We start from the raw sequence: 72089 nt of genomic DNA on the forward strand, positions 1-72089 counted from the left end.
ACAGCGCATAGAACATGGCTAATGCGACAACTACAACTACACATGCTAGTTCCTTCTTATCTCTTGCTTTCATCTATTGCCTATGATTGATTCTTTCTTGCTTCATCATACTGATTGTACATTCTAGATCAGCCAGTTTCTTCTTCAGCTTTACGTTATCTTCTGCGAGCTTGGTGATAACACTCCGAGCCCTGCCATGCAATCCTTCATCCAGCCAGTTAACAAAGGCACAAGCTTCATATCCCTGCCAATGTTAAATAGTATTCTGGATGAGTGGTGGCATTAACTGAAGTAAAATGATGAACTTAATTAGCACTAACCTCTAAGGGGAAACTAAGAAACCACCTGCCAATGTCGAATCCCTCCGTGCATACACGTCGAGCGGGAGTGTGCCCATGCACACAACTCAGCTTTTGGTACTTCTCGATGGCGCAGAACTCGGAGTCAAACTCGTGTTGTGGGAGTCTGGAGTCAATCTCTGGATCCGGCGACATATCACTTTCCTGGGGGGGTCATTCAGGATGGATTCAGCAAGGAGCCATACTTTGGACATTATAAAAAAGATCGGGATAGATTTGAACATGACAGGACGATTCGGATCCGTAGTACACCTGCCTTCTAATGACCTTAGGCAAGTGCTCGGCGGCGACCGCCGTCGTGGAGGCGATACGAGCAGGAGCATCCGCACTGAAACCATCAGCACCACTCGTCCGCATTCCCCCAATGTCAGCGCCACGCGAGGGAATTTGGAGGCTATGTAGGGATTTGGGGGAAATGGGGAAACTGTGGAGATAAGCTAACGGTCGGGAACTACTAATGGCACTATATATATGTTGTATATATACAACACATTTTTTGTACATGTTGTTTGTGTTAGTTATTACAACGTCACACATGATTTCTGCACCAAACCGTGTGAGAAGACAATGTAGGTTAGACACGGTTGCCGTTGCATAACCGTACGTGATGTACTACCCTGTCCATATAATTGAGTTACAGTGAGATACCGTGTAAACAGCTACTCCGTGGATATCCGTAAAAAAAGGCCGCTCTGCATATAGAGATGGCGGCGGCGGCCTAGGCAGCGGCTACCGGAGAAGGGGTCAATCCTCGACCGGTGGGCGGTGGCGGTGTCATAGGAGATCAATCCTCATTCTACGGCGGGAGATAGGAGGAGCTCAACCATCGAGGTCGGCGGCAGCGTGATTCGAGCACATCCATCGCGGTCGATGGCGGGATAGTGGAGGTCGAACTTCAGGCGGCAGCCGCATTAAGCTTTGCTCCTCAACCCTGCTGTCTCGGTGTGCCGCCGCATCACACTTGTCTGTTTGCTGGGTGGAGGTCACCGCGCGACTAATTAATTAAGGTATTCTTTTCGTGAGTGGCTAAATTTAGGTATTCAATTCCTAAGTGTCATGTCGTACTAGTACTCTGCGTGTAAATTGACTGGCCATTAATTTTTGTCATAGCACGTCTGGATAACAACATGGTGCGCCCTAAGTAATTATTAAAATAAAACCTTGCGATTTATGCATGCATCTTTGGACAATAGTTAATCCATGTATAAATGTTGTTGTTTTATTTTTAATTACCATTCGTGTGCTGCAGATGGAACGATCTCGATGGATGAAGAATCGGAAAACCATAGATTTTATCAGTGGCGTGATAGAGTTCATGAATTTGGATGAAAGTACAAAGAGGAGAATTGGTGATGCGGATTACATCCTGTGTCCATGTACTGATTGCAATGTTGGGGATATCGCTTATCAGGAACTTATCGATCGACCCATGATAAGGGGTAAATCGGCCAGTTTATCGGCATATCGGCCGATTTATCACCATATCGGCAGATTTGTCAGCCGATTTATCTTATCAGTCTGACAGCGGTAAGAGATAAATCGGCCGATTTATCGGCATATCGGAAGATATCTTGAACAGTGACTGATTGTGCCAATACATAGTCACATGAAGTTGCAGATGTCCATATGCACTTAGTCTCTAGGGGATTCATGGATGGATATACACGTTGGACCAGACATGGTGAATAGGAGGTCATGGATGAAGATACCCAGGGCAGCGAGATGCCAAACCCCGATCAGTGTCACATGGATGTTTAATCTAACATCGGGGCAGAGGCGTCAAGCTACCAATGGAACACCGGAAAGCCGAAACGCCCACTGGAAAACCAAGACGTCAACGCAGATGACGACGATCTTGATATGACAGATTTTGCTGCTATGGTTGCAGATTTCGAGGGCCCAGATAAGCATATGATTGGGTACAAGGATCTGCCAACCATTGATGCAGACTCCAAGAAAGAATTGTATCTAGGTTGCAAAAAGAAATATTCCAGGTTGAGTGCCACCCTGGCGCTTCTCAGATTTATAGCAGCAAACGGTCTATCAAATAAGGGCTTCACAGAGATGTTAGGTCTTCTGAAAGAAATTCTTCTAGAAGATAATGTGCTCCCCAGAAGCATGAATGAAGCGAAGACATTTTTTTGCCCATTGGAACTTGAAGTATAGAAGATACACACTTGTGTGAATGATTATATATTGTACCGTGGTGAGTACAAAGATTTTCATGCATGTCCCACATGCAAGCATGCATGATACAAGCGCATGAGAGCAAAGGACAAGTACAAATTGGATGACGAGATCAAGACAGGAGTCTGGTTCAAGGTTGTTGGGTATTTGCCTTTAATTCCATGGTTGAGGCGTTTGTTTGCAAACCCTAGAGAGGCAAAGAGCTTGCGGTGGCATCATGATGAGCGAATTGCGAATAGGTATATGAGGCACCCGAAAGATGGGGCTCAATGGGAATTAATCTACAAAAAGTTTGAAATTTTTGCCAAGGATCCTAGAAGTATAAGGCTCGGGGAGTGTACTGATGGGATGAATCCTTTTGGCGATATGAGAACCAATTACAGCACATGGCCGGTGCTTCTGTGCATATATAACCTAGCTCCTTGGTTGTGTATGAAGAAAAAATACATTGTGATGTAAATGATTATCCAAGGCCCGAAGCAACCTGGAAATGACATCGACATTTACTTTCAGCTACTGGTATAAGAACTGCTGACAGTGTGGATAGATGCGCCTGTTGTAAAATGTTATGATGCTTATAGAAAGGAGATTTTCGATCTACATGCCATGCTAGTGCACACCATTCAAGATATGCCGGCATTAGGCAACACATCGGGGCAGAAAACAAGGGGAGAAGTAGGGTGTGTCACATGCATGGATAGGGCAGCTAGCAGAAGACTTCCCAACTCGCACAAAACAGTGCATTTGCGTCATTGTAGGTTCTTACAAAAAAATCACCCATACCGAAAGATGAAAGCTGAATTTGATGGTACGACAAAGGCAGCTGTAGCCCCAAGACCCTATGAAGGGGTGGTGGTCCACAACATGGCTAAAAAATTAATGTTGTGCTTGGCAAGAACCACCCTTTGACGGTGAAACTAACACCCAAGGATCAAGTGTTTAAGAAGAAATCGGTGTTCTGGAAATTACCTTACTGGGAGATTCTACATGTACGTCACTACATCGATGTCATGCACGTAGAGAAGAACGTATGTGAAAGTATCCTTGGTACTCTGCTCAAGATTAAAGGTAAAGAAAGGATGGTGACGATTCACGGCTCGATATGCTTGCTGATCAATCACAACGCAAGAGTGAAGCAGAAGATGATGAAAAATTCATCAAAGCTCGCCAAAGTTACAATTTCATTACAAAAGAAGCAACACGGTTCTTCACATATTTGTTGTCAGTTAAGACACCCTCTTCCTACTCCGCAAACATCAAAAGTCTCATGGATGTGATCTCAGGTAAAATGAAGTTGGGACACATGAAGTCACATGATTGCCACGTAATGTTGACACAAATCCTCCTGGTGGCCATCAGGAATCTAATGGACAAAGATATAAGAAACACACTCATTGACCTTTGTGATTTCTTCAACCAACTATGGGAGAAAAGTTGTAGATCCTGAAGAGTTGGATCATATGCAAGATGATATTGCAAGAATATTGTCCAACCTAGAGATGTTTTTCCCACCGTCATTCTTTGATATCATGGTCCATCTCACTGTGCACCTTCTCGACGAGATAAAGTATTGTGGTCCTGTGTTTCTTCGCAACATGTATCCCTTTGAGCGGTTCATGGGAATTCTGAAGCGCTTTTGTTGGAACTGAAACCATCCAGAGGCAAGCATCCTACAAGGTTATACCGTAGAGGAGGTGGTTGAGTTTTGCACCGAATTAATGAAACAAAGACCTATTGGTTTGCCCCTCTCTCGCCACGAGGGAAGGCTGAAAGGTAAGCCAGTCCTTGCTGGCATGCAAATGGCTGCACCCAGAGAATTGGCATGGAAAGCCCATTTGATGATACTGCTTAACAACCCAGTTCTCATCGCTTATGCCAAAGAGCACTTGGCAGAGATACGCCAAAGATTCTTACCAATGGTGCCTTCATCACAGGTGGAGATGAAGGAGCACACTAAGAACTACGCCGAATGGCTGAAGAATGGTTTGGCACAAGGATCCATCGATGACATTGCTACGTGGTTGGCACAAAAGCTGTCACCTACGATGCTGACGTACCAATGCAAGCATATGATATAAATGGATTGACGTTCTACACTGAGGAACGTGATAAGAAGACCTCGTATCAGAACAACTCTGTTCGAATAGAATGCATGACTGTAAATGAAGGTGATAAAAGGTATACTATGGATCCATCAAACAGATTTGGGAGCTTGACTTGTGAAAGTTAAGGTGGCATTATTCAGGTGCGCATGGATCCCTCTTGGTCAGGTAAGGATTGATGAGTACAGGAAGACCTGTGTTAACAGGACAACGATGGCATATCATGCGGACCCATTCATTCTTGCCCGCGATGCTACCCAGATTTTCTTTATGGAAGACCCCTTGCATACGAACGGCCATTTAGCGATGCATGGGAAGAGAAGGGTACTGGGTGTCTACGATGTTGCCGATCAGGACGAGTACGATGAATTTGATGAGTTGCCAGCCAAGGGATCACGCACCAGTGCAACGGAGAAGAAGTTTAAAATCATCAAAAAAAACCCAAGTTCATTCGGGGTCAACTTAATCCTCCGTGTACATGGGAATTAAGCTGTAAGACTAGTCTTTATGCCTACCCTGCAACTTAATTCGTTCAATTTAGAACTGTCGTGTGTACTAAATTTGTGAGTTATGCCCGGTTTTCTGTTGATGTAAGAACCATTAATATGTTGACCTTGATATGTTGTCAGCTCAAGCAATGACTATGAACTGTTTTTTGTTATTATTATTATTGTTATTATTATATCATAGAGGTAGAACACTCAATCGATCTCACTGCAGTATGTGTGAACAAAAATATGCAATCTGGTTTGCAAATAGCACACGGTTCATTGATGAAAGCCGTGTGCCGACCAAACCCCGCCACCACCCCACCCACGATCTGAGTCATGCTTTCTGATTGGCTAGAACCCAAACCCCACGGATCATACGTCTGCATCGTTCGATGCTCCCAGATCGAACGCCTATCCTCATCCCTTTCGATAACACATGCAGTTCCGGTTGTAATTTTATTTTTATGCACAAAATGCACCTTAATATCAAAAAATGTCTTAAATATAGCTAATGATAACTAAAATGTGCCAGAAAATCAAACCTGTGGTATAATGGTGATTGCGTACCGTGGAAATTTTTATGAGGCCAAACGATGAAGTCGCCGGCCACAGGAGTTTGAATTGACACGTCTCCTTTTGGAAAACCATGATCCTTCATGTGAGATGCCCCGGTTTGGAAGCAGTGATCATCAAAACTTGTGCCAAACTTGACCAGCTTTTTTCCACGGGGTCGTGAGAGCACGCCACAGGCACACAGCGATTTTGATGATGTCCGAACTCCATCTGAATTTTCTGTAATTGAAATACCAGCTAGGCCTACTCCAGTGGCCGCACCTCGCGACCGAAATGTTTCAAACTTCTCCCCGCTTCTCGAACAAGCGGATGAAAACTCACAGAGTGATGCACAAATGATCTGTACACCTTTGCTAGGATGATAGTAAGGGGGTATCATAGCTAGTATCATGCATGCCAACTAGGCAATTTTGATGAGCTGTCATAGAATTAATTAAATGAAGAAAGAGAGGGTTAAGTATCATATCATGAAACCGTATCATAATAAATGTTATGTTACTATGTGTCATGCATGACAATATAAATAAAGTACTACATATGATACTAGCTACTCTATGATACTATGCATTATTAGAGCAAGTAAGTACACAATAGAGTGACATAAGACTAGCCACAATGGGTAGTAACATAGAATGTTACTAGTCTATGTTACTACCTCTATTGTGGGGAGTAACATATGTGTAGTAACATGCAACACTTCATTTATTAGGCTATAGACTCATCTTGCCTTGAGATGTGTGATGTTACTCAGACTAGCCACAATGGGTAGTAACATAGACTAGTAACATGCCCATGTGTTACACTGGTCTATGTTACTACCTCTATAGTGGGGAGTAACATATATGTGTGGTAACATGCAACACTTCATTTATTAGGATATAGACACATCTTTCCTTGATATGTACATGTGATGTTACTCATACTACTAGTAACTAGCTATGTTACTACTTTCCTCTCTTTCTTCAATTATTGCTTGTCACATCATCTACTTTATCTAGATATGTGTGATTTTACTACCTTGTTACTCCCATTGTGGGTAGTCTCATACTAAAGTAAGACTATACCCAAAGTGGGAGTAACATAGGTAGTAACATCACACATATCCACTTTCCTTCATTTCTTCGTTTATTGCTTACCACATCATCTATTTTATCTAGATATGTGTGATGTCACTACCTATGTTACTCCCATTGTGGGTAGTCTGGCTATAAGGAATAGAATAATATATATGTGCTTATTAGTTTGAGGAAAGAGAGGAGAAGCGGGCTCTTGGTTAGTAGAGCCAGCTGCAAAAGGAGGCCCGCCAAGACACTTTGTGAGGATGTAAGGTGGGCCAACTATTCATAAACTAGTACGTATATAAAAGTTATTATTGTATATACCCGCTAAGAGGTTGGCTGTATACGACAAGTCAACTTCTTATAGCCGACCCTTGGTTGTATTATTAACCATGCTCTTAGTGAGGTAGCTAGTATATCAACAGCAGTTAATCCATGTATTAATGTTGTTGTTTTATTTTTAATTACCATTTGTGTGCTGTAGATGGAATGATCTCGATGGATGAAGAATCGGAAAACCATAGATTTTATCAGTGGCGTGACAGAGTTCATGAATTTGGATGAAAGTACAAAGAGGAGAATTGGTGATGCGGATTACATCCTGTGTCCATGTACTGATTGCAATGTTGGGGATATCGCTTATCAGGAACTTATCGGTCGACCCATGATAAGGGGTAAATCGACCAGTTTATCGGCATATCGGCCGATTTATCGCCATATCGGCAGATTTATCGGCCGATTTATCTTATCAGTCTGAGAGCGGTAAGCGATAAATCGGCCGATTTATCGGCATATCGGAAGATATCTTGAACAGTGACTGATTGTGCCAATACATAGTCACATGAAGTTGCAGATGTCCATATGCACTTAGTCTCTAGGGGATTCATGGATGGATATACACGTTGGACCAGACATGGTGAATAGGAGGTCATGGATGAAGATACCCAGGGCAGCGAGATGCCAAACCCCGATCAGTGTCACATGGATGTTTAATCTAACATCGGGGCAGAGGCGTCAAGCTACCAATGGAACACCGGAAAGCCGAAACGCCCACTGGAAAACCAAGACGTCAACGCAGATGACGACGATCTTGATATGCCAGATTTTGCTGCTATGGTTGCAGATTTCGAGGGCCCAGATAAGCATATGATTGGGTACAAGGATCTGCCAACCATTGATGCAGACTCCAAGAAAGAATTGTATCTAGGTTGCAAAAAGAAATATTCCAGGTTGAGTGCCACCCTGGCGCTTCTTAGATTTAAAGCAGCAAACGGTCTATCAAACAAGGGCTTCACAGAGATGTTAGGTCTTTTGAAAGAAATTCTTCTAGAAGATAATGTGCTCCCCAGAAGCATGAATGAAGCGAAGACATTTTTTTGCCCATTGGAACTTGAAGTATAGAAGATACACACTTGTGTGAATGATTATATATTGTACCGTGGTGAGTACAAAGATTTTCATGCATGTCCCACATGCAAGCATGCATGATACAAGCGCATGAGAGCAAAGGACAAGTACAAATTGGATGACGAGATCAAGACAGGAGTCCGGTTCAAGGTTGTTTGGTATTTGCCTTTAATTCCATGGTTGAGGCGTTTGTTTGCAAACCCTAGAGAGGCAAAGAGGTTGCGGTGGCATCATGATGAGCGAATTGTGAATAGGTATATGAGGCACCCGAAAGATGGGGCTCAATGGGAATTAATCTACAAAAAGTTTGAAAATTTTGCCAAGGATACTAGAAGTATAAGGCTCGGGGAGTGTACTGCTGGGATGAATTCTTTTGGCGATATGAGCACCAATCACAGCACATGGCCGGTGCTTCTGTGCATATATAACCTAGCTCCTTGGTTGTGTATGAAGAAAAAATAAATTATGATGTAAATGATTATCCAAGGCCCGAAGCAACCTGGAAATGACATCGACATTTACTTTCAGCTACTGGTATAAGAACTGCTGACAGTGTGGATAGATGCGCCTGTTGTAAAATGTTATGATGCTTATAGAAAGGAGATTTTCGATCTACATGCCATGCTGGTGCACACCATTCAAGATATGCCGGCATTAGGCAACACATCGGGTCAGAAAACAAGGGGAGAAGTAGGGTGTGTCACATGCATGGATAGGACAGCTAGCAGAAGACTTCCCAACTCGCACAAAACAGTGTATTTGCGCCATCGTAGGTTCTTACAAAAAAATCACCCATACCGAAAGATGAAAGCTGAATTTGATGGTACGACAAAGGCAGCTGTAGCCCCAAGACCCTATGAAGGGGTGGTGGTCCACAACATGGCTAAAAAATTAATGTTGTGCTTGGCAAGAACCACCCTTTGACGGTGAAACTAACACCCAAGGATCAAGTGTTTAAGAAGAAATCGGTGTTCTGGAAATTACCTTAAGTGGGAGATTCTACGTGTACGTCACTACATCGATGTCATGCACGTAGAGAAGAACGTATGTGAAAGTATCCTTGGTACTCTGCCCAAGATTAAAGGTAAAGAAAGAATGGCGACGATTCACGGCTCGATATGCTTGCTGATCAATCACAACGCAAGAGTGAAGCAGAAGATGATGAAAAATTCATCAATGCTCGCCAAAGTTAAAATTTCAGTACAAAAGAAGCAACACGGTTCTTCACCTATTTGTTGTCAGTTAAGACACCCTCTTCCTACTCCGCAAACATCAGAATTCTCATGGATGTGAGCTCAGGTAAAATGAAGTTGGGACACATGAAGTCACATGATTGCCACGTAATGTTGACACAAATCCTCCTGGTGGCCATCAGGAATCTAATGGACAAAGATATAAGAAACACACTCATTGACCTCTATGATTTCTTCAACCAACTATGGGAGAAAAGTTGTAGATCCTGAAGAGTTGGATCATATGCAAGATGATATTGCAAGAATATTGTTCAACCTAGAGATGTTTTTCCGACCGTCATTCTTTGATATCATGGTCCATGTCACTGTGCACCTTCTCGACGAGATAAAGTATTATGGTCCTGTGTTTCTTCGCAACATGTATCCCTTCGAGCGGTTCATGGGAATCCTGAAGCGCTTTTGTTGGAACCGAAACCATCCAGAGGCAAGCATCCTACAAGGTTATACCACAGAGGAGGTGGTTGAGTTTTGCACCGAATACATGAAACAAAGACCTATTGGTTTGCCCCTCTCTCGCCACGAGGGAAGGCTGAAAGGTAAGCCAGTCCTTGCTGGCATGCAAATGGCTGCACCCAGAGAATTGGCATGGAAAGCCCATTTGATGGTACTGCTTAACAACCCAGTTCTCATCGCTTATGCCAAAGAGCACTTGGCGGAGATACGCCAAAGATTCTTACCAATGGTGCCTTCATCACAGGTGGAGATGAAGGAGCACACTAAGAACTACGCCGAATGGCTGAAGAATGGTTTGGCACAAGGATCCATCGATGACATTGCTACGTGGTTGGCACAAAAGCTGTCACCTATGGTGCTGACGTACCAATGCAAGCATATGACATAAATGGATACACGTACTACACTGAGGAACATGATAAGAAGACCTCGTATCAGAATAACTCTGTTCGAATAGAATGCATGACTGTAAATGAAGCTGATAAAAGGTATACTATGGATCCATCAAACGGATTTGGGAGCTTGACTATGTGAAAGCTAAGGTGGCATTATTCAGGTGCGCATGGATCCCTCTTGGTCAGGTAAGGATTGATGAGTACAGGAAGACATGTGTTAACAGGACAACGATGGCATATCACGCGGACCCATTCATTCTTGCCTGCGATGGTACCCAGATTTTCTTTGTGGAAGACCCCTTGCATAAGAACGGCCATTTAGCGATGCATGGGAAGAGAAGGGTAGTGGGTGTCTACGATGTTGCCGATCAGGACAAGTACAATGAATTTGATGAGTTGCCAGCCAAGGGATCACGCACCAGTGCAACAGAGAAGAAGTTTAAAATCATCAAAAAAACCCAAGTTCATTCGGGGTCAACTTAATCCCCCGTGTACATGGGAATTAAGCTGTAAGACTAGTCTTTATGCCTACCCTGCAACTTAATTCGTTCAATTTAGAACTGTCGTGTGTACTAAATTTGTGAGTTATGCCCGGTTTTCTATTGATGTAAGAACCATTAATATGTTGACCTTGATACGCTGTCAGCTCAGGCAATGACTATGAATTGTTTTTTGTTATTATTATTATTATTATTATTATTATATCATAGAGGTAGAACACTCAATCGATCTCACTGCAGTATGTGTGAACAAAAATGTGCAATCTGGTTTGCGAGTAGCACACGGTTCATTGATGAAAGCCGTGTGCGGACCAAACCCCGCCACCACCCCACCCACGATCTGAGTCGTGCTTTCTGATTGGCCAGAACCCAAACCCCACGGATCATACATCTGCACCGTTGGATGCTCCCAGATCGAACGCCTATCCTCATCCCTTTCGATAACACATGCAGTTCTGGTTGTAATTTTATTTTTATGCACAAAATGCACCTTAATATCAAAAAATGTCTTAAATATAGCTAATGATAACTAAAATGTGCCAGAAAATCAAACCCGTGGTATAATGGTGATTGCGTACCGTGGAAATTTTTATGAGGCCAAACGATGAAGTCACCGGCCACAGGAGTTTGAATTGACACGTCTCCTTTTGGAAAACCATGATCCTTCATGTGAGATGCTGCTGTTTGGAAGGAGCGGTCATCAAAACTTGTGCCAAACTTTACCAATTTTTTTCCACGGGGTCGTGAGAGCACGCCACAGGCACACAGCGATTTTGATGATGTCCGAACTCCATCTGAATTTTCTGTAATTGAAATACCAGCTAGGCCTACTCTAGTGGCCGCACCTCGCAGCCGAAATGTTTCAAACTTCTCCCCGCTTCTCGAACAAGCGGATGAAAACTCACAGAGTGACGCACAAATGATCTGTACACCTTTGCTAGGCTGATAGTAAGGGGCTATCATAGCTAGTATCATGCATGCCAACTAGGCAATTTTGATGAGCTGTCATAGAATTAATTAAATGAACAAAGAGAGGGTTAAGTATCATATCATGAAACCATATCATAATAAATGTTATGCTACTACGTGTCATGCATGACAATATAAATAAAGTACTACATATGATACTAGCTACTCTATGATACTATGCATTATTAGAGCAAGTAAGTACACAATAGAGTGACATAAGACTAGCCACAATGGGTAGTAACATAGAATGTTACTAGTCTATGTTACTACCTCTATTGTGGGGAGTAACATATGTGTAGTAACATGCAACACTTCATTTATTAGGCTATAGACTCATCTTGCCTTGAGATGTGTGATGTTACTCAGACTAGCCACAATGGGTAGTAACATAGACTAGTAACATGCCCATGTGTTACACTGGTCTATGTTACTACCTCTATAGTGGGGAGTAACGTATATGTGTGGTAACATGCAACACTTCATTTATTAGGATATAGACACATCTTGCCTTGATATGTACATGTGATGTTACTCATACTACTAGTAACTAGCTATGTTACTACTTTCCTCTCTTTCTTCAATTATTGCTTGCCGCATCATCTACTTTATCTAGATATGTGTGATGTTACTACCTTGTTACTCCCATTGTGGGTAGTCTCATACTAAAGTAAGACTATACCCAAAGTGGGAGTAACATAGGTAGTAACATCACACATATCCACTTTCCTTCATTTCTTCATTTATTGCTTACCACATCATCTATATTATCTAGATATGTGTGATGTCACTACCTATGTTACTCCCATTATGGGTAGTCTGGCTATAAGGAATAGAATAATATATATATGTGCTTATTAGTTTGAGGAAAGAGAAGAGAAGCGGGCTCTTGGTTAGTAGAGCCAGCTGCAAAAGGAGACCCGCCAAGACACTTTGTGAGGATGTAAGGTGGGCCAACTATTGATAAACTAGTACGTATATAAAAGTTATTATTGTACATACCCGCTAAGAGGTTGGTTGTATATGACAAGTCAACTTCTTATAGCCGACCCTTGGTTGTATTATTAACCATGCTCTTAGTGAGGTAGCTAGTATATCATAGGCGACTAGCTAGTATCAGACTAGCCATAGTGGGAGTAACTTCAGCAGTAACACCGACTCCAACTTAGCAAACTTGCTTATGTGGAAATAAGTTAACGAGGAGAGAGATAGTTTCAGTAACTTCGATAGTTATTGTAGCATCACATGTCCCAATGCAATATGAGTCTGTAACCTAAGAAATGAAGCTTTGCATCACACTACACTTATGTTACTACCTACTATTAAGGTAGTAACATATATAGTCTAGGGACATGTGTATGTTACTAGTGTACTACTCTCCATTGTGGCTAGCTAGTCTCATACTCCCTCCTTTCTGGTTTAGCTAGGTTGGTTGTAATGGTATTATCATAAGCGGTATGATGCATGCCAACTAGACTTTTTGAATGATGTGGCACACATGAGAGGATGTGGTATCATATCATGATATCGTGTCATATTAAATTTTGTACTACTACTTTGTGTGATTAGTAAGGCAAGCTAAGATGGTAACTTATGATACTATGCATTATGGAAGTAGCTAGTATCCTAGCTACACTACCATATATATGCATGATACTACTAGTATATATATGATACTCTCCCCATTACAACCGGCCTTATAGGGCTCAATTCAAAAATCTCACCAACCAAGGTAGATGGTGAGTGGTGGAATACCTTTGTAGTTTGCAAGAACACCCAATTAATGCTTTTGTTTTCCTCAAAAATTTATGTTTTCCAAGGTATTAATTGCAATACATGCATGCATATATAAAGTACATGCATTGGTCAACTTTCTCTTAATACTTACATGCAATGATTTAATGCACCTTGGAATCTCGACATGTGATGAGGAACAACCAAATTGAGCCTTATAAAATGGACAAACTAAAATTTTGAGATAAGCCTATAAACCGGAAAGGAGGGAGTATATATGCATGATACTAGTATATGATCGGCAATACCTCCGTAATGCGCGCATGTATAGTATCATGAGTTAGTATCTTAGATTCCTTACTAATTACCATGCATGACACAAAGTAGTACACCATTTAATATGATACGATATCATGATATGATACCACACACCCTCTCTTTCATCATTTAACTATGTGCCACATCATCCAAAAAGTCTAGTTGGCATGCATCATACCGCTTGATACTCCCATATTACGACCAACCTTATTAGGGTGGCCATAGTGGGGGTATCATAGCCGTATCATGCACCCGAGAATAGAAAATATGATGATATGGCAAAGAAGAAGTAACATAGGTAGATACCGTAACATATATATATATAATAAATGCTATACTACTTTGTGTCATGCGTGGCCATAAATATGGTCATCTATGATATATACTCCCTCAGCAAACTAATATAATAGCGTTTATGTCACTATTTAGTAATCTAAACGCTCTTATATTAGTTTACAGAGGGAGCTAGTACTACTCTATGATACTATATATGCACTATGAAGGTACGTACTCCCTCAGTAAACTAATATAAGAGCCTTATTAGGGTGGCCATAGTGGTGGTATCATAGCCGACGATGTCATGCACTCGGAAATAGCAAGTATATATGCTGATGTGGCAAAGAATTAAATATATATAAAGAGGGTTAAAGTAACATATAGTAGGTAGATACCGTATCATGTTAAATGCGATGCCAATTTGTGTCATGCATGGCAATAAATATGATGCATGCCAACTAGAATATTCTAATCCCAGAATTAAAATAACTATTTGGATCACAGCCAACCCTTATACAGGCCCGATGGGATGTTTTCAAACTCCCAAAAACAAAAAAAACTGATCGGCCCATGCCCAACCCCCACCCCACCTCCCGCACTGTCGGATCCCTCGACCACCTCCCGCCGCCACCCCCGACCCCGACGCACCTCCTGCCGCCGGCCACCCGACCCCAACGCCCACCCGCTGCTGGCCACCGGAGCTGCCGCCCCCACTCGCGAGCTCCGCCACCTCCTCCTTCCTGCGCGCGGCCTCCTCCTCCCGGCTCACCGTCGCCCTCGCATCGTCCCGGGTCGCCGCCAAGGTTCCCAGTCCCCTCCACCCGCCGTAGCTTCCGACGACGCCCACACCGCTGCTCCTCGACCACCGACGGCAGACGCATCCATCCTCCTCGGCCGCCGCGACCTTCTTCCTCTGCCGCTGCGACCTTCCTCCTCTCCCATCGCGGCCTTCTTCCCTCCAGTGCCTCCCCAGATCGGCGACTCGATGCATGTTCCCCCACCTGTGGCCCTCCCCTGTGCTCACTTTCTTCCCTCGGCCGCCGGCGTGAGAGCCGCCCACGCCACCCTGCACTGCCACCTTCCTCCTCCTGGCCGGCCTCCCGGCTCCGCTGTGGGGAACAGAGTCGCTGCGCACCACCTAGTCATCACTACCACCCCTCTTCCTCCATACTACTGCTGCCCCTCTTCCTCCATGCTACTGCCACCTTCGAATCTGCCCCCACACCCCAGGGTGTCTGCGCCAAGCTGCCCTCTCTTCTACTAGCAGTGCACACAAGTTGTTTGTGTATATGCCTTGAACAAAAAATCATCTCTGAAAATTAGCAATCAACCAATCTCTAGCCAATATTAGTGCCAAAATTTGGCATGCCAACTTTTGGCATCAAACCAGTTATGCTATTGGTTGTGTTCTGTAAAACACAAAAAATACAGCCTGGTTGTGAGTAGTTCTTCAAATGCAGTTGGACGAACTTTTAGTCATTGTACCACATTTGGTTTTAAGTTACTTTGTCATTCACTAAAAGAAATGCTTAGCTGTGTCTCTAATACTCCAATATTTGACATTGTTGTGTTCTGCCCACTATCCAGCATAAATGATGGAATTGGGGGCAAGGCAATTATTGCTAAGAAAGATTTCCTCGGTCTGCTTCTGATATCATATTTGGATCTCTAGTTAACCACATGCTTGATATTTATCCTGATTTCCATAGCAAGTTCAGAATTTTGGAGAACCTTTCTTTATGGTTATTCGTGAGGATGAGACCTTATCTTCTATTAAAGAACGTTTACAGAAAAAGCTTAAGGTCTCAGATGAGGATTTCTCCAAGGTAATGAGGATTTTCCCATGGTTTCTGCAGCATATATTGCGATGTATATAAATATGTGGTTTTATTTTTTGCTATAGCGGCATAGTGCATCCGTGTCCGCCGCCCAATCTTCGTTAGATGTGATGTTATTGAGATATGTGTATGCTTACTAGTTAGAATATTTAACGCCAGTCAAACATCAAATATCTGAGTTGGCATTTATAGCCTAAGGTCTCACTCGGGGCTTAAGAAACACAGTTAGCTATCAAATTTTGGTTGGCGCTCATAAAATGATTATGAAAAGCGTAAGCTTTTTCTTTTCTCTGGTAGGCTTTTCGTTAGCGGCTTATCGCCTATATATTTCGATGTGGAACTTTAAATATTCCGACACATACTGTCACAAACCTTGGTTCATGAATGCTTAGGTGATGGGGGATATAGTGGAGGTTCTTAATTTCATCAAAGCGGTCCTCTATGTTTCGAAGTCTAACAATCTAAAATAAATAACTAAATTATGCTTCTCTAAATTGGTGTTAACCTAATTGGAAAGGTACTCCTTCCGTCCCAAAATAAGTGTCTTAACCTTAGTACAACTTTGTACTAAAGTTAGTACAAAATTGAGACACTTATTTTGGGATGGAGGAAGTATTAATACTTATTGGAAGATAGCGGGGGTCCATCCCAATTGGCGACAACTCCCTGTGGGATAGGACATGAGTTGCTTATCTGCATGACACATCATCCACAATGCATATAATTAATCGACTACATTGGTCTAAGCTTGGCAGTAATCTCTAGAAAATTAGGCTTTGTCCATTTGAAGTTGTTGGGCTGCTTTAAACATGATACATACTATCTTTTTATTTCTCCGAGGTGTGTTTATCTTGCATTTTGTATGTGGAGCTAACACCTAGTACAAACATTGGTTAAAATGTACTTGTCCGGTGCTAACAAATGTTCTATTTGAACAGTGGAAATTTGTGTACATATCCCTTGGTTGCCCAGACTATTTTGAAGATTCTGACACTGTAGCCACGAGATTTCAGGTACTACGATGCTAGTTATCTACTTGATGAAGCAGCTTTTGTAGCGCTTAATTTGATTTCAATTGTATAAACTTGTTTAGAGATACATGTATCGAGCTTGGGCGCAGTATCTTGGACTGGAGCACCCAGACACAGCGCCAAGAAAGGCACATAGTGCTAACCAGGTACTTGTTGCACATTGTTGCAACTTGTGCCAATAATGTTAGGCATGTTGTCTGGAATTTTGCTAATTTCATATTTTGTGCGCAGAACCGCCATTCATTTGAGAGGCATGTAAAGATCTACAACTAAACAGTTGTGAGAAGCGGGAGCGACGTCCTGCCATGCAATACCACCAAGCAAGTGGCTGAAAGTGAAATTGCTGGCTTGAATAAATTGTGTACCATATGATGGCAGGACTGGTTGCTCAAGTTATTGACGGAGCCTGTAAGCTAGCGTTTCCGCGCACTTTGCCCTGGATATATAAAGTTTGTGCAGATATGACCCAACGAACCATCACCTTTTAGTAGATAAGGAGGTTGTTTTTCTTTTCTTGCACTAGGTGCTCTATACAGTCAAATAGTTGGTTACAGGAGAAGTTCATGTACAGCGACAACAACAAAGTTCATGTTGTCAGAAAACTAAAGTCCATGTATATGGAAGTTGATGATTGTTGTGTGTATGCACGGGGGCACAAAAAAACCTGTGGCTAACAAGTTTTCCTGTTATTTAGCCGCAACAATCTTTCTTGACCTCTTTGACAATCTTTTACCTTGTTATATCTTGCAGATAGTCGATTGAAGGGTGTTTTCCTTGAGAATGGAACCTCAGAGGTAATAAAATACGGACAACACCTTCAACATGGCAATATCTTCTTGCAACTTCTACTGAACTTAATACCAAGATAGTAGCCATTCTTTCAACTTCTGGACTTCATTTGTAAGAACCATTCTGGATTCCTAACAACATCTCTGCAATATTTTAGGAATTCTCGCTTCTTCTTCCACAGCTCGCGAGATCAAAGGGCATTGTCGACAAAGCTAAGCTCAAGAGTGCAACTTCAGTCGAAGATATGCATTAGAGATTGCGATAAGCTCTCACTAGTCTGGCTCTTCTGTTTAACTTGTGTCAACACATATGACCTCTTCAGTTTGGGACTATAGTTTCTTTTGAAAAGTCACGACTACGATGACAAATAATGCGGCCATAGTATCTGTTCTATGCGTGGTTTGTAATTTTCTTAGATGCCCCTTGGCCTTTAACATAACTTTGGTACTTGTGGCATATTGTTTGTTATAACTATGTCTGCGCTGCTTGTTTCTTCCCAACATCTCCTTGGTTGCTGTAATGTTGCTTCGTTTTGGTTGTAAAATATACGTGGTCTAATGTTTGTTATATGTTTGAAAGATAGTGCAAATCTGGGTGGGGGTGTTCCTCACATATGTATGTTCTCGACATAGTTGAAGCTTCATAGGAATTTTTCCTTTTCAAATGTCAGACGTTCACTTGTGCAAAAAAGGTTCCTTAACCTCATTTACAGGAGAAAGTACACATAAATCCTGAGGTTCAAATTTTTAAACAGAGAACAAGTGCACGCAAGTTCATAATTGGTAAAATTAGAACAAACATCAACACTAAGGAAACCTTCAAAAAAAGTTTGTTGAAAAAACTCCCCCCCCCCCCTTATTTTGAAAGTTAGCTCTAAAAAATCCATGAAGTTCAAATAAGTTTAAATGAAAATAATAGACAACAACTCATATTTACAAAAAGAAGGATGTTCCATTTTTTAAAAATAAAAAGGAGCCTCAAATTTAAAAAGGCGAGTAGTTCAGTGTTAATATAACAATAAGATTTTTCTCGTGTCTAAAAACTGAAACCAAGAATATTTTTTATGGATTTAAAGCCTAGAGCTTCAAATTTTAAAATACGAAGAAGTTCAATGTTTTTAGAAACTGTAAGAAGATCAAATTAAAAAAACATCTCAAACAATTTCATATAAAAGGGATTATCTTTGTTAAAAAACTTAGAAGTTTATTTTTAAAATACGGAATAGGTCGATGTTTATTAAGAAACTAGGATTTTTTTTCCGTTACTATAAGAAATAACACCAAGTCCAAATTGAAAAACCAAGAAGTTCAATTTTTAAAATAGAATACCTTAATGCATATGAAAAACCCAGATTTTCCTCGTTAGTAAATAATAAACCAAGAAGTTCAATTTCAAAAAGTGGAGTGGTTTGATATTTATTACAAAAACTCGAATTTTTCCCGTTACTAACAAAAAGATTCTTCTCCCCGTAGTTGTTATGCATCTACTATAGAAAAAATACGTCGACCGTAGAAGTTCACATATAGCTGGGAAGGAACAACTATAGCTCTCTCTATGGCACATGTTGTGTTTGGAGAGGCACGATTTTGATTTTGATTTTGGGCTTGGATGTACAAGGTGTATGATGAAGGTGAGACAACTACGTGAAGTCCATTTGGACATGTGAAATTCAGTGAGCCATATGAAAGGGAATAAGATCGTTTGTTTATTTGGCCCCCATTTGTACATCGGGTTATCTAATTTCTTGTTTTGTATTGTTTCATGAAGTTCAATAGTATGCATTGATGCAAAAATGTGCTTTTAGTATGTTGGTTTAATGTAAAAAAACAAAAAAATGTGAAGCCCCAAACAAGTTCAAAAACTACGACATAGAGACGTCCAAAACAACGAGAAGTTCAACTACTACACGAAATGCGTTTCAAATGAGAATAAAAAAGTTAGATCGGTTCGATGTCTATAAAAACTCAGATTTTTTACGTTACTAAAGAGAAGCAGAGAGAAGTTCAAATTGATAAGAGCCAGAAGTTCACGTACTACACTGTGTGCATTTTATATTAAAAAGAATGAAAAAGAAAATGCTAAAAAATTTGTTGCTAGAAGTTCAAGTGCTCTACCTGAGAAAGTTCAATAATTCTTGTGAGAGAGGTTGAACAAAAATACGTGACAAAAGTTCAGGTGAAAATAGCGGGAAGTTCAACTACTTCGTTTCAGAAGAGAATAAAAAAATACAAAACGAAAAGCCTAAAAGGTTTGTTGCAAGAAGTTCACGTGCTCCACCCTGCACGGTTCAAAAATTATATTTACGAGACGTCCGTCGTTCATTTACATGTTGTTTTAAAAAGCAAAAAACAACACTTTTTTGACATTTTAAAAACTGCTCTCAAACGGCAACGAATTTGTAACACATGTCTACATGAAAAACTTGTTGCGACTCATAAGCTTTCCACTGGGTATATTATGTGCCACATTCTGATGAACGGTTTAAATTTTTCATGTATTATAACGCCCTCGATGCGGCTATGTCTCCCACATGTCGAAGCACGATGTAGAGGCATAACCGCATTGAAAGCAATGTCGCAAGTGAGGTAATCTTCACACAACCCAAGTAATACAATATGGGAAAAAGATACATAGTTGGCTTACAATCGCCACTTCACACAAATACATAAATAAAGCATTACATCAACCAGTTACAAACAAGGCCCGACTACGGAGCCAAAATAAAAGAAGAACCCCAAATGCGACAAGGTCCCCGATCGACCCCAACTGGGCTCCACTACTGATCGACTAGAACGGAACAACACAAAGGACAAGATCTTCATCGAGCTCCTCCTTGAGCTTGGTTGCGTCACCTGCACGGACTCATCGGCACCTGCAAGCTGGTTTTGGAAGTATCTGTGAGCCACGGGGACTCAGCAATCTCACACCCTCGCGATCAAGACTATTTAAGCTTATGGGTAAGGTAAAGGTATGAGGTGGAGCTGCAGCAAGCGACTAGCATATATGGTGGCTAACATATTCGCAAAAGAGAGCGAGAAGAGAAGGCAAAGCACGATCGAGAAACTATGATCAAGACGTGATCCTAGAACAACCTACGTCAAACATTACTCCAACACCGTGTTCACTTCCCGGACTCCGCCGGAAAGAGACCATCACGGTAACACACGTTGTTGATTCATTTTAATTAAGGTCAACTTCAGGTTTTCTACAACCGGACGTTAACAAATTCCCATCTGTCGATAACCGCGGGCACGACTTTCGAAAGTTCAAATCCCTGCAGGGGTGTCCCAACTTAGCCCATCACAAGCTCTCACGGTCAACGAAGGAATAGACCTCCTCCCGAGACATTCCGATCAGACTCGGTATCTCGGTACAACAAGACATCCTCGACAATGGTAAAACAAGTCCAGCAAGACCACCCGATGCGCCGACATCCCGATAGGAGCTGCACATATCTCGTTCTCAGGGCAACACCGGATAAGCAATCCGTACAACTAAAACCAGACCTCGAGTTTCCCCGAGGTGGCGCCGCAAGGGGCTCTAGTTTGGACCAACGCTTAGACAAGCACTGGCCCGGGGGGGTTAAAATAAGATGACCCTCGGGATGCGTGACTCCCAAGGGAAAAAGGCTAGGTGGCAAATGGTAAAACCAAGGTTGGGCCTTGCTGGAGGAGTTTTATTCAAAGCAAACTGTCAAGGGGTTCCCATTATAACCCAACCACGTAAGGAACGCAAAATCTGGGAACAAAACACCGATATGACGGAAACTAGGGCGGCAAGAGTGGAACAAAACACCAGGCATAAGGCCGAGCCTTCCACCCTTTACCAAGTATATAGATGCATTAAATTAAATAAGATATATTGTGATATCCCAACAAGTAACCATGTTCCAACAAGGAACAACATCTCCATGTTCCAACAAGGAACAAACTTCAATCTTCACCTGCAACTAACAACGCTATAAGAGGGGCTGAGCAAAGCGGTAACATAGCCAAACAACGGTTTGCTAGGACAAGGTGGGTTAGAGGCTTGGTTCAACAATATGGGAGGCATGAAAAGCAAGTGGTAGGCATCGCAGCATAGGCATAGCAAAAGAGCGAGCAACTAAGCAAGCAAAGATAGAAGTGATTTCGAGGGTATGGTCATCTTGCCTGAGATCCCGCAAGGAAGAAGAACGAGTCCATGAAGAAGACAAACGGATGTAGACGAACGAGTCCTCACAAACGCGACGTTACCGGAACCAACCCGACGAAGCAAAAACCAGAAAGAAGCACACAACATAGTAAACAACTACAACACAATCATGGCATGATGAACAATCAAGTATGAGGCTTGTCCGGTTTAATGAAGCATGGCATGGCAAAGTGCACAAGCAACCCTACAAATTAAGTGGAGCTCAATATGCAACGGTGCATATTGACGAAACACCACGATAAGTTATTCAGTTCGATCTCGTTTATGTACCCAACAATATTAAATGTTGATTAACATGGCAAGGGGTGAAGCACAACAAAACTACCTATCTAGGCATGTTTAAATGAGGCCGGAAGGAACGAACAACAATTCCGGAAAATCCTCATATGCATAATTTAAGGTTTGGTACTGTTCTACCCTAAACATTATTTTAGAGTTGTTAAACATGCAAGACAATTAGACCATGTTAAACTAGGAAAAATTCCACCCCATTTACATATAAAGTTTATTAAATTCAGAGTTACGGTTATTTAGTTATGAAATAAATCATTTTAGCATGGCGTAGGGGCAAATTTAAACAAACATCATTTTAAACATTTTGAACATGGATGAAAGTGACATATTATGAAACTAGACACAATTTTAAGCATTTTTCATATATAAAATTTTTACATGTGATGCACCGGATGAGAGGAATGAAATGCATGAAGTTTAAGGGTTGATCTGCAAAAGTGCAAATCCCTGGAAATGGATAAAATCACAGCTAAGGAAAAAAAATACTACAGGCCGGATTAGCTGGATCTGGGCTGCTCACGTTGGGCCTTTGAGGCTGGCTGGGGGTTGTAGAGGCGTTGGGCCTTGGCGAAGAAGCAGGCTGAGCCTGGCGCTGGCTTGGTCAACGCGAGCGGGCACAAGACGAGCGACCTGCTCGTTGTAGCAGAGGCCGCAGCAGGGGATGGCGAGGCCGGGGACTCGGGCGCAACACTGGAGATGGCGGGGCTCCCGGTGACGAGGACAAGGCGAGGAGGCAGCGGCTGGGCGGAGCTGGAGGCCAAGGCGGCGGCGTCCTGATAGAAGCAGAGGTCGCAGGCAGCAGCGGGAGTAGGTGCACGAAGCAGTGGATGGCGCCAAGCTCGTACGTGGCGATGGAGCACGGGGGCGCCGAGCTACAAGGAACCGGAGATGGATCCGGCATGGCTCGCCGGATCTGGCGCGCGAGGGGCTCGGGAGGGCACCACGACGCCGGTGTGCTCTTTTAGAAAAGAAAGACCAAGATGTTGAGAGGAGGGAGAGAAAAATTGGGAAGGAAGAAGAAGCAGGGGAGGAAGGAGAGGGTTCCTATGGGAGTCACCAGCGGCAGGGCTCGTCGGAGCTGCGGGAGCTACTGCTGCTCATCGCCGGCGGGGAGGGTTGGCTCGCTCCGCTCTGGTTCGAGCTCCTGCGGGGCTCGCGCATGGATGCTGCTCAAGGCCGCTACGTCGTTGGATCAAAATCCAATGGAGCAGAGAGAGGTGGCTGATTGTGGTTGGTGGGTGGATCGGGCAGGGGAAGATCCCGAGGGGGATTTGGAAAGCGGCGGTGGGCGACGGGACACCTCTCCTAGATTTTAGGGTTTGATCTAATTTGGGTAGGGGTTGGTCTATATATAGGGACAAAAGGATTAGGTTTGGACCCTCCGATCAAAATCGGACGGTTTCGAATAAATAGGTTAGTGAGCCCAATTAAGAAAACGGAGACGTTTTGTAGACGTTTGGAGATGATCCGGACACAACGGTAGCGACTGTCCGGGTCGGGTCCGGGACAACTTTCGGACGCGCGCGAGGAGGGCCGCGGGCTGACGAGAGAGGTTAGGTTGGGTCTGGCGGATTGTGAAGAGCGGGTTGGTCTGAGAGAAGAGGGGAGAGATGCAGCCCGGCATGGTTTCCGGAGACCGAAAACGTCCGACGTTAGACCGGCTATATTGCCGCTATAGTTAACGGTTGGGCTATCAAACGAACTCCGAATGCGATGAAACTTGATAGGCGGTCTATCTACACTATAATAAGACCACACGCCAACTTTCATCCCATTCCGAGAACATTTTCTGGCCACTTATAAAATAATATTTCGGACATGCCGCGGGCGCGTGCAAGTGTGTCTGGGCTCAGAACGGACAACGGACGGAACGAGGAGACCGGGACGGATGCAAGTTTCGAAAACATGATGATGCAATGCACATGATGACATGATAAGATGCAACACGCAAGCAAATGACAAGGCAACAACAGCGAATAACTGGAGGACACCTGGCACATCGGTCTCGGGGCGTTACAACACTCCACCACTACGAGAGGATCTCGTCCCGAGATCTAGAATGGCACTGGAGGGAAAACGGAAGAGAAAGAGAAGAGGTAAAACTAAGTTGCTTCTTTGACAAACGAGTAAGACCAAAGAACCTTGAAAAAGGTTAAGCCATTTTGAGAAAAGAAAACAATGGAGATGATCAAAGCTGAAAACACTCCATTAGAAAAGAGGAAACAAGGGAGAACAACCTCGGGCGGCACTCTGATTGACAATAAAAGGAATTAAATAAGAACTTGATAAGGTGATAGATCTTGAAAAGAGGGCACGGCACTCCGGTTAAATGGACAATCATGAAAAGAACATAATCTTTGATGAAACGAGATGATGGTTGAAGAAAGCAACATCACAATGCCTCCGGAACAAAAGTAAGAATGAAATGGAATGAACGAAGGGAAACACGATCTTGAGGGAGCACACTTACAACAAATGCTAGAACGGAGTTGTTGGAAAACCAACAACGAAAAGAATAAGGTTGATAAGGTCTTATGGAGTACATCTCAAATTATGAGGTGACAACCTGCCACTCACGGGAAAAGAATTGGATTGATAAGAACAAGGAGACGAGAAACTATTTCATCGGGAGGATAAATGAAAATCTTGGATCATATAATATCACCATTAATAGCATTACTCCTTAGGGAAAGCTTTAGGTGAAATATAACCCAAGATAATTCCAATGACGAGATTGATGGATTTAAAATATCTCATTCATGACAACATGTGAATCATGAAGCATGAATTCCAAATTATCAAGAATGACATAATACCACCTCCAATGATACGGAAGAAAGATTGAACTCCGGATTGCAAGATGAGAATGCTTGAGCTCCTTAGAAATGAATGTTGATGAACACTTCGAGAAGGAATTTAAAGCCTTGATGAACCACCATGTAGAATCTCCATGAAGAACTCCGATACAAAAGAATAACGAAAAGAAAGAGAAGTTGAAAACACAAGGTGAAACCTTGTAATGATTAGATGGAGCTTTGCGATGAGATAGAGTGGAAACTTGGAACTTCGGAAAAGAAAGATGGACAACTTGAATCGAGAATTTGATGAACCTCCGGAATAAGAAATTAAATCAATTGGATGAAACAAGAATAAGAATTACATTATGCTTATCCTTCACCAATTTAATTGATGACAAGCAACGGATTTGGCACACTACTTATTCTCGTAGAGAGGATTAAGCGAGATATAGCGCAAACTTGAGACGGTCTTCAACAAGCCATCGGTAGGATTTGGAAAACAACGAATGAGTTGATATGATAACCATGGAATAGAATCTTGAGCAAACCACCGTAAGAATAGAAAATGAACGAAGAAGAAAAATAAAGAAGCACCGGGAAGAATTAGAGAGCAAATGAAGATACTTTAGGGGAATTTACATAAAAGAGAACAAAGAGATCACGAGCCGATTAAAGATCACTTGAGCGAAACACCGGTAAAATTGGAGAATGATAGCTGAAAGCTGAGAATGAATAATCCCGAAATTATGGCCTCCGGATAATCAAATTTAGCAGAATCTTGAATTGCTCCGGATAGGTGAAAAGAATTCTCACGATCAAGACAATTACGAGAGGATGGCAACAAGCTAGAATCATGAATCTTGAAGAGAAAAGAGCAAGATTAAAGAGAAACTCTTCTTCGGTCTTCAAATGTTGAGAATACCGATGAGAAACACCACCATGAATTGTTGAGATACTCCGGGATGGAAAATTATAAAGGTTGAACCAATTATGAAAAGAATTTGAGAGATTTTGGAGGAAAACACATTTGACTGATGATAAATCATACTTACATCAAACTTTGACAAGAATTTAGGATAGCTCGGGAAAAATTAGAAGAGTCAGGTAAGATCCTGGGAAAAGACCTGTGGGTTAGGGCCCACTAAAAAGAAACACCGTTGAACGATTTAAGAGAGAAATCACCGGTTGAATTAAATGGTTTGAATAAGATAACATTCTCGAAAGATCTTGAAAGAATGAGAATAAACACTAACATCCTCTGAGATATCTTGAGCACTCCGGAACAATTGAATAGTGAGAAGTGGAAGATTAAGAGGTGCACCGGCATGAGAAAGCATTGAAACGAGGAAAGGATGTGATCAACACCAAAGCTAGATTTGAATCCACCGGAGAAGAAAACGAGTGAAGAGTGCCAGACTTGAGGCTCCGTTAGAATCTTCATGAGAATCACCGGGTAAGAACATGAAGGAAAAGAATGGAGAGACTTCACAAGAATAAAATGGATACCTGATGAAGAAATCTGAGTCCTTGAAGAAACAAAGGGACGGAGGGTGGGAAAACAAAGGCAACTTGGAGACGGATGAAACAAACACCGTTGAGAAGAACTGATAATTGATCTTGCGGAAGTTGAAATGATCGAATCCACTTGAAGAGAAGCACACTAGTTGAAAACGATTGACATGACAGTCTCGATTATCATGAAGGTTTAGTATTCACATAGGAGTATGAGAACACCATTTGGGGAAGGTATGGAATCAACACTTGACATTGAAGCAACTCGAATACCACAACTCAAAACAAAACAAAGGATTGGCTTCCAGAGTAAGCCGGAACAAACATATGATAGAGATTTCGTCCGAAGTTTTCGTGGTGGGGCCTACACGGGCTCGATCGTACAGCACCATCATGTACAAGGCAGTGCACATGACATACGAAGCGTCCCCGAGTCGGCATAGCCAAGGACTCTTTAAGACACAACGAGACCACTGTAAAATCGACCGTGAATAGGCGGACCACTAGACGTCGAACCCCAATTTCATATCATACATTTGTTGGAAAGATATCCTAAGAGCTACTAGAATTCCCACTTATAAAACTCCCGAAACTTTCTGGTTATGCAATCAGGTGTTGGGGATACAGGGGAAGCATAATATCTCACCCAAACTAGCAAATCCTACATCCAGCTGTATCCATCCTTCAACACATAACCAAGAAACCTTCGGAAATCATCTACCTCAACCTTCGAAAAGCATCCGTTATACGAGTTATGGCAATACTCCCGAACTCCCGCCCCAGTACTGGGTGGCGTCGAGGTTATCTCACCAACGAACTGCATACAAGAGATTTTCGATGTCGGCGTACTAAACTCAGGTATTCTAGAACTACAATGATAAAATTATGATGACAAGACCTCAAAACTCAACTCCCCGGGACACTTCCACAAAACCCCTGACAGGAGGCACCAAGACAATGTTCTTGTCACAAAACCATCGGAACGATTCCAAGATACACGCGTGATCCTAAATTTTTTTTAGTGAAATTTGAGAAGAGAAGAGTCAAAACTCTGTTGGGGAACGTAGTAATTTTAAAAAAATTCCTACGCACATGCAAGATCATGTGACGCATAGCAACGAGAGGGGGAGTGTGATCTACATACCTAGTAGATCGACAACGGAAGCGTTTGGTTGATGTAGTCGTACGTCTTGACGATCCGACCGATCAAGCACCGAAACTACGGCACCTCCGAGTTCTAGCACACGTTCAGCTCGATGACGATCCCCGGACTCCGATCCAGCAAAGTGTCGAGGACCACTTCACCTACTTTATTGCCCCCAACCGTTTCCCGTACCTCTATAGAAACAGAAGGGTTTCATGTTCTTTCATCAATTGGGTATTCCTCTCCTTTTGTATCTCTTTATCCTTCTGTCAGCACGACGGCGTGGAGACGATCTTGATGTACTACAGCAGCAGGGCTTCGCCTAAACTCTGCTACAATATTATCGAGGACTATGGTGGCTGGGGGCGCCGCACACGGCTAAGGAAAAGATCACGTGGATCAACTTGTCTGTCTCTGGGGTGCCCCTGCCTCCGTATATAAAGGACTAAAGGGGGGAGGCTGGCCGGCCAAGGAGGGCGCGCCAGGAGAGTCCTACTCCCTCTGGGAGTACGATTCCCCCCCCCCCCAATCCTAGTTGGAATAGGATTCGCGGAGGGGGGAAAGAGAGAGAGGGGCCGGCCCCCTCTCCTTGTCCTATTCGGGCCAAGGGAGGGGAGGGGCGCACGGCCCATGTAGGGCTGCCTCTTCTCATTTCCACTAAGGCCCATCATGGCCCATTTATCTCCCGGGGGGTTCCGGTAACCTCCCGGTACTCCAGTAAAATCCCGATTTCACCCGGAACACTTCCGGTATCCAAACATAGGCTTCCAATATATAAATCTTTATGTCTCGACCATTTCGAGACTCCTCGTCATGTCCGTGATCACATCCGGGACTCCGAACAAACTTCGGTACATCAAAATGCATAAACTCATAATATAACTGTCATCGTAACCTTAAGCGTGCGGACCCTACGGGTTCGAGAACAATGTAGACATGACCGAGACACGTCTCCGGTCAATAACCAATAGCGGGACCTGGATGCCCATATTGGCTCCTACATATTCTACGAAGATCTTTATCGGTCAGACCGCATAACAACATACGTCGTTCCCTTTGTCATCGGTATGTTACTTGCCTGAGATTCGATCGTCGGTATTCCAATACCTAGTTCAATCTCGTTGCCAGCAAGTCTCTTTACTTGTTTTGTAATACATCATCCCGCAACTAACTCATTTAGTTGCAATGCTTGCAAGGCTTAAGTGATGTGCATTACCGAGAGGGCCCAGAGATACCTCTCCGACAATCGGAGTGACAAAACCTAATCTCGAAATACGCCAACCCAACATGTACCTTTGGAGACACCTGTAGTACTCCTTTATAATCACCCAGTTACGTTGTGACGTTTGGTAGTACCCAAAGTGTTCCTCCGGTAAACGGGAGTTGCATAATCTCATAGTTATAGGAACATGTATAAGTCATGAAGAAAGCAATAGCAACATACTAAACGATCGGGTGCTAAGCTAATGGAATGGGTCATGTCAATCAGATCATTCTCTTAATGATGTGATCCCGTTAATCAAATAACAACTCATTGTTCATGGTTAGGAAACATAACCATCTTTGATTAACGAGCTAGTCAAGTAGAGGCATACTAGTGACACTTTGTTTGTCTATGTATTCACACATGTATTATGTTTCCGGTTAATACAATTCTAGCATGAACAATAAACATTTATCATGATTATAAAGAAATAAATAATAACTTTATTATTGCCTCTAGGGCATATTTCCTTTAGTCTCCCACTTGCACTAGAGTCAATAATCTAGATTACACAACAATAGTTCACATCACCATGTGATTAACACCCATAGTTCACATCGATATGTGATAAACACCAAAAGAGTTTACTAGAGTCAATAATCTAGTTCACATCGCTATGTGATTAACACCCAAAGAGTACTAAGGTGTGATCATGTTTTGCTTGTGAGATAATTTTAGTCAACGGGTCTGTCACATTCAGATTCATAAGTATTTTGCGAATTTCTATGTCAACAATGCTCTGCACGGAGCTACTCTAGCTTATTGCTCCCACTTTCAATATGTATCTAGATCGAGACTTAGAGTCATCCAGATCTGTGTCAAAACTTGCATCATCGTAACTTTTTACGACGAACCTTTTTGTCACCTCCATAATTGAGAAATATTTCCTTATTCCACTAAGGATAATTTTGACCGCTGTCCAGTGATCTACTCTTAGATCACTATTGTACTCCCTTGCTTAACACAATGTAGGGTATACAATAGATCTGGTACACAGCATGGCATACTTTATAGAACCTATGGCTGAGGCATAGGGAATGAATTTCATTCTCTTTCTATCTTCTGCCGTGGTCGGGCTTTGAGTCTTACTCAACTTCACACCTTGTAACACAGGCAAGAAACTTTTCTTTGACTGTTCCATTTTGAACTACTTCAAAATCTTGTCAAGGTATGTACTCATTGAAAAACTTATCAAGCGTCTTGATCTATGTCTATAGATCTTGATACTCAATATGTAAGCAGCTTTACCGAGGTCTTTCTTTGAAAAACTCCTTTCAAAACACTCCTTTATGCTTTGCAGAATAATTCTACATTATTTCCGATCAACAATATGTCATACACATATACTTATCAGAAATGATGTAGTGCTCCCACTCACTTTCTTGTAAATACAGGCTTCACCGCAAGTCTGTATAAAACTTATATGCTTTGATCAACTTATCAAAGCGTATATTCCAACTCCGAGATGCTTGCACCAGTCCATAGATGGATCGCTGGAGCTTGCATATTTTGTTAGCACCTTTAGTATTGACAAAACCTTCTGGTTGTATCATATACAACTCTTCTTTAATAAATCTATTAAGGAATGCAGTTTTGTTTATCCATTTGCCAGATTTCATAAAATGCGGCAATTGCTAACATGATTCGGACAGACTTAAGCATAGATACGAGTGAGAAACTCTCATCGTAGTCAACACCTTGAACTTTGTCGAAAACCTTTTGCGACAATTCTAGCTTTGTAGATAGTAACACTACTATCAGCGTCCGTCTTCCTCTTGAAGATCCATTTATTTTCTATGGCTTGCCGATCATCGGGCAAATCCATCAAAGTCCATACTTTGTTCTCATACATGGATCATATCTCAGATTTCATGGCCTCAAACCATTTCGCGGAATCTGGGCTCATCATCGCTTCCTCATAGTTCGCAAGTTCGTCATGGTCTAGTAACATGACTTCCAGAACAGGATTACCGTACCACTCTGGTGCGGATCTCACTCTGGTTTACCTACGAGATTTGGTAGTAACTTGATCTGAAGTTACATGATCATCATCATTAGCTTCCTCACTAATTGGTGTAGTAGTCACAGGAACAGATTTCTATGATGAACTACTTTCCAATAAGGGAGCAGGTACAGTTACCTCATCAAGTTCTACTTTCCTCCCACTCACTTCTTTCGAGAGAAACTCCTTCTCTAGAAAAACTCCGAATTTAGCAACAAAAGTCTTGCCTTCGGATTTGTGATAGAAGGTGTACCCAACAGTCTCCTTTGGGTATCCTATGAAGACATATTTCTCCGATTTGGGTTTGAGATTATTAGGATGAAACTTTTTCATATAAGCATCATAACCCCAAACTTTAAGAAACGACAACTTTGGTTTCTTGCCAAACCACAGTTCAGATTGTGTCGTCTCAACAGACTTAGATGGTGCCCTATTTAACGTGAATGCAGCTGTCTCTAATGCATAACCCCAAAACGATAGTGGTAGATCGGTAAGAAATATCATAGATCGCACCATATCTAATAAAGTACGGTTATGACATTCGGATACACCATTTTGCTGTGGTGTTCCAGGTGGCATGAGTTTGTGAAACTATTCCACATTGTTTTAATTGAAGACCATACTCGTAACTCAAATATTTTACTTCTGCGATCATATCGTAGAAACTTTCATTTTTGTTACGATGATTCTCCACTTCACTCTGAAATTCTTTGAACTTTTCAAATGTTTCATACCTTTGTTTCATCAAGTAGATATACTCATATCTGCTCAAATCATCTGTGAAGATCAGAAAATAATGATACCTATCGCGAGCCTCAATATTCATCGGACCACATACATCAGTATGTATGATTTCCAACAAATCTGTTGCTCGCTCCATTGTTCCGAAGAACAGAGTCTTAGTCATCTTGCCCATGAGGCATGGTTCGCAAGCATCAATTGATTCATAATCAAGTGATTCCAAAAGCCCATCAGCATGGAGTTTCTTCATGCGCTTTACACCAATATGACCTAAACGGCAGTGCTACAAATAAGTTGCACTATCATTATTAACTTTGCATCTTTTGGTTTCAATATTATGATTATGTGTACCACTACGATCGAGATCCAACAAACTATTTTCATTGGGTGTGTAATCATGTAAGGTTTTATTCATGTAAACAGAACAACAATTTATTCTCTTACTTAAATGAATAACCGTATTACAATAAACATGATCAAATCATATTCATGCTCAACGTAAACACCAAATAACACTTATTTAGGTTCAACACTAATCCCGAATTTATAGGGAGTGTGCGATGATGATCATATCAATCTTGGATCCACTTCCAACACACATCGTCACTTCTCCCTTAACTAGTCTCTGTTTATTCTGCAACTCCCGTTTCGAGTTACTAATCTTAGCAACTGAACTAGTATCAAATACTGAGGGGTTGCTATAAACACTAGTAAAGTACACATCAATAACATGTATATCAAATATACTTATGTTCACTTTGCCATCCTTCTTATCCGCCAATCACTTGGGGTAGTTCCGCTTCCAGTGACCAGTCCCTTTGCAGTAGAAGCACTTAGTCTCAGGCTTAGGACCAGACTTGGGCTTCTTCACTTGAGCAGCAACTTGCTTGCTGTTCTTCTTGAAGTTCCCCTTCTTCCCTCTGCCCTTTTCTTGAAACTAGTGGTCTTGTCTACCATCAACACTTGATGTTTTTCTCGATTTCTACCTTCGTCAATTTCCGCATTACGAAGAGCTTGGGAATCGTTTCCGTTATCCCTTGCATATCATAGTTCATCACGAAGTTCTACTAACTTGGTGATGGTGACTAGAGAATTCTGTCAATCACTATCTTATCTGGAAGATTAACTCCCACTTGATTCAAGCGATTGTAGTACTCAGACAATCTGGGCACATGCTCACTAGTTGAGCGATTCTCCTCCATCTTTTAGCTATAGAACTTGTTGGAGACTTCATATCTCTCAACTCGGGTATTTGCTTGAAATATTAACTTCAACTCCTGGAACATCTCATATGGTCCATGACGTTCAAAACGTCTTTGAAGTCCCGATTCTAAGCCATTAAGCATGGTGCACTAAACTATCAAGTAGTCATCATATTGAGCTAGCCAAACGTTCATAATGTCTGCATCTGCTCCTGCAATAGGTCTGTCACCTAGCGGTGCATCAAGGACATAATTCTTCTGTGCAGCAATGAGGATAAACCTCAGATCACGGATCCAATCCGCATCTTTGCTACTAACATCTTTCAACACAATTTTCTCTAGGAACATATCAAAATAAACACATGGAAAGCAACAACGCGAGCTATTGATCTACAACATAATTTGCAAAATACTACCAGGACTAAGTTCATGATAAATTTAAGTTCAATTTAATCATATTACTTAAGAACTCCCACTTAGATAGACATCCCTCTAATCCTCTAAGTGATTACGTGATCCAAATCAACTAAACCATGTCCGATCATCACGTGAGATGGAGTAGTTTCATTGGTGAACATCGCTATGTTGATCATATCTACTATATGATTCACGCTCGACCTTTCGGTCTCCGTGTTCCGAGGCCATATATGTATATGCTTGGCTCGTCAAGTATAACCTGAGTATTCCGCGTGTGCAACTGTTTTGCACCCGTTGTATTTGAATGTAGAGCCTATCACACCCGATCATCACGTGGTGTCTCAGCACGAAGAACTTTCGCAACGGTGCATACTCAGGGAGAACACTTCTTGATAATTAGTGAGAGATCATCTTAAAATGCTACCGTCAAACTAAGCAAAATAAGATGTATAAAAGATAAACATCATATGCAATCAAAATATGTGACATGATATGGCCATCATCATCTTGCGCCTTTGATTTCCATCTCCAAAGTACTGTTATGACCTCTATCGTCACCGGCATGACACCATGATCTCCATCATCTTGATCTATATCAATATGTCGTCACGTGGTCGTCTCGCCAACAATTGCTCTTGCAACTATTGCTATCGCATAGCAATAAAGTAAAGCAGTTATTGGGCGCTTGCATCTTATGCAATAGAGAGACAACCATAAGGATTTTGCCAGTTGCCGATAACTTCAACAAAACATGATCATCTCATACAACAACTTATATCTCATCACGTCTTGACCATATCACATCACAACATGCCCTGCAAAAACAAGTTAGACGTCCTCTACTTTGTTGTTGCAAGTTTTACGTGGCTGCTACGGGCTTAAGCAAGAACCAATCTTACCTACGCACCAAAACCACAACGATAGTTTGTCAAGTTGGTGCTGTTTTAACCTTCGCAAGGACCGGGCGTAGCCACACTCGGTTCAACTAAAGTTGGAGAAACTGTCACCCGCAAGCCACCTATGTGCAAAGCACGTCGGGAGAACCGGTCTCGCGTAAGCGTACGCGTAATGTCGGTCCGGGCCGCTTCATCCAACAATACCGCCGAACCAAAGTATGACATGCTGGTAAGCAGTATGACTTATATCGCCCACAACTCACTTGTGTTCTACTCGTGCATATAACATCAACACATAAAACCTAGGCTCGGATGCCACTGTTGGGGAACGTAGTAATTTCAAAAAAATTCCTACGCACACGCAAGATCATGTGACGCATAGCAACGAGAGGGGGGGGGGTGTGATCTACATACCTAGTAGATCGACAACGGAAGCGTTTGGTTGATGTAGTCATACGTCTTGACGATCCGACCGATCAAGCACCGAAACTACGGCACCTCCGAGTTCTAGCACACGTTCAGCTCGATGACGATCCCCGGACTCCGATCCAGCAAAGTGTCGGGGAAGAGTTCCGTCAGCACGATGGCGTGGAGACGATCTTGATGTACTACAGCAGCAGGGCTTCGCCTAAACTTTGCTACAATATTATCGAGGACTATGGTGGCTGGGGGCGCCGCACAGGCTAAGGAAAAGATCACGTGGATCAACTTGTCTGTCTCTGGGGTGCCCCTGCCTCCGTATATAAAGGACTAAAGGGGGGAGGCTGGCCGGCCAAGGAGGGCGCGCCAGGAGAGTCCTACTCCCTCTGGGAGTAGGATTCCCCCCCCCCCCCAATCCTAGTTGGAATAGGATTCGCGGAGGGGGGAAAAGAGAGAGAGGGGCTGGCCCCCTCTCCTTGTCCTATTCGGACCAAGGGAGGGGAGGGGCGTGCGGCCCATGTAGGGCTGCCTCTTCTCTTTTCCACCAAGGCCCATCATGGCCCATTTAGCTCCCGGGGGGTTCCGGTAACCTCCCGATACTCCGGTAAAATCCCGATTTCACCCGGAACACTTCCGGTATCCAAACATAGGCTTCCAATATATAAATCTTTATGTCTCGACCATTTCGAGACTCATCGTCATGTCCGTGATCACATCCGGGACTCCGAACAAACTTCGGTACATCAAAATGCATAAACTCATAATATAACTGTCATCGTAACCTTAAGCGTGCGGACCCTACGGGTTCAAGAACAATGTAGACATGACCGAGACACGTCTCCGGTCAATAACCAATAGCGAGACCTGGATGCCCATATTGGCTCCTACATATTCTACGAAGATCTTTATCGATCAGACCGCATAACAACATACGTCGTTCCCTTTGTCATCGGTATGTTACTTGCCTAAGATTCGATCGTTGGTATTCCAATACCTAGTTCAATCTCGTTGCCGGCAAGTCTATTTACTCGTTCTGTAATACATCATCCTGCAACTAACTCATTTAGTTGCAATGCTTGCAAGGCTTAAGTGATGTGCATTACCGAGAGGGCCCAGAGATACCTCTCCGACAATCGGAGTGACAAAACCTAATCTCGAAATACGCCAACCCAACATGTACCTTTGGAGACACCTGTAGTACTCCTTTATAATCACCCAGTTACGTTGTGATGTTTGGTAGTACCCAAAGTGTTCCTCCGGTAAACGGGAGTTGCATAATCTCATAGTTATAGGAACATGTATAAGTCATGAAGAAAGCAATAGCAACATACTAAACGATCGGGTGCTAAGCTAATGGAATGGGTCATGTCAATCAGATCATTCTCTTAATGATGTGATCCCGTTAATCAAATAACAACTCATTGTTCATGGTTAGGAAACATAACCATCTTTGATTAACAAGCTACTCAAGTAGAGGCATACTCGTGACACTTTGTTTGTCTATGTATTCACACATGTATTATGTTTCCGGTTAATACAATTCTAGCATGAATAATAAACATTTATCATGATTATAAAGAAATAAATAATAATTTATTATTGCCTCTAGGGCATATTTCCTTCAAACTCTACGCCAGGATGCCTTAACAGAGCGATGAGGAGACTGGGAAGTAAAAATAATTCCTAAACTCTCCGATATATAATTCCTAAATGACTCAAAACATTTTTCTAGACACAACTCGGCCGCTAAAAACGATCAAGCAATGGGGGCTCCTAAGGTCGGGGAAGGCTCTGATACCAACTTATAACACCCTCGATGCGGCTATGTCTCCCACGTGTCGAAGCACGACGTAGAGGCATAACCGCATTGAAAGCAATGTCGCAAGTGAGGTAATCTTCACACAACCCAAGTAATACAATATGGGAAAAAGATACATAGTTGGCTTACAATCGCCACTTCACACAAATACATAAATAAAGCATTACATCAACCAGTTACAAACAAGGCCCGACTACGGAGCCAAAATAAAAGAAGAACCCCAAATGCGACAAGGTCCCCGATCGACCCCAACTGGGCTCCACTACTGATCGACTAGAACGGAACAACACAAAGGACAAGATCTTCATCGAGCTCCTCCTTGAGCTTGGTTGCGTCACCTGCACGGACTCATCGGCACCTGCAAGCTGGTTTTGGAAGTATCTGTGAGCCACGGGGACTCAGCAATCTCACACCCTCGCGATCAAGACTATTTAAGCTTATGGGTAAGGTAAAGGTATGAGGTGGAGCTGCAACAAGCGACTAGCATATATGGTGGCTAACATATTCGCAAAAGAGAGCGAGAAGAGAAGGCAAAGCACGATCGAGAAACTATGATCAAGAAGTGATCCTAGAACAACCTACGTCAAACATTACTCCAACACCGTGTTCACTTCCCGGACTCCGCCGGAAAGAGACCATCACGGTAACACACGCTGTTGATTCATTTTAATTAAGGTCAACTTCAGGTTTTCTACAACCGGACGTTAACAAATTCCCATCTGCCGATAACCACGGGCACGGCTTTTGAAAGTTCAAATCCCTGCAGGGGTGTCCCAACTTAGCCCATCACAAGCTCTCACGGTCAACGAAGGAATAGACCTCCTCCCGAGACATTCCGATCAGACTCGGTATCTCGGTACAACAAGACATCCTCGACAATGGTAAAACAAGTCCAGCAAGACCACCCGATGCGCCGACATCCCGATAGGAGCTGCACATATCTTGTTCTCAGGGCAACACCGGATAAGCAATCCGTACAACTAAAACCAGCCCTCGAGTTTCCCCGAGGTGGCGCTGCAAGGGGCTCTAGTTTGGACCAATGCTTAGACAAGCACTGGCCCGGGGGGGTTAAAATAAGATGACCCTCGGGATGCATGACTCCCAAGGGAAAAAGGCTAGGTGGCAAATGGTAAAACCAAGGTTGGGCCTTGCTGGAGGAGTTTTATTCAAAGCGAACTGTCAAGGGGTTCCCATTATAACCCAACCACGTAAGGAACGCAAAATCTGGGAACAAAACACCGATATGACGGAAACTAGGGCGGCAAGAGTGGAACAAAACACCAGGCATAAGGCCGAGCCTTCCACCCTTTACCAAGTATATAGATGCATTAAATTAAATAAGATATATTGTGATATCCCAACAAGTAACCATGTTCCAACAAGGAACAACATCTCCATGTTCCAACAAGGAACAAACTTCAATCTTCACCTGCAACTAACAACGCTATAAGAGGGGCTGAGCAAAGCGGTAACATAGCCAAACAACGGTTTGCTAGGACAAGGTGGGTTAGAGGCTTGGTTCAACAATATGGGAGGCATGAAAAGCAAGTGGTAGGCATCGCAGCATAGGCATAGCAAAAGAGCGAGCAACTAAGCAAGCAAAGATAGAAGTGATTTTGAGGGTATGGTCATCTTGCCTGAGATCCCGCAAGGAAGAAGAATGAGTCCATGAAAAGACAAACGGATGTAGACGAACGGGTCCTCACAAACGCGACGTTACCGGAACCAACCCGACGAAGCAAACACCGGAAAGAAGCACACAACATAGTAAACAACTACAACGTAATCATGGCATGATGAACAATCAAGTATGAGGCATGTCCGGTTTAATGAAGCATGGCATGGCAAAGTGCACAAGCAACCCTACAAATTAAGTGGAGCTCAGTATGCAACGGTGCATATTGACGAAACACCATGATAAGTTATTCAGTTCGATCTCGTTTATGTACCCAACAATATTAAATGTTGATTAACATGGCAAGGGGTGAAGCACAACAAAACTACCTATCTAGGCATGTTTAAATGAGGCCGGAAGGAACGAACAACAATTCCGGAAAATCCTCATATGCATAATTTAAGGTTTGGTACTGTTCTACCCTAAACATTACTTTAGAGTTGTTAAACATCCAAGACAATTAGACCATGTTAAACTAGGCAAAATTCCACCCCATTTACATATAAAGTTTATTAAATTCAGAGTTACGATTATTTAGTTATGAAATAAATCATTTTAGCATGGCGTAGGGGCAAATTTAAACAAACATCATTTTAAACATTTTGAACATGGATGAAAGTGACATATTATGAAACTAGACACAATTTTAACCATTTTTCATATATAAACTTTTTACATGTGATGCACCGGATGAGAGGAATGAAATGCATGAAGTTTAAGGGTTGACCTGCAAAAGTGCAAATCCCTGGAAATGGATAAAATTGCAGCTAAGGAAAAAAATACTACAGGCCGGATTAGCTGGATCTGGGCTGCTCACATTGGGCCTTTGAGGCTGGCTGGGGGTTGTAGAGGCGCTGGGCCTTGGCGAAGAAGCAGGCTGAGCCTGGCGCTGGCTTGGTCAACGCGAGCGGGCACGGGACGAGCGACCTGCTCGTTGTAGCAGAGGCCGCAGCAGGGGATGGCGAGGCCGGGGACTCGGGCGCGACGCTGGAGATGGCGGGGCTCCCGGTGACGAGGACAAGGCGAGGAGGCAGCGGCTGGGCGGAGCTGGAGGCCTAGGCGGCGGCGTCCTGATAGAAGCAGAGGTCGCAGGCAGCAGCGGGAGCAGGTGCACGAAGCAGTGGACAGCGCCAAGCTCGTACGTGGTGATGGAGCACGGGGGCGCCGAGCTACAAGGAACCGGAGATGGATCCGGCGTGGCTCGCCGGATCTGGCGCACGAGGGGCTCGGGAGGGCACCACGACGCCGGTGTGCTCCTGTAGAAAAGCAATACCAAGATGTTGAGAGGAGGGAGAGAAAAATTGGGAAGGAAGAAGAAGCAGGGGAGGAAGGAGAGGGTTCCTGTGGGAGTCACCGGCGGTAGGGCTCGTCGGAGCTGCGGGAGCTACTGCTGCTCATCACCGGCGGGAGGGTTGGCTCGCTCCGCTCTGGTTCGAGCTCCTGCGGGGCTCGCGCATGGATGCTGCTCAGGGCCGCTACATCGTTGGATCAAAATCCAATGGAGCAGAGGAGAGGTGGCTGATTGTGGTTGGTGGGTGGATCGGGCAGGGGAAGATCCCGAGGGGGATTTGGAAAGCGGTGGCGGGCGACGGGACACCTCTCCTAGATTTTAGGGTTTGATCTGATTTGGGTAGGGGTTGGTCTATATATAGGGACAAAAGGATTAGGTTTGGACCCTCCGATCAAAATCGGACGGTTTCGAATAAATAGGTTAGTGAGCCCAATTAAGAAAATGTAGACGTTTTGTAGACGTTTGGAGATGATCCGGACACAACGGTAGCGACTGCCCGGGTCGGGTCCGGGACAACTTTCGGACGCGCCCGAGGAGGGCCGCGGGCTGACGAGAGAGGTTAGGTTGGGTCTGGCGGATTGTGAAGAGCGGGTTGGTCTGAGAGAAGAGGGGAGAGATGCAGCCCGACACGGTTTCCGGAGACCGAAAACGTCCGATGTTAGACCGGCTATATTGCCGCTATAGTTAACGGTTGGGCTATCAAACGAACTCCGAATGCGATGAAACTTGATAGGCGGTCTATCTACACTATAATAAGACCACACGCCAACTTTCATCCCATTCCGACAACATTTTCTGGCCACTTATAAAATAATATTTCAGACATGCCGCGGGCGCATGCAAGTGTGTCTGGGCTCAGAACGGACAACGGACGGAACGAGGAGACCGGGACGGATGCAAGTTTCGAAAACATGATGATGCAATGCACATGATGACATGATGAGATGCAACACTCAAGCAAATGACAAGGCAACAACAGCGAATAACTGGAGGACACCTGGCACATCGGTCTCGGGGCGTTACATGTAGACCATTTAAAACACGGTTTGATGTATTCAAAAAATTCGTATGTGTTGAAAGAAGTTCATAGTGAAAACAACGAGACGTTCAAGTACTGCAAGGAATGCATTCCAGGTGAGAAATAAAAGTACAGAAAAATAAAAGCTTGAAAGTTTTGTTGAAAGAAGTTCAAGTGCTCTGTCCAGAGAAGTTCAAAAATTCTTGCGAGAGAGGTTCACCTTGTATTTCCATGTTCAATTTTTTCCATATAAAAATCGAATACAATTCTTTACTCAAAATGTAACAAGGTGAAGTTCATATTGAAATAACAGAGAAGTTCGGTGTTTCTTAAAACCTATGATTTACCTGTTCAAAAAATAAAAAACACAATTTTTCACACTTTAAAAAACAACTCATAAACGAAAAAATGGTTGCTAGAAGTTCAAGTGCTCGGTAAGGAAATTTTCAAAAAATTCTTGTGAGAGAGGTTCACCGTGTACTTAGATGTCCAAAATATATAAAAAATATGTTGTTTTTTGTGTTTTAAAATAACTCTCTCAAACCAGAGAGAAGTTCAAAGTGATAACAACCAGAAGCTCACGTACTACATGGTGTGTATTTCATATAAGAAAAAAATAAAGTGAAACAGAGTGAAGTTCAAACAGACATGCCCCAGAAGTTCAACTACTTCATGCAGTGCAAAAACAGCATGGCAAAAACAGAGTGAGGTTCAAATAGACATGCCCGAGAAGTTCAACTACTTCACACAGTGCGTTTCCATCCGCAATGAAGGTAGAAATCATGATCTCATCATTTCTCTAATTTACTCCAGAACGACGGGAATATCATTTGTGTAAGTTCAAGTCCTCGGTCGGGGAAAGTTCAAAAAATATTATGAGAGATGTTTGTACAAAATGAATATCATTTGTGTAACACTGACGAAATGGACGAGAAAATTACAAACGAAAATACGTCACAGAAGTTCAACGTGAAAACAGCTGGAAGTTCGACTACTATAGTGAATGAATTTGAGATGAAAAACTTTTAAAATCGTCGCGAGTATGAAAAAACGATCACCACGGGAAAGTTGCGTGTTTACATCAACTTTCCACCGGTATATTACTTGCTCAATTCCGGTGAGTGTTCCGGTAAGTGGATGGAGAGCTACGGGCAAAAAAATCACGTGAAAAACAGAGTGAAGTTCAGGTACACGCGCCGAGAAGTTCAGGTTCTTCACGCGGTGCATTTTCGAAGAATCTGTTTCTCGATGAAGGTATAACGAATGATATCGCCGTTTTCGAAATTACATAAAAATGGCTATGAATCAGAGAAAACCGTAAACAGGAAAAAGTTTCGCATTTTCTGTAGCTTTTCAGCGGTATATTATTTGCCTCATTCCGATAAAGTTTGTAGAAATTACTCGGAAAATACGTTTTTAGCCATTTTCAGAATTGACTTAAAACCGTAAGGAATTGGGAGAAACAATATATACAAAAAAGTTTCGCATTTGTTCAAGCTTTCCAACGCCATATCATTTGCTGCGTTCGGACGTACAGTTAAAAAATTAGCTCGAAAATACACACTCGGTGGAACTTGTATTGTTTTCTAAATTACTTTTAAACCGTTCAAAATTAGAAAAACTTTTAACATGAAAAAGTGGCGCATTTTCATAATATTTCCAACTCCATATTATTTTCCTCAATTCGATTAGCCGTTTAGAAAATGACGTCGAAAATACGAACTCGGGTGTTCAATTTGCGAAATTCTACAATTTTCCAAACTACTCTTTATCCATAGGGAATTAGAGAAAACTTTCACCATGTGGAAGGAGTGGTTTTGCAGAATCTTTCCAATGCCATATTATTTGCCTCATTCCAATAAATGGTTTAGAAATGCGATCGAAAATACGATTCACGTTTTTTGTATGAAGAAAAATGGTTTTTAAAACTGTTCTTAAACCGCTTACATTTTGACAAAAATTTAACTTCGGTTATGATACTGGTGTCCATAGCTTTCCAACGGTATATCGCAAGCCCCATTTGGGCAATGTTGGCGGAAGCTCAACCTAGCACTCAAAGAAGTTCAGATCGAACAACTCAGGCAGTAAAATTGCAAAAAACGCAAGTTCATCACGACCCGAGAGCAAAATCCGCCAATGAGCAAGATTCCTATTTAAAACCGGTATTTAGTTCCTAAAAACGTTTCTAGATTACACTAACATCTTATAGAATATGACTAAACAAAAGAATTCATGAGGAAAGCCACGGTTGCGAAGATAGACCGAAGGTCGGGTTCATACAGAGGAAAGTCCACGCGTGTTACTCAAGTAGTTCAGGTTGTGATCAGAATATTATTCTGATCCCGTGATTAGAATAGTGTTTTTGTGTGTGTGTGTGTATATGTGTGTGTGTGTGTATCTATATATATATGATATACTATACTCTATGTATTATACTATGCGCTAATTAATTAAAGGTAGTATCATATGTATTGTATATTCATGATACTAGTATATGACACTCTCCACAATACTCATGATTTCTTACCGTGGAAAAATATTGGAGGCGAAACGATGAACTCATGTTTTCATTCGAACAAAAATATGATGTTAGGTAATGCAAATGTTTTCAAAGAGCACACGATTCACTCACGAAAGCCGTGTGTCCACTAAACCGTGGCCGATGCAGCCCCCACCCCTCTGCCACGCACGCGATCTGAGTCGTGCGTTCTGATTGGCTAGAACCCAAACCCCACGGATCGTACGTCTGCACCGTTGGATTCTCCTTGATCGAACAACAATCCTCATCCCTTTCAACAACACATGTACATGTTTTCAAATAGCCCCTCCCAAAAAAATGTTTTCAAATAGCACACGGTTCACACATGAAAGCCGTGTGCTTACCAAACCATGGACGATGCCCCCTCGCTGCACGTGCGATCTGAGTCGTGCGTTCTGATTGGCCAGAACCAAAACCCCACAGATCGAACGTCTGCACCGTTGGATCCTCCCAGATCGAACGACAATCCTCATCCCTTTCGACGGGAAATGCAGTCTGGCTAGGAATTGATTTATATGCAAACATGCACGGTAAATGCCAAAGAATGTCTTACATATAGCACACGAGACCTGAAATGCGCCAGCAAATCAAACCCGTGGAAAAATTGTGATTGGTCTACGTGCGAAAAATTTAGATGAGAAACAATGAACTCACGTCTTCATTTCAAACGAAATTATTCTGTTTGTGCACATGAGCGCTTAGAGGCAACCATTTGCATAGTCCTTTCCACGCGCGCAGCGACAGGTGATATTTTTCACCCTTTTCACCTAGGCCGCCAACACCCCCCACCGCCCGCCCTCGTTTCACTCAACTAGTCCACCCAATCTCCTTCACCAGCTCCCCCCTCCCCCAGATCCACATCAGAACCCTCTCCAGTACCGCCGTGCTCACCCCGGCCGTGTGCCCGCTCTTCGGCGTCAAGCCTACCTCCATTGCCGTTCACAACAAGCGGCAGCCCGCGCCTCGCCGTCTTCATTTGCTCGCCATCCACGCTCGCCTCTCCTGTGGTCCGGCCAGGTTTACATTAAGAAGCCTATTAGTTACTGCTCTCCATCACGGTGAGGCATATTTCCTCGCAATCCCTCTTCCAATTTTGTTCTGTATGTTCCCAAATTGTCTATAAAATACTGGAGAGCGTATATATGTTCTTTATCTACCTTCCTTACTACATATAAGTTGTATTTGTTCCAATAAGTTACTGCCTATTTACAGATCGCGGGCGCTTGAGTCACACAAACTTAACAAATTAGCCGTACATTTTCTAAATTATTGCATGGCATGTTTAGAAAGCTTGATACAAAGTTGTTAGTTTTATGCTTATCCTCCTTTCCCGAGTTTCGCATGTGTTCTCTATAGATGCCAAGTAGCAGCGACAACACTCATTCAGGCCATGTATCTTCATCTAATTCGGAGAACCCTAGGTCTTCGGCAGATTGTGAGGGATCAAGTAGTCTTGAACGGGATAGAGTTGCAGCAATTACCGTTCCGGTCAGGACACGGAGGAATGCTCCAAGGAAGCCCACACACCAGCCTAAAGGTGTATATGAAGTAACCGAGATTGATTTAAAGTCCTGGGCTCCAACTAAACCAGATAAAGCATGCATGAGGTTTATGGGTGTGTGTGGATTTGTTGGCAGGGCAATGCTCAACATTAATCTGCCGTGGTTTCGTAAGGTTGACACAGAAACACAGCGAAGGATAGTCAGGGAGATCATGGATCACTTCAACGTTCCAGAGCAGTGGAGAATGCAGGTGGAACACGCTGCACTGAAGAAGGCTAGGGATGCTTGGAGAAACTGGAAGCACGTGCTATACAAGAAGTACTTGAGTGAAGGCAAGGACCCAATCCCCGCATACCCCAAATTACAAAGGCAGACTGGGCAGAATTCAAAAGGGTCGGGGCAACTCCAGAGTTTGTCACGAAGAGTTTCAAGCAATCGGAACTTCAGAAGAAGAACATACACCCCCACTGTATGGGTGTGGTAGGATACTACGACATGAAACTGATATGGGAACGGGAGGACAAAGAAGCAGTAGCGGCGGGTGGGAGTCCAGCCTTTAGTGAAATCAAGGGCGAATGCGCCAGAACTACTTGCAGGCACGTGCAAAAAGGCGTGATGACAGACCTTATTACTTTGAAAACGCACGTGATGCCAAACTGTATGAAGTGATGGTAGAGGCTTCCAAGATCCCTGGAAGGTTCTACAGGAACTCAGGGCCATGTGACATTTTGTCCATTGCTCTGGACACAAAAGAGCCCCCTGGCCATGCAAGGGGTATAGGTGTTAATGTCCCGCACAAGAGGGCTTTCACACTCAGCAAAGAAGAGAGGCTTAGCATGAAAAAAGCGAGGAGTGAAATGAAGCAGAATGCATTGTTTGAAAAGTTGAAGAAGGAGATTTATCCGGCTATCCGAAAGGATGTTGAGGAGTCAATGATGATAATGAAGAAGACTCTAACACTGATAGATAGCCAGCAGATGGGAGGGGAGGCGGGCATGGATGATGCTGCTTATTGTGCAACAACACTGCACAAGAGTAGGTGTGCATCAGCTGACCCCAGCAACACTGAGACTGCAGCTGCTCATGATGATGCTATATCTGATCTATCTGGAATGGAAGACAGACTAAAGGGCGTGCTTACACATTATGAAGGTACATTAAAATGTGCAACAACCTAGGTTTGCCCACCCTTCTTGGAAGATGGCCTCTTCTTGGACAATGTGCCATTGAAGCCGGGCTGTGTGAAGTGCTATGTGACTGAAGTAAAGTCTGGATTTAATGGATTTGCCCTGAAGAATGTCCTAGGAGACTTCGATGAGCAAAGGACCTTGGGAGAAACAATGTTACATCACATCTAGTGGCCATGAAAGGAAATAAAGTTCATCGATGAGATTCCTGAAGCCCCGCCAAGAGCAACCACTGTCGCCCCTCAACCGGTGACGCTCTCCTTGCCAGAGCAGCTCTCGCGGGCTGATGCAAGAACCTGTGATCAGCCGGACCGACTTTGTGGCGTATAAGCCATGTCATCCTCTGCCCCAAAGCAGCCAGTGGCAAGGCCTACAACTGCTGATGACGCACCAACGGTTCAGATGCCGGCCGCTGAAGCAGTGGGGGGAGACCCAGCTGCAGCACATGCTCAGCAGACCAACCTGGTGGAATAGATTGCTAAGTAGTCTGATGCTTCGGAACTGCCTGCTAAGTAGTTTGTAGGTCCAGAACCGACTGCTCATCAGTCCGTCGGTCCACAGGCGCGTGATCAGCATACCAATGCGCCAGCACTTCCTGCTCAGCAAACCAACGCGTTGGCACGACCTACTCAGCACACCGACAAGTTGGCACCACCTGCGCAGAAACCCGACATAGCTTCAACACATGGTCAGCAGTCCGATGCCTCTGCTCCTACAGCCCAATAGTCCGTCACTGCAGCACTGCCAGCTCAGTGGTCCGACATAGATAAACAGTCTGCTAAGAAGTCCATCCAAGCTTCACCGCCTGCTCGGCAGTCTACCGTGCAGGCAGCCAGACGTTCTGCCAGAAATGCTTCAAGTACCAAGAAGGAAGTGGCCAAAAAGGCTACACCCACGACCACGAGGAAGCTCAGCGGGAAAGTGAAGAGGAAAGATAACGATTGCCTCTTACTTAAAGCACTCATCACCCAAAACCAAATTAACAGCAGCTTGTTCGAATCAGGGAGTAATATTATTTCTGACGCCATGGATGATGAAGAAGTAGAATTGTTGCTTACTAAAAGAAACGCAGACATACTTGAAGCATGCAATTACGTCCATGGCCAGCCATTTCTTGTTAGCAAATACTTTGATGAGTGCAGCTCCAGTTGTCGCGAGTTACATGAATATTGCATGGATCAAATGTCAGAAGGTCATCACCATTTGCTAGTCCACTACAACAGAGATCGTTTTTGACACGGTGCTGGTTCCATCATTGTGAGTTTCGAGGACCTACATCTCTTCTTCAACTTCAACGTGCTCGATGCCACTCTTGTTAGATGCGTGATTTTGTAAGTACTTAACAAACTCTGATCAACTTCTCCATACAAGGCTGTAAATGATAAACAACTAACTGCATTTTATTCCTCTCAGGGGATTGAACGTGCGGAGAAGACAAAGTGAGAGTGTATATTTCATAGATCCTGCATTAGCAAATGGCACATCAATACATGAAAAGCACCAATGGGACTGGGCCGTTAACATGGCCGTCCGTATCTTTGAAAACACATCCCATGCAGAATCATTTCTCTGGCTGTATCATGAAGGGTAAGCCAAGTAAACAACCATGCATACACTGATTGTCTTTCAAATTTCAACATCATTCGTAAGTTCATGGCTTTCTCAATATGTAGCAATCACTGGATATTGGTATTCATTGTTCCAAACAAGAACACGGTTTACTACATCGATTCTCACAGAGAGTCAAGAAACGCTCAGGATCTGACACATCGTCAGCAATTCATGGATAGGTATTGAATTCTATGATGTTGAAATTAATTTGCATTCATGTCTGGTTCAATAATTGATGTTGTCAAAATTCATCATCATTTGCAGTGTGCTCGCATTGTGGAAAAAAACTAAACCAGGGAACCTGTTCAAGAGGGAAATACCACTGCAGCACGAGATTGTTTCTCCGGTAACACACTGAAATCCATTATTTTCGGATAATTTATCCAACAGTCTGAAAATACCTTTCCTTACGCTAGTCAAATGTTCAAGCTTCTAAATAAACCTTTTTCTAATTTTTCCAAAGAAAAAATAATACATCTAACACCGGTTAGCTTGTTCCTAACAGGAAAAATACATGACTAATTCTGTACAAAAAAATTTAGTGTCCTCAGCAAGAAGCAGGTGTCGGTATCAAAACCGGCGGATCTTGGGTAGGGGGTCCCGAACTGTGCATCTAAGGTCGATGGTAACAGGAGACAGGGGACACAATGTTTTACCCAGGTTCGGGCCCTCTCTATGGAGGTAATACCCTACGTCCTTCTTGATTGATCTTGATGAATATGAGTATTACAGGAGTTGATCTACCACGAGATCGTAATGGCTAAACCCTAGAGGTCTAGCTTGTATGGCTATGATAATGTGTCTCTCCTCCGGACTAAGTCCTCTGGTTTATATAGACACTGGGAGGATCTACGGTTACACAAGGTCGGTTACAAAGAAAGGAATCTACATATTTGGTCGCCAAGCTTGCCTTACACACCAAGGAGAGTCCCATCTGGACACGGCTGCAGTCTACAGTCTTTGTATCTTCACAGTCCATCAGTTCGGCCCATGGCTAACAGGCCAGACACCCGAGGACCCCTTAGTCCAGGACTCCCTCAGTAGCCCCTGAACCTGGCTTCAATGACAACGTATTCGGTGCGTAGATCTGTCTTTGGCATTGCAAGGCGGGTTCCTTTCTTCGAACTCCAGGATAGTCTTCAGACGTATCGACGTGTCCGGACCTGTAACACACACCACACACAACCGTAGAGAGAATATAATATTCCTCTAGTCCAATCCGCTGACAACTTTTTTATAACATGACATCATGTCTACCCGGTCACTATATCGAACCATTTTTTCTGCCATCCCATGTTTCGAGATGCGATTTCCATTGGCACGTCTTGTCAAAGCAGAGATCGTGTCCCCTTATTGCGGGATCCTCATCAATACGAGCGTGGGTAACCCAACCGTGCCGTTTATACAAACCTTGGGAGTAGGTGAATTTCAAGGCGAGTGGGGAGGTGTTCAATATTCACTGCCTTTATAAGGAGATAAGAATCCCTTTTCTTCACCCACGCCTTCTCTCTTCCTCTGCCCTTCCACTCTTGAGCTCCAGCACCCAAGTTCTCATATGTTTCCCACTCGAGCAAGCACCCAACCATGTCTGGATCCGGAGGTCAAGGCAAGTGGATGGCCTCCTCCGTCAAGGAGGAGGACGTCGTCGAGCTTCGGGTGGTCGGGTATATGGCAAAGGGAATCGCCCACCGCCTTCCAGCCCAGGGACAAATTGTTCCCATGTCAAAGCCCAACGAGAGGGTAGTATTCATCCCTCATTTCCTCTGTGGGTTAGGGTTTCCACTCCACCCCTTCGTCCGCAGGCTGATGTTTTACTACGGGATAGACTTCCACAACCTATCCCCGAACTCCTTTCTGAATATCTCGACGTTCATCAGCGTGTGTGAAGCCTTCCTCCGCATCCAACCCCACTTCGGGTTGTGGATCAAAATCATCAATGTGAAGCCGAAGGTGGTGGATGGCCAGCACGCGGAGTGCGGAGGCACCATGGTGAGCAAGCTGGCCAACGTCTCCTGGCCAAAAGGCACTTTCTGGAGTCTGTCAAGGAATGGCAGAAACAATGGTTCTACGTTACCGAGCCCCGTGATGCCACCTGGGCCGCGGTTGCCAAATTCAACTCTGGAGCTCCCATGCGACACACCTCTTGGGTTGCAAAGAGCCCGAACTAGTGTTCGTCAGACGAGCTGACAGCGCTGCAAACGCGCATTCAAAGCATGGTGGACAATGATGTCAAACTTGTCGATGTAATCCAGGTGATGCTAGTTCGCCGAATTCTCCCCTGCCAAACCCGAAGTCACTCTCTATGGGAGTTTAATCTGAAGAAGCACCAAACCTAGAGAGGCTCTTCGAAACAATCCATGAAAACGCCTGGAAGTTGCTTTTCAAGGGCAACGAGACACCGCCAGCCACAACCTCGGACTGCGGGTACAGCGTTAATCGCTCCGCCAGCAAGGTAAATCTTTACTGCATCCTTTACTTGCTTGTTTCAAGGATGATATCTAAGCTTTTATTATCATGGCTGTTGGCGTTCTAGGAACAGGGGTCCCCATACTTGCCTGCCTGCGGCCCACGACGTGGCTGGGCTGGCAGGTCTGTATGGCCCATCTTCATCGACAAGGCATTCAAGACCCTCGCGAGGGGCCAAGCCTCGTGAGGCGGACGACACAAGACCTCCTCAGGAGCGGCCTCGCCAAGCAGGCTCATGAGGGGCGGAGAGATCAAGGCAAGGCAAACCTCGCGAGGTCCTCGTGACGTGAGCCATGACGATCGAGACCAGGCGGGCGCCAGCGCGCACAGTGTCCTTGCTTCCTCTTTGGTGCCAAGGGGGCAAGTGCAGGCGCGGAGTACCGAGGCATCAAGCAAAGGTTTCCATATTGGTGCAACGAGACCAAGACCAGAAGGACGGCAAGACGGAGGTCACCATGGAGCCCAAGACAACGTCACCACCAGAGCCTTTGGCAGGCGAAGACCACTTTTGTCAGGATAAGTTGTACTAGTTGTCCCCCTTTAAATTGGCCATTGTTGGCTTCCTTCCCTCTCAATATTTGGGGAGAGGACCAGGGCCTATATAAGTAGAGCTAGCCACCACAGTAGAGAGGATTGACCTGATCACAAATCGAGAGCGGATCCAAGATCATCTCACCCACACAAGTTTACGAAGCACAAGAACACCTCAACCTTAGGAGGCTGTTCTTCCCCTTGTACTATTCATCATCAGCCCAAGAGGCAATGCACCACCACCACACTGTAGTAGGGTATTACACCACAACGGTGGCCCGAACCAGTATAAATCTCATGTCTTTCTATGTTGTGAGTTCGTCAAGTTCATCCGCAAGATCTTAGAGAGCTAGGGCATGGATCGATAGGGAGAAAACCTTCGTGTGCACCCCAGTGTTCGGACATCAAGGGTTTGCTGGAACCATGATCTGACATTTGGCGCAACAGGTAGGGGTGCGCTGGAGCCTCCTCCCCGCCAATCGATCCGCCGACGCTCCGCGGCCCCGATGTCCAGCGACCCAAGGGCTGACTCCGACTGTTGGGAAGCCTGGCCAGCCCAGGCAGCGCCACCTGCCCATGAAGACCTCAACCCCGCACTCCAGGCGGCACGAGCGCCACCTAACACTGCGGGGCGCGGGCGGCGCCCCCAGGCGTCGTCCACCCTCACTCCACGACAAGCGTGAGCCGCTGCAAGGGCCACAAGCCACGCTGCTACAACGACACCACACACCCGGCGGGAGTAGGCGAACATGCGGGCCGCGCTCACGGTGGCGCGGGAGTTGCTTCGGTGCCAGCTGATGGAGAGCGGCCGCGACACACTGCTGGAACGTGTTGCTGAGCTGCTGGATGCGGCAGCGTCTGGAGCACTGCCTTTCTGCTATGTGCTTCCTTTCCGAGCCGCAACTGGACCTCATGATGGGCCTCGCCGTAACCACGCGCCCTTTGATGTGCGTGGGGGCATCAACGACACCAGGATGGCCGGCGGCACCGGGGCCCCCGTTGCCCCTGCGCCGCCTCTAATGAGCATGGGCACGAGCGTTGCCCCCCATGGCCCTGCGAGGCGTCGCATTATCATCCTCACGGTGCCGCGCTGGGTCGGGCGACGTGGAGTGTGGGGCACTATGGCGAGGTGTTTGGGGTGACAGCCTCGGAAGCCTATGTGCCCTGCATGATGAACCAGGAATACATGCAGGAGGACGACCCTGGTTCGTTTCTCGAGCCCGATTGGGAGGAGGAGGCATTAGGAGCTGAAGCCTTCCAGGAGCCACCGGAGAGCCCTGCCAACCGCGTCGTCGACAACAGATACATGGTACCACTAATCCCTCAGGAGCAAGCTTACGCTAACCATGAGTCGCGGATGAACCAGGCCACGGCATCGAACGATGGCTCTGGCACGGTGATGCCCGCCCCGACAGGAGAGACCCACTGGGGGCTGCGCGGAAGGGGCCAGGGGCAAGGCCCCTCCCCGTGTCGTGCGGAGCAAGGCAACGCCCGGAGGTAGGCCCTCTGCCGGGGTGGTGACTACGACCTTTCCCCCGACAGAGGACCCATGGTCGCCGAGGGCGCCGCTGGCGTCCCCTCTGCCCTCGTTGGGCCATCTCGGTTTCTGGTCGTCCCAGCGGTAGTAGGGGGTAGCGCAAGGCGGGGCCCTCGCCTGGCGATATGAAGCAAGGCCGGTACCTGTGAAGAAGGCCCAGTGCCTGTGAAGATCGCCGCCCGTGACACTCTCACATAATAATGAGTGGGGCTGTACACGCCCCGGAGTCTCCGGAGATCCGCCCTCGGTCCTCGGGGGCTCCCTCCCACGCCTAGTGGCAGCACTTAGCTCCGTGCTGGTGAGAAGGCGTCGAAGACTAGACTAGGCGCTGAATGCGACCATTTTCTTTGGACCTCTTTTCCGTAACCCTGCCTTCTGGATTTGGATTTAAGTTGAAGTTGAATTTTCATTTAATGTGCGCGGGGGAGGGGGATGCCTTTTCTTGTTCGAGTTATTCCTCGCAGTCTCGTTCTTGCCTTATTTCAGAGTTCGTTCCAGTCGCTCCCCCTCGTGAGCCGGGCTGTGCATGAACCACACGAGCCATGCACTCACCAAGCTGTGGCTGGCGCTTTCTTATCACGCGGCCCCCTCGGGCGTGTCGACGAACTCATCAGGAGCTCCTCAAAACCCGCAATCTCTCGGGCCGGTTCTGGGCTCGTCTAAGCTAAGGAAGTGAAAGTGCAACTATCCCTCGGTGGTTTTGATAATTCCTAACAACATATAGCTCATTCAGCTAATGCTATTTCAAGATTAATATCTCAGGAAAGCTCAATGATTGGCATGGCATGGATGAGAAAAGTGGACCCCTCAAAATGCTAAGGACAAAAGGATTGGCTCAAGCTCAAAGCTCAAGACTCTACATTTTCTATTTTAGTGATCCAAGATCACATTGAGTCTATAGGAAAAGCCAATACTATCAAGAAGGGATGAGGTGTTGCTTAATGAGGCTCTTGCTCAAAATACTTAGTGATATGCTCCAAAACCCTCAACTACTTTCTCACATCCATATATGACCTAAACCAAAAGTAAAACTCGGCCCCACCGATTCTTTCTATCCGGTGCCACCGAGTTCAGTTGTCATAGCCACTGCCACAAACCCTAGGCAAATCGGTCTCACCGATAGGGATCTCGGTCTCACCGAGATGGGATTGTAATCTCTCTATTTCCCTTCGTAACATTTCGGTCTCACCGAAATGAGGGATCGGTCCTACCGAGATTGCAATGTAAACTCTCTGTTTCCCCTTCATAACGTTTCGGTCTCACCAAAATGAGCGATCTGTCCCACCGAGTTTACCTGACCAACTCTCTGGTTAGCTTATTACCAAAATCGGTCTCACCGAGTTTGTGTAATCGGTCTCACCGAGATTACGTTATGCCCTAACCCTAACCATATCGGTCCTACCGAGTTGCATGTCGGTCCCACCGAAAACCCTAATGGTCACTAGCTTTGCTAAATCGGTCCGACCGAGTTTAACTATTCGGTCACACCGAGATTGGCAAGTTGTGTGTAACGGTTAGTATTTGTGTGGAGGCTATATATACCCCTCCACCACCTCTTCATTCGTGGAGAGAGCCATCAGAACAAACCTACACTTCCAACTTACTTTTTCTGAGAAAGAACCACCTACACTTGTGTTGAGGCCAAGATATTCCATTCCTACCATATGAATCTTGATCTCTAGCCTTCCCCAAGTTGCTTTCCACTCAAATCTTCTTTCCACCAAATCCATATCCTGTGAGAGAGAGTTGAGTGTTCGGGAGACTATCATTTGAAGCACAAGAGCAAGGAGTTCATCATCAAGACACCATTTGTTACTTCTTGGAGAGTGGTGTCTCCTAGATTGGCTAGGTGTCACTTGGGAGCCTCCGACAAGATTGTGGATTTGAACCAAGGAGTTTGTAAGGGCAAGGAGATCGCCTACTTCATGAAGATCTACCGCTAGTGAGGCAAGTCCTTCGTGGGCGACGGCCATGGTGGGATAGACAAGGTTGCTTCTTCGTGGACCCTTTGTGGGTGGAGCCCTCCGTGGACTCGCGCAACCATTACCCTTTGTGGGTTGAAGTCTCCATCAACGTGGATGTACGATAGCACCACCTATCGGAACCACGACAAAAACATCCGTGTCTCCAATTGCGTTTGAATCCTCCAAACCCTTCCCTTTACATTCTTGCAAGTTGCATGCTTTACTTTCCGCTGCTCATATACTCTTTGCATGCCTGCTTGAATTGTGTTAAGATTGCTTGACTTGTCCAATGTTGCTAAAATCTTCCAAGAACTAAAATTGGTAAAAGGATATGTTTTTATTTGGTCAAGTAGTCTAATCACCCCCCTCTAGACATACTTTCGATCCTACAAGTGGTATCAGAGCTTTGGTCTCCATTTGCCTTGATTTTCATAGCTTTTGGAAGTCATAGCCTTGGTTTCACAACCTAGGAGAGTATGACATCTAGCAAGGGAAATTACCACCGTAGAGGTCCTTACTTTGATGGTACTAATTTTGCTAGTTGGAAGCATAAGATGAAAATGCATATTCTTGGACATAACCCCGCCGTATGGGCTATTGTGTGTATTGGATTGCAAGGTGAATTCTTTGATGGGAGAGAACCTAACCGAGAAGCTACCGCGGAAGAGTTGAAGATGCTGCAATACAATGCTCAAGCTTGTGATATCCTCTTCAATGGACTGTGCCCCGAAGAATTCAACAAAATCTGCCGTCTTGAGAATGCAAAGGAAATTTGGGATACTTTGATTGATATGCATGAAGGTACCGACTCCGTCAAGGAATCCAAGTTGGATGTGCTTCAAAGTCAGCTTGACAAGTTCAAAATGAAGGATGGTGAAGGTGTCGCTGAAATGTACTCTAGGTTTGCTCTTATCACAAATGAGATCGCCGGCTTAGGAAGTGAAGAGATGACTGACAAATTCATCATCAAGAAGATCCTATGAGCTTTGGACGAAAATATGATACCGTATGCACATTGATCCAAATGATGCCCAATTACAAAGATCTCAAGCCAACGGAAGTCATTGGAAGAATTGTTGCTCATGAGATGTCACTCAAGGATAAGGAGGAGCTCCATAACAAGTCAAGTGGTGCTTACGAAGCCTCATGTGAAGCTCCCACATCATCAAGTGAGAAACAAACCTTCAATGAAGAATTGAGCCTAATGGTGAAGAACTTCAACAAGTTCTACAAGAGTAGAAGCAAAGAGAGAAATTCCAAGTCAAGGTCCTACAATGACAAAAGATCTTCTAGTCGAGAGCGAAATTGCTACAATTGTGGAAGACCCGGACACTATTCCAATGAGTGTACGACACCCTACAAGAGAAGAGAAGATTCTCCAAAAAGAAGAAGTAGAAGAGAAGAATCACCATCAAGAGAGAGAAGGAGTAGAGATGATCGTTATGAATGAAGAACATCCCGGAGAAGCAAAGATTCAGAAAGGAAGGACAAGTCATCAAGGATCTACACAAAACGAAGACATCAAGCTCATGTTGGTGAATGGGTATCCGGTTCCGACTCCGACAATCACTCCGAGAGAAGCTATCACTCCGACTCCGAATATACTCAAGATGAAGGGTTTGCCGGTCTAGCACTTGTGTCAACCAACTCCTACGACATATTTCATTCACCAAATGAAGGACTTGGAAGATACTTCTTGGCTAAAGGCCCAAAGGTATCACACCCCGAGTATGTTGATTTCAATAGTGATGAATATGACTTGTTAGGTGATGATGATTTACTTGTTGACAACTCTAGTGATGAATACTATGATGAAACATCAATTAATCATGCTAATCAAGATAAAACAAATGACAATGATAAGGAGAAGATTGAGTTTCTAACTAAAGAACTAAACACTCTTAAGTTAGCTCATGAAACTATCTTAGGAGATCATCGAGAACTTTTAAAGACTCATGAGAAATTACGTTTTGAAAAGCTCAACCTTGAGCAAGATCATGAGTTCTTAAAGGCAATCAATGATGATCTTCGCAAGAAAAGTTCTTCTTACATTGCCAAGCGTTTACTCTTATCCACTTACATGCCTCAAGTCAGGTCTAGTAACAAGAACAAGAAAGATTCTTCCTCTAGTAGTGATAATATTCATGATAAATCCAATGTTGTTGCTTCTAGTAGTTCCCTTGATTCCACTAATGATTCTCTTAGCCAAGTTATACTTGAGCAAGAAAATAGCTTATTGAAGGGAATTATAGAGAAAGGTGTCTACAAGAGCCTTGCCGGGAGTAAGCAATTCAAGGAAATTGTACGCAAGCAAGGAAGACACCGGAAGAACCAAGGTGTTGGTTTTGAACGAAAGTTCAATGCCAATGGAGTTGAGTGGGAAGAAGATCAATACCCCAAGACGTAGTTTGTTCCTCAACAAGAGAAGTATGATTCTACTTCCTTCAAAGGGACACAAGCTCAAGATGATCTTCCACCACAAGACCACAAGCAAAAGGCAAGGATAAGCTTCAAGAGGAAATTGATGCATTTGAAGAAGCACCCAAGGCCTTGGTCAAGTGGGTTCCAAGACTACATCAAGCTCTACTTCATCAAGTACGACTACAACTCCAAGGATTACCATCAAGATGATGTGGATCCCGAAGAAGAAGAACTAGAGAGTTCTTGAGGGTGACTCCGCCAACATAATTCACTCTTATCATTTTGGCAAGAACAAGTGCAATCAACTTCCACATCTTGCACTAGTTCAAGGAGTCACAAACCCTCTTGTTGGTAAGACAAGGGAAAAGGTATTGAAAGTGCAACTCACTCCAAAGGATTGCTCCAAATGATCTACATCAACATTGAGCATCCACATCTTCAACATCTACATGAAGTCATCATCGACAAAACCCAACGTTAGTTCATCCCTCTTAGGGGGGATCTCACATCTAGGGGGAGCTTTACTCTAAAAATTGAGCTAAAGCAACTCTAATGGTGTGAACACAACAACATTTTATGTAAAAATGGTAACCCCATTTGTGCTTAAACGATGAGTATGACCTATGATCAAATGTTCTCATTTGACTCCTAAGTCAATATACTCATATATAGATGACCTAGTCATCGCCAATTGCTTGATAGATGCTAGAATTGGTTGTGCATGCTTTGCCATATATTTCATTTGCCATTTTATTGTGTGAGCATGTTGGTTGCATAATTTACTCATTCGAAGACATCCCCTTGTTGTTTTGATTGTTTGGTTCCTTTTTCTTTTGCCAAGTGGATGGACAAGAATGCCTAAGAACCTTCTCTAGCTAGCTATGCTTTTCTCGTCTCAAACTCTATTCATGCTACATCACAAAGTTTGATAAAGTCAGATTCAAACCACTCTGTGTGAGGAGCACTCGGAGTCCCCGATTCGTCATGGACTTAAACTTCCAAAACTTCTTTGTGCATTTTGGTCTGACCGATTCATCCATTTCGGTCATACCGAGATCACTAAGTCGATCTAGGTTTTCAATCTCGGTGCAACCGATTTGAACTTTTCGGTCACACCAAGTTTCAGTAACTGCTTGCAGTTATGAATCTCGGTGCCACCGAGTTGTTCCACTCGGTCACACCGACAGAGTCAGGCTATATATATCCGCGGCCCAAAATTTGGAAAAATTTCCGAACCCCTTCGCCCACGCTCAGCCTGCTCTGCCTCCCTGGGTCTCCGGATCGTCCTCCTCATCGCCAGCTGCCTCCCGCTGCTGGTCTCCGCCGCCGTCAACGGGAATCATCTCCGCCGTTGCCGCCGTAGCAGGTCCATCGCCGCACTAGGGTATGGACTTGATCCTTGTGCTATTCCCCCTCCAATTCTTAGCACATTGTTTTTCCATGTATCTTGCCACTGAGATCACTCTATCCAGCGAAATCACTCCGTAGTTTAGTCGTGGATTGAAAATTTAGGGTTAGGTTTCTGCCGAAATCATCTCGGACCGACCGAGTTGTTGAAATCGGTTCCACCGATTTGGCTAAGGCCATTACACATGTGATTCTCGGTCTGACCAAGAATTGCAAATCGGTGTGACCGAGTTCAATACTTTGTGAAACCCTAGCAGTCTCGGTGCCAACAAACTGTGACTCGGTCTGACCGAGTTCACTACTTTAGGTTCCAAAAGCTGCTTCGGTATCACCAAGTTTTCAAATTGGTAGATCCGAAATGCTTTGTGTGGAAAACTAAAACTAAGTTTTTAACTCATTCTTTTGCAAAAAAAACCTCTGTACTTTGTGATGCTTATCAAATCTACCTCATCTATAATCTATTCACAGGGTCTGCTGTCAATTTTTGCATCATGTCAGATCAGAGTGACAGTCAGAACAGTTCCGAGGAGCAAGTGAACATGAGTGATGGCACTAGTCCCTCTAGCAGCTTTGATGAAGGAAGCAGGAGCACACCCAGCAACTTGCCTAAGGCAGCCACCAGAACCAGAAAGAAGAAAACCTTAGATTCTGAGGATAAGGACTATGTGTCTGTTGAGGAAGAGGCCACCTCGAAAAGGAAAGTCCTGAAAAAGGAATATGGCACAGCTGCTGCCACTAAGCCAGGAATGAAGAAAAAGGTTCCTGCCAAGAGAGTTCCCATGTCAAAAGCCAGAACATCCACTCAAGAGACTTTGGGATCTGCACCCAAAGAGCAGGTTGTGGCAGAAAAGAAAAGGAAGGAAAGGGTCAAGAAGACCACTGCCAGAGTGTTTGGCAGATCTTCTATAATGAAAGATTCTGAAGAAGACGAAGATGAAGAGGATGCAGCACCAGCACCCAAAGCTCAAAAGCTTATGGGAGATGCTATAAGGGCAGGGGCTGTTCCATCTAAGCCTAAGACTGCTCCTAAGACTGCTGCTCCAGCTCCAAAGCCAAAACCCAAGAGGAGCACCAGGAACATCCTTGTTGAGGAGAAGAACAAGGCCCCAGTGCCTCAAGCTGCTGAAGAAGAAGATGATTCTGTCGTGTTGAGAAAGTTGAAGCCCAAAATTCCAGATCACAATGATGCTCACCCAGTTGCAGAGAACATGAAAATTAGGAAGGATTCAGGTTTAAGGCTATGGAGAGAGTCTGATCCATATGCCACCAGGAGAAGGACTGCTGTGGACTACAGGTTCCATACAAAGGAACAACAGGGCTTCTATGAGACTATATTACTTGACAAGAAGCCCATAGTGTGTGACATGAGATGGGTTGATTGGAAATTCATTGAGGAAAATGAGGATCACTTCCCTGGTGTATAGGACAGCTTCAAGGCATGTGGAGTCGATGAGTTTGTGGCTTAGAAGCTCACAAAGTGGAATGATGAGCTCATTATGCAGTTCTACTCCACGGCTCATTTCTACCCAGATGGAAGGATTGTCTGGATGTCTGAAGGTACGAGGTACCAGTCAACGGTTGAAGAATGGGAAAAACTGATCAATGCTCCTGAGGAGAGTGAAGATGACTTGGATGTCTATGCCAAGAATAAGAAGGATCACAACACCATGGCACATATGTACAAAGAGATCCCAGATGCTGCTCTTGAGACACACAAGTTTGGATCAGTACATTACCTTCTGTCAGGCTTGCCAACAATCAACTGGATCCTCAGGCACACTCTTCTACCAAAGTCAGGTGATCACAAGATGATCCGAGGCCATGCAATTAACTTGCTTCACATATTTGATGTGCCTCAAAAGTTCAAAGTCATGAGCCTCATTGCGGAAACCATTAAGAGAACAGCTGCAGATCAGAAGAGGAGTTGTGGGTATGCCCCACAGATCTAGGAGCTAATCAACTCCAAGATGGGCACTGACACATATCTCCTGGACAAGGAACACATGCCCATCTACCCATACTTTTAGGACAACACTGTGGTGATGGATGAAAATGAACCATCTTCTGTGCAAGCACAAGCCAAGAGGGAGAAGGCAAGGGCTGAAAAGGCTGCAAAGATGCCAACCACTGATGAGGCATCTCAATATCTTCTGAAGAGCAAGCAAGATCAGCTTGGCTACTTGATTGCCTCCACTCTGAGGATTGAGAAGGGATTGGCTACCCTGACTCAAAACCAGGAGAGCTTGGAGAGGATCATGGAGCAGAAGTTCTATGACTTAGATGTGAAGGTCACCGAGATCCAGTCCGTTGTTGAGCAACTTCAGGATGAAGTGCAGGAGAAGAAGGGAAAGTCTACCACTGATGCTTTTGCTAGAGTGCCCAGAGGACACAGATCTGCTGCAGTGCCTGTTACAGACACCAGAGCAACTTCATCTACACCAGCTATAGCTTCAGTGCCACCAGCTCCAGCACCCACTCCACCAGCTCCATCTACATCAACTGATGCCTTCGTCCTTGGCGTTTTATCTACACCACCACCTAAAGACCAAGCCCGAGAGTCGATCTAGCACTATGCATTTTTATGAAATTTTTGGTAACTTGTTGCCAAAGGGGGATAAAATGTATAGATCATAGGCTTCAAGAGAGAGTGTTGCTTTTTGTTCTCTCTTATTGTTTGGTGGTTAAACTTTGTTTATTTGCTTGTTTGCGATACTTTATGCTTTTGTGTGATACTTGGATGATCATGTGTTTGATCATATGCTACCTTAATGCTTATTGGATGACATTATCCTTTTATATCCCCATATATGATCATTCACTTTGCTTGGTGATGAGTGCATGTCTTTCATTATTATCATTTTGAGCGCTCCACCAAGATTTATGTGACATGGAAGAGTAACCCATGTTCCTAACTCATTGTGCATTTGCAGTCCAAAGCAAATCTTAAACTATGCACAAATTTAGGGGGAGCTCTTGCTTTTTCACATACTTCTCAAAGCGACAATGTTTATCACTCTTATTATCATTTGTCAAAGCTTTGATCTATATGTTGTCATCAATTACCAAAAAGGGGGAGATTGAAAGTGCAACTATCCCTAGGTGGTTCTGGTAATTCCTAACAACATATAGCTCATTGAGCTAATGCTATTTCAAGATTAATATCTCAAGAAAGCTCAATGATTGGCATGGCATGGATGAGAAAAGTGGACCCCTCAAAATGCTAAGGACAAAAGGATTGGCTCAAGCTCAAAGCTCAAGACTCTACATTTTCTATTTTAGTGATCCAAGATCACATTGAGTCTATAGGAAAAGCCAATACTATCAAGAACAGATGAGGTGTTGCTTAATGAGGATCTTGCTCAAAATACTTAGTGATATGCTCCAAAACCCTCAACTACTTTCTCACATCCACATATGACCTAAACCAAAAGCCAAACTCGGCCCCACCGATTCTTTCTATCCAGCGCCACCGAGTTCAGTTGGCATAGCCACTGCCATAAACCCTAGGCAAATCGGTCTCACCCATAGGGATCTCGGTCTCACCGAGATGGGATTGTAATCTCTCTGTTTCTCTTCGTAACATTTCGGTCTCACCGAAATGAGTGATCGGTCCCACCGAGATTGCAATGTAAACTCTCGGTTTCCCCTTCGTAATGTTTCGGTCTCACCGGAATGAGCGATCGGTCCCACCGAGTTTACCTGACCAACTCTCTGGTTACCGGAATGAGCAAACCGGTCTCACCGAGTTTGTGTAATCGGTCTCACCGGGATTACATTATGCCCTAACCCTAACCATATCGGTCCTACCGAGTTGCATTTCGGTCCCACCGAAAACCCTAACGGTCACTAGCTTTGCTAAATCGGTCCGACCGAGTTTAACTATTCGGTCACACCGAGATTGGCAAGTTGTGTGTAACGGTTAGTATTTGTGTGGAGGCTATATATACCCCTCCACCACCTCTTTATTCATGGAGAGAGCCATCAGAACAAACCTACACTTCCAACTTACTTTTTCTGAGAAAGAACCACCTACACTTGTGTTGAGGCCAAGATATTCCATTCCTACCATATGAATCTTGATCTCTAGCCTTCCCCAAGTTGCTTTCCACTCAAATCTTCTTTCCACCTAATCCATATCCTGTGAGAGAGAGTTGAGTGTTGGGGAGACTATCATTTGAAGCACAAGAGCAAGGAGTTCATCATCAACACACCATTTGTTACTTCTTGGAGAGTGGTGTCTCCTAGATTGGCTAGGTGTCACTTGGGAGCGTCCAACAAGATTGTGGAGTTGAACCAAGGGGTTTGTAAGGGCAAGGAGATCGCCTACTTCGTGAAGATCTACCGCTAGTGAGGCAAGTCCTTCGTGGGCGACGGCCATGGTGGGATAGACAAGGTTGCTTCTTCGTGGACCCTTTGTGGGTGGAGCCCTCCGTGGACTCGCGCAACCGTTACCCTTCGTGGGTTGGAGTCTCCATCAACGTGGATGTACGATAGCACCACCTATCGGAACCACGACAAAAACATCCGTGTCTCCAATTGCGTTTGAATCCTCCAAACCCTTCCCTTTACATTCTTGCAAGTTGCATGCTTTACTTTCCGCTGCTCATATACTCTTTGCATGCCTGCTTGAATTGTGTTAAGATTGCTTGACTTGTCCAAAGTTGCTAAAATCTGCCAAGAACTAAAATTGGGAAAAGGATAAGTTTTTATTTGGTCAAGTAGTCTAATCACCCCCCTCTAGACATACTTCTGATCCTACAGGAAGCCGCAACAACGACATTGCCCCGGCATGCGTAAGCTCGTAAAGACGCGTACTCAATTTAGCACGGGAGGATAAAAGTTGCGATTGTTTACATAAGGGGACCCCCCTCTCAAAATGCTTTTACAGTCTTCCAGGGCCACGCCCATGTTTTTACACGGTAAATAACAGGGAAACAAGGAATCAGCTGGATACGTCGCTCACCGCGCCCCCCATGTCATCTTCAGATGCGCCACTGGCGTCGCTGTCACCATCGTTGGCGTTGCCTCCACCTTCGCCGGCGTAGACGTCGCCGTCATCAACCACGTCGCCTCCGTCCGCCACAACCACAACCCCGTCATCGTCAAAAGCGAAGGCCCTGACCAGCGCATCCCCGTGGTCTTCAACCCATCGCGCCAAGTCGCCCCAGATGGCTTCCGGCACGGGAGCAATAGCAGCGTAAAAATCAAAGTTGAGATCGATGTTCCGGAGGTGGCTGAAGACGCGGGAAACGCGCGCCCGAGCAAACTGTGACTTCTCTCTTCCACAAGCTGGCGAGCCCTATTAGACCGGGCTTCCAGGCGCGTCACCACGTTGGTGAAGAAGGTCAGGTGACTGGCGTAGTCATTCGAGTGGGGGGAGGTGCATTCTCGTCGTAGATGAAGCCCATGGCGGTATTAGCCCTGTTTCGGAGGCCCTGAAGCATGGGGGCATGCTCACGCTCCAGCGTCCGCCGTTGGAGCACTTCCTCCCTGTTCTGCCGCGCGACGGCCTCGGCGTCATCAACCCGTTTCCGAAGAGAATCAGCTCGGCGCGGCGGAGGCCAAGTCCGCCTGCGTCGTAACCAGGGCGGCAACCGTGGCCTCCTCACACCTCTCCACCTCATCAAACCTGGGCCTGAGAGCGGTGGTCCTTCCCGCTGCCTCAGTGTCCGCAAGCTTGAGCTTCAGGTTGTGCCAACCTTCAAGATCCACGCGAACCTCTGCCACCCGACGGTCGATTTCCTCTTGGACCTTGGCCTCGCGAGCCCCAGCGGCATCCTCTACTTGGGCAACTTGACGCTCCATCGTCTCCAGTTGCTCAAGCTCGAGGCTGCGCTCCACGGCTTCCAGAGCCAACTCCTCCTCGCGCTTCCGGACCTTATCTTCCTCGGCAGGCGTCCCCCTCAGCGACGCGAGGGCGGCTTTGCGTGCCTCCACTTGCTGCTCGAGGGACGCACTCCAAGCGTGGAGCTCCCACACGCGCTTCTCCGCAGCCTCGCAGCGGCGGTCAGCATCACGAGCCTCCTCCAGGGCTCGGGAGCAGGCCGCAAGGGAGGCCTCAACCTTCATGTTATCTAGCTCATGCTAGTGGTGCCCGAGGTTGATGGCCACTTTCAGCCTATGCCACTCCTCCGCCAACCGAAGACCCTCAGCCTCAAGGCGCACGTCGACACCCTCAAGTTCTTCGCCGAGTCGGTTCATCATGTCCATCGCCTTCTGGAAGAGCTCATGACGAACGACGCTCCGCCCGCGCTCGAACTCGACCACACAGCCCATCTCGCCCTCCGCCACGGGGGCTGTGGGCGACGCCCGGTGCGGCGCGCCCCCTCTCAGCAGGGGGCTGGGGGATGGCGCGGCCCCAGGCGCCAGCCGGCCCTCGCGAGGGGCCCGGACCAAGCAAGGCCCGCTGCTTGAAGAAGACCCCAGGGTCGAGGCCAGCCAACTGCCGACCGTGACCAGGGGAGGAGACCTTGGCACGCCTGCTATGCTCCAAGGAAGGCCGCGAAGAAAGGACGGCGAAGGCCCAAGCTCGAGGCGCATTGATGACGGACCAACTCCCATGGCTGACCCCACACCATGGGCAGCACCCGAGCCTGCAGCGCTGGAGCTTGGCGGGTGCAACGGGACGAGAGGGAGCTGCTTCTTAGGAGATTTCACGGCCTTGGCAGAAGGGGTCCTGAGGGGACAATCGTCAGGAGAGGAGGACGACGCGCAGAAGATCACCAAGATAAGGTACTTACTCGTTGACGGTGATGTACTTTCGTCGCTTCAACGGCCCAAAGATACCGCTGCCACTCGGAGATCCTTTTCTCTTGCGGAGCTCCTGGAAGTCCATGCAAAGCCGATCGAAGCACTGAACGTGGCGTCCAGTACGGGGTGTAGCCGGAGAAGTGCTCGGGAGAACAACTTCTGGGGTGCCTGGTTGCGGAGAACAGTCGGGCGCCGTCTCACTGCAACCTCCCGAGGCCTCCGGAGTTTCGGCCTCGGGAGCCACGTGCTGCATCGCCTCAGCGACCGGCGTCCTAGAATCACGGGATCCTGAGGACGACGCCTCAGGAGCCCCAGGCGGCGTCCGCACATCAGCACTCGTGCCGCCAGCCTCTGGCGGCGCTCGTCCCCCTGCACCAACATTTGGGATGAGCTCGGAGCCAACGACGAAGAGGGGAACCACACTGGCAGGGTTCTCACAGGACCCCACCAGGCCGTCCGGATGCAGCCCCCACTCGTCAAAGGAAGGCATGCTCCCCGCGAATTCAGCCTTGTTCCCGCGTCGGTACAGCAAACAGTTCTTCCCAGGCAAGTCGTTCGGTGAAGGGACACCTGTCAGGACCTTAAGCACTATTTTCCGTGCCCCAAGGGGGAGCCCGGACTCCTGAAACCTCATGTGGTCCTGACTGCCGAGCAAGGTCCACATCGGGCGAGAATGGCGTTGAAGCGGAGCAACCCGGCACCTGATAAACTCCGTCACCACCATCGGCGCGGTCACGCTGCGGTCCTTCAGCATCCTTAGCCTGAGCCAGACAGGGGCAAGACAGGGGCTCGCGAGCCTCTCGTGGCCCCGGCCAGAGTGGGAAACGGCAGGTGCTGACGGGGCGTGGAGCAGAGGGCTGAGCACACCGGCGTCGACAAATACCCACCATGTCCGAAATTCGCTCGTGGATGGAGGAAGCTCGAAGTCGATCCCCACGCCAGCCGTCGCGTCCACGGCCTGGAAGCTCACACACCCCGAGATTTGCAGGGGATCAGTCAGATGCAACGAGAAGAAATGGCGGAGAAGGGCCACAGAAGGAGCGATGCCCACCATGGCTTCACACATGAAGGCAAAGACGGCGAGAAGAGTCACGGATTGGGGATTGAGATGCAGCATATGGATCTGGTAATGTTCAAGCACCGCATTGAAGAAGGCGGAGAAAGGGGGATCAAGCTTGCCCAAAGGGCATCAATGAAGATTGGGACCTCGGTGACCGCCCGAGCAATGCGAGCGCGAGACGCAGGCCAAGCTGCCGTCTCCCCCCACTCGTTGAAACTGGTGGCGAGCATGGAACGCACCTTGTCGATGGCCTCATCGTTGAGCACCAAGGATCGGCCGACTGCAGGCTCGGTGGCTGGAGGCGCACTTGGCGAAGACAGAGGCTTCTTCCCCTTGTCTGGTTGTTTCGGTGCCATGGCGATGAAGCAGGCGGAGTGCAGGTCAAATTGGAGAGGAAGAGCAGAGTCTCGAGGAAGCAGAAGGACTGTGGAAGCAAGGCGTGGGCGATGGGGGAATAACTGTGTAGGTTGCGAGGGCCGCATAGCCAGGCGGATTCAAAGGCAGCATGGGGAAGCAGAGACGCCCACGTCCAATCAACCGCCACACGTCAACCGAGGCCGCGGGCTTTTGGGGCCCACGGCGCTCCGTGCATGGCCCTTGGCTTCGCCTCGAAGCCAAGCCCAAGCGCACCTCGGGCCCGAGGGCTACTGTCGGCGTTCTAGGAACGGGGGTCCCCAGACTTGCCTGCATGCGGCCCACGGCGTGGCTGGGCTGGCAGGTCTGTACGACCCATCTTCATCGACAAGGCATTCAAGACCCTCGCGAGGGGCCAAGCCTCGCGAAGCGGACGACGCAAGACCTCCTCAGGAGTGGCCTCGCCAGGCAGGCTCACGAGGGGCGAAGAGATCAAGGCAAGGCAAACCTCGCGAGGTCCTCGTGACGTGAGCCATGACGATCGAGACCAGGTGGGAGCCAGGCGGGAGCCAGCACGCGCAGTGTCCTTGCTTCCTCTTTGGTGCCAAGGGGGCAAGCGCAGGCGCGGAATACCGAGGCATCAAGAAAAGGTTTCCATATTGGTGCAACGAGACCAAGACAAGAAGGATGGCAAGACGGAGGTCACCATGGAGCCCAAGACGGCGTCATCACCAGAGCCTTTGGCAGGCGAAGAACACTTTTGTTAGGATAAGCTGTACTAGCTGTCCCCCTTCTAGTTGGCCATTGTTGGCTTCCTTCCTGCTCAATATTTGGGGAGAGGACCAGGGCCTATATAAGTAGAGCTAGCCACCACAGTAGAGAGGATTGACCTGATCACAAATCGAGAGCGGATCCAAGATCATCTCACCCACACAAGTTTATGAAGCACAAGAACACCTCAACCTCAGGAGGCTGTTCTTCCCCTTGTATTGTTCATCATCAGCCCAAGAGGCAATCCACCACCACCACACTAGAGTAGGGTATTACACCACAACTGTGGCCCGAACCAATATAAATCTTGTGTCTTTCTGTGTTGTGAGTTCATCGAGTTCATCCGCGAGATCTTAGAGAGCTAGGGCGTGGATCGATAGGGAGAAAACCTTCGCGCGCACCCCAGTGTTTGAACCTCAAGGGTTTGCCAGAACCTGTGATCCGACAATGGCTTCCTCAGGAGTGGATGGAGAAGGCGAAGTGGATCCAATGTCCGGCTCCGCTGCCTGAAGAACCGGTCATCCCGCATTTAGCGAAGATGCTGGTGCCGGTGCCCTATAAAGCGCAGGAGAAGAAGGCCACAGGGAAAGCCACGCTTCGGACGTGACATCCAAAGACAATACCCGCTCCTTCACCGCCGAAGATGACGACGATGAGGAAGAGGAGGAGAACAACCCTCCCCCTGATGAGGGGAGGAAGAAGAGGGCGGCTTCCACAAATTTGGAGACGGAGGCGTCTAAGAAAGGGAAGAGCTCCCTTGCGGATAACTCTGCGTGGGACGTCGACAACAGTCTGGAGAGATGCCCCAGCACTAAGCCTCGGGCCGCATCGTAAGTGCTAAAACTCATATCCGCCCATAAACCGAGTCTTTCCTCTTTGTTGTATTGATATAATTAGTTATGCTATTACAGTCCAGCCCACGACAGCTCCCAGCGATCCTCATCACGAGGTTCGCCGGACTCAAAGGCGATGGCCAGCGATTCACTGCAGGCCGCTCTCTCCCCCAAGGCCAAGGACGATGTAGAGGTGTTGTCCCGAAGGACTGTTCCAGGTGGGGGGAGGCTCAGGAGGCGCCAGAAGGAGAAACCCCCGTCGCCGGACACCAGGGGGAATCAATCCCTATGGAGACTGGTGGGGAGGGCCGTATTCAGTTCGGCCCTCAGCCGGAGTCAATTTCGAAGAACGATGAGGCTCCGGAATCCGGCACGCAACCTTCTTCGAAAAAAGGGGGATGCCTATTCCGCCGATGACCCCTATCCAACCAGGGGCACCAGACAATCTGCTAGAAGCGCTGCGAGGCGCTTCCATTGTGGATGAGCACCATGTCCTTATGGGCACGGTAATTGAAAGGGTTCAGTCCACCAAGAGCGGACTAACCGAAGCCTGCAGCAGCCTGCTGACAGGTTTTGAGGTAAGCGACACAAAAAAGAGAAAATCCCAATGTAGACAGTAGCCCCTAAGACACTGTCTGGTGTTCGGAAAGAAAAAGGCGGACAGAGGATCAATATCCTATTGCGGGAAACTAACTAAATTTGTCAGGACCCCGATTCCAAATCACATCGATCTAGCCGGTAACACCTCATATCACTTTGCGGCCTCACGCACGGTATCCCCACGGGTGTCGCCTTACCCTGGCCCGGGACCGTTTGCACCTTTTGGCTCGCGTATATGATTGTGTCGCTAGCATCCATATGACAGAGAACCTGGGCCGACATGGCTAGTCGTGAACCCAAAGCGGCACTAACCTATGGGAACAGGCATACATGATTCACATCGAGCGTGTCGGTCATCAGCGTGTGAATCCGGGCTGTAGCACTGGGCTAACAGGACTCCGGGGAAGCCGGGCTGTAGCAGGCTAGGCAGGACTCCGGATGTCACCGCGTGACATTTCCCCGAAGGGACAGACACAGGAACGAAGTGAAGCACATGCCGGCCAGTCAAGTGTCCTGAGCAGTAGTGCTGGGCTAGCAGGACTCCGGTGAACCGGGATGAGCGGACTACTATGGCTCAAGGAAGCACTAGACTACATTTCCCCATAAGAGAGACTGCCAAGGATAAACAACTAGATTGTCGGATCCCACACATAGCAATACACGTCACACGTACGCATAACATGCAAGTATGTGTTGTACAACATGGTATCACAACATAACGCAAACTCATATAGATAAAGGCTCAGAAGAGCCACATAGCATAAATACAAACAGGGGTCACATGACCTATCATTCAGAGCATACAAGCAACAGAAGCATTACATGTCTGAGTATAGACAACTAGAAAAGAAAAAGGCTGAGAAGCCTGACTATCTACAAGACCCTCCCAAGGGTGCAAGATCGTAGCTGAGGTAGCAAGCTACTCGTCGAAGTCCAAGCGGAACTACTAGTAAGACCGAAATCTCCGCTGCAAAAACATAAATAAAGCAACGTGAGTACAAAGGTACTCAGCAAGACTTACATCAGATCCTAACATACATGTATTTGTATCAAGAAGACATTGTGGGGTTTAGTTGCAGCAAGCCAGCTTTGACTCAGTGGCTAACCTATTCTACGACTATGAGTAACTTCTTTGAGGTGAGGCAGCGCACACGAGTCCATAATCACCACATCAATACACTACTATGGATTCATCGCCGTCTCTCCACGAGAAGGCCATTCGTAGCACTCACACTTGTCTTGAGCATTTTAGAGTATCCACTTTAAGTTTTCTATGTACCACGTAAGCATCCAAGAAGTCCATAACCGAGGACACGGTTATTCGAATAGATCATGATAACCCTGCAGGGGTGTACTTCTTCACACACACTCTCACCACTTATCACCATCTACACGTCATGTATCTCGGCAACCTTCAAGCGGAAGCCTGGCGAGGGTGTCGGCCACGACCTGACTATCCACGCAAGACTCTAGTACAGGTTTATCGCCTATTTGGGTTCCACCCGCAAGGAGATCCGGCCGGGGTGTCGCTCACGGCCCTAAACGATGTGAGCAGGGTTCCCAAGCCCACCATCCGGGTGCCACTTGGTACATCGTGCCACCTGTGCCTAGTCTGTCCCGAGCCCACCCTGCTGGGTGCCACTCGGTAGAAAAATAGCACTACCTTCAAACACCGGAAACTATTTGCAACTCCTGGACAGAGTTCAAGGCGGTTAATAAGCCGAAAGAGCTTGGAGCGCCCGGAGCCCAATGTGTGGTAGTAGCTAGTCATTGGACAACTTACACAGAACTCAGTTCTTAAGGACGGTCCCAATGAGACAACGCACCATGTACTCCTACATGGCCTCTCACCGCTACCTTTACCAAATCGTGTTCACACGCTTAACTCTCAGCACCAGAACATATCATAACACTCCAATTCATTCCCGATGAATCAGACCTGACACAACTCTAAGCGATAGCAGGCATGGCATGGTAGGAACACAACATGGCTCAAACAACTCCTACACATGCTAGTGGGTTTAACTATTTACTGTGGCAATGACAGGTCATGCAGAGGAATGGGTTCAACTACCGCAGCATAAAGTAGCAGTTGAATCATTGTTGCTCTAATGCAATAAATGAGAGTAGGAGTGAGAGAGTAGGATTGTATCGGAATGAATAAGGGGGGTTGCTTGCCTGGTAGATCAACAGGGGGCACTGCTCCTCTGACAGGTACTCTCGAACACTCTCCGGAGCAGGACCTATCGAGAAGGAACGGTGACGAAAATCAAACACAAGCATATGCAACAATATGATGCATGAACATGGCATGAGTATGTGATGTTGTTTGAGTTAATGCATCTAGCATTTGTTTAGTTGAGGTCCATTTGAACCAAGGGTTCAAACGCAACTCCAAAATAAGCTCTTAAATATGCCATAAGTGTGTTTTCATATATACAACATGTATAGGTTGGTTTTTGTCATGCATGAAAATGGTACAGATGGATAGATTGAATTTTTCTGATCATTTTTCATATATAAAATATTTTAATCTAAGCTACAATTGAATTTCTATGAATTTTTGAAGTTTAGAACATTTTCTGGAATTTCCTGATTAATTTTAGACCAGAAAATGAAATATTGCGTCAGCATTGCGTCATGCTTGCGTCAGCAGGTCAACGGAGCTGACCAGGTCAAACCTGACGACCGGGTCCCACATGTCATTGGCTCATTGTTAACTGGGAGTTAATCTTGTGTTAACTGGGATTTGACATGTTGCGGGGCCCGCCTGTCAGTGTCTGTTAGAGAGGGATTAGTGGTGATTAGCGCCTAACTAAGCGACCACGTTAGCCCGCCAGAGTTCGGCCTGTGGCGACCTCAACTGCGGCGGAAACTCGCCGAAAAACAGCTACGGGGCTCGGTTTTGCGCGTGGTTTGCGTGTACGGATAGCTGAAGGTGCGCCGCATCCAACTGGGCGAGTGACAGTGGCTGGGGCGGCCTATACTCGCCGGAGACGAGCCCGCGGCGGCAACCGGAGTTCGGACCTTGGCGAAATGGCGTTGTGGAGCGCGGGCGAGTAAAGTGAAATGCTGGGCAGCCTCCTGGGGTCACCAGGAGGTCGGTGTGGTGCACGGACGCGACCCGTTCGAGCTCAGGCCACGGCGGCGACAAAACGGGCGGCGGCCGGAGTAGCACGGTCTAGGTGCTAGGGTGTCGGAACGGCAACGAGAAAGGAGGGGGAAGAACCGCGGGCTCACAGAGAGGGGGATGGTGCAGACAACAGGGTCGGGGAAGCGTTGGTTGCCGCGAATTCGACGGCGGTGATCCACGGCGGCCGTGCTCGAAGACGAGCGTGATGAGGACGCTACGGTGCATCCCGGCTTGCCTGGGTCAGTGGAGAAGATGAGGGCGACGTCGCAGAGCTCGTAGACACGTCAGAGGGACGAGGCGGAGATGGTGGCCGTGGCAGCAGCGATCGGCGGCGACGAGCTCGCTCGGATGCGAGGAAGAGGGATCCAGGAAAGGGGGTGAGAGCGAGGGGGAGTGAGATAGAGTCGAGGGGAGTGCGTGGCATCGTCGGGGACCTCCAGCAGCGAGCGGGGAAGCAGGAGGTGGCGGCGGTGCCCGTGCGCGCGTCGGGCACGTGTTGTGCATCCGACTGGCGGGAGAAGAAGACCTCCCTGCCGCTGGTGGGCTGGGCCGGCCAGATGGGCTGCCAGGTAAGGCCCAGGTACTTCTCTCCTTCTCTCTTATTTCTCTTTTCTATTTTCTAACATTTGTTTCTTCTTTTAAAATAATACTAATCTAATTTATTTAATTCTATCAAATTTTGTAGGGACCTAAGGAATTAATCCAAAACCCCTCACCAAAATTCAGAATAATTGGACAATATTTCATATATAATAAATATTAATCCAACGCAAATAATTACTGGATTAACTCCAAATGTCCAAAATAAGTATTTATGAGTTCCCTAAAATATTGGTTTGATTTTTACCTCTGACCAATATTTTCAGAGAGTAGCATGAACATTTTCTTGGACCTTTTTGGAGAAATTTTTATCTGGATTATTTCAAGAAATGATTCTGAGGGTTTCACAAATCCCCATTTAAAATTTGAATGGAATTTAAACATGATGCACAAATTGTTAGCTGGT

General features: G+C 45.6%; 1 protein-coding gene across 3 annotated transcripts; it reads left to right on the forward strand.

Annotated features, from left to right (window-relative positions):
* The first annotated feature begins 14655 nt into the window (after positions 1-14655).
* Positions 14656-18230, forward strand: LOC123060992 (ubiquitin C-terminal hydrolase 12). Of its 3 annotated transcripts, none has more exons than XR_006428424.1 (6): positions 14656-15898; positions 16849-16923; positions 17004-17087; positions 17173-17440; positions 17692-17735; positions 17888-18230. XR_006428424.1 is itself a non-coding variant. In XM_044483872.1 (4 exons), exons 1-4 carry the CDS (start codon positions 15812-15814, stop codon positions 17212-17214), a joined length of 288 nt encoding a protein of 95 aa, XP_044339807.1. In that variant the 5' UTR covers positions 14659-15811; the 3' UTR covers positions 17215-17572. The 3 variants fall into 3 exon arrangements, 1 of the variants encoding a protein (XP_044339807.1); XR_006428423.1 differs by having other exon boundaries at positions 14661-15898; positions 17173-17349; XM_044483872.1 differs by lacking the exons at positions 17692-17735; positions 17888-18230 and having other exon boundaries at positions 14659-15898; positions 17173-17572.
* Positions 18231-72089: the final 53859 nt, after the last annotated feature.

Source organism: Triticum aestivum, chromosome 3A (assembly GCF_018294505.1).
Source record: "Triticum aestivum cultivar Chinese Spring chromosome 3A, IWGSC CS RefSeq v2.1, whole genome shotgun sequence".
NCBI classification, from domain to species: Eukaryota; Viridiplantae; Streptophyta; class Magnoliopsida; order Poales; family Poaceae; genus Triticum; species Triticum aestivum.

Excerpts from the sequence above, each read along its gene's own strand:
- LOC123060992 (XM_044483872.1), top strand. The coding sequence starts at position 15,812 with ATGGTTATTCGTGAGGATGAGACCTTATCTTCTATTAAAGAACGTTTA. Across the intron at positions 15,899-16,848 it reads CAGATGAGGATTTCTCCAAG|TGGAAATTTGTGTACATATC; the intron begins GTAATGAGGATT and ends CTATTTGAACAG. Across the intron at positions 17,088-17,172 it reads AGGCACATAGTGCTAACCAG|AACCGCCATTCATTTGAGAG; the intron begins GTACTTGTTGCA and ends TTTTGTGCGCAG.